The following is a 71,447-nucleotide window of genomic DNA, read 5'->3' as shown; positions in this document are numbered from 1 at the left end:
ATTCAAGAGTTAGCAGAAATATCTGTCTATTTATTTGCTGGGTCTTGTGGTTTACCTCTTTTTGTGCTGTTATTACAGAACTAGGATTTTAATGTGTTTTATTACATATGCTGCTCAGAGAACTTTGGTTACTAGGTGACTAAAAAATCAGCTAACTAAAGAAGGGTACAGCCCTATCACACACAGGGAACCCTTGATGCACAAAACTCCTGAACTCAGAGGCTTACGAGCCTCCAATGGTCAGACCAAGGGGCGGCAGCCGTGAGCTCCACCTTCATGGCACCTTGCCATGTGCATTTGCATAAGAAAGTTGGTTTGGCCATCCAGGTAAATGGCCAGGGAGGGACAGAGATGCCCATAGGTATGTGATGCCCATAGATATTGTCATAGGTAGACTGCTACAAACTCCTCCTTTCCCCACTCTCAGAATGACCCCGCTCCTCTTCTTTGAGGAACATCTCTACACTTAAAGGGGCCACCAGTGTGGTTCTTTTCATACCTATTTATTGGAATCAGTATAACTTCAGAACCCCAACTTCCTCTACTCCCCATTCCCCTGACCCTTGGTGGGGAGGCAGTGGGCATGGTCTTTTCCACACCAGCTGCAAGGGGGTTGGGTAGGAGTTCAGCCTTTGGAGTCCTGACTCCAAGATTTTAGGATCTCAAAGCTGGTACTCTGAAATATCTTATCATCCTCCCAGATGATATGGGGAAGCTGTAGGGTTGCACCCCAAATAATGTATAGAATCTTATGGTAGAACAGTAGAATTAGAAGGGACCAGAGGGCCCAGTGAAAAACTCCCAGTTAGACCATCCCTCTCAGATGACTGTCCAGTTTTATCCTGAATGCCTCTAGTGTGGGAGAGCCAAGTAAATGCTTTCAGCTTGGGTATTGCTAAACCAAAGTCATAACTATTATAAATGAATTGTCCTGATAAAGAAAACTCCACTAGTCTCTTTAAGCGGTTTCTTCCAGTTCAGACATTTCATACCACCTGAGGAAAAGGAGGAAAAAATTTCCATGACATCTAAAGAAGTGATGAAACTTTTAAGGCCTACAACAATATTGCATTGTGCAAATGGAAAACCACAATTCATATTTTATTATCACTTAAACCAAGGATGTGAGGAGGTATAAGAAATGTGATGTTCTTTGTTTGTCTTGCATGATATTTAGGAAATTCAAACTTCTCAGAGAAACCATTTTCCAGAGGGTAAGACTGAGAAAACTACAGACTAAAGAGATACAAATGATTTTTTTCCCTCTTTGACCTAAGAATTTTTTTCTGGATAATGTTGTTGAGTTTTCATAATACTCACTTGTTGGCAAAAGCTCTGTATGTCCTGGAAGACAAGGAACAGTGCCCAGAACAGCAAAGCAGAAAAATATCTGGAAACCGAAAAGCAAAACCAGTGCCAGTGTTTGATATAACCTGGACAGATTCTAATTAGTCTGTATAAAGTGCACCTTTTCCTTGAACGAAGAGACCCATTCACAAATGGGTGGGCAACACAGGGTGAGCTCCTGCCATATGGAAGAAATCAGAGGTGGCAAAAAATGATTTATTTTTTACCAAAAGGGGTCACTTTTACACAAGGGAGTGCTAAAAGGGTCAAATTATGCTACTCCTGAAATTAAAGCTGAGGCTTTTACAAGCTAAATTCAGTGCTACAGTGTGCTTTGCCACCGCATTTCAATGGCAAACTGTCACGTTCTCCAATTTTTGAAGGATGTCTTGCCAACTAAAGCGCAGTGGGGTCCATGGGATAAAAATGACCCCCAGACCTCCTGCAAATGGCCATCCTGCCACAGGGGAATCTGAAGGGTAAAAATGGTTTGGTGTAAGGTGAATGCGACAACCATGCGCATACTCAATACAGTACGATGCCTTCCTCTTTTGTCCTCTTTTATGGAGGAGAGTCCTCCATTCGAAGGCATCCTCTTTCTGATGGGATGCCTTGCCAATTCCAATTTAAGAATAAAGAATCATAAGGACCGTTGTGCCCCGACAGCATCTGGAGGGCAGACTGAGCGAGCCGCACACCCTTCCCTTCTTCTGCACAATGGTGAGAGGCACTGCATTTCTTTTAAAATGAAGAACAGCCTTTCTAAATTTGCATTGATACATGGGTGATTCATTTCTCCTTTATGGAGATTTGAAGGTGTCCACATTTCTATGTGACTTTCTTCAACCTGGGGCCCTCCAGATGTGCTGATTAGAACTTCCAGCATCCACAGCCAGAATGGCCATGATGGGGTTATAGCTGATCACATCCAGAAGGCAGAGGTCTAGCTTACAGGAAGACCGACGCATTCATACAGTATGCACGATCCATTTGCACAGTTCAGGGTTTGGGTTTCCCATTGGTGCTGGCAGCTTAAAAACTACGTCTGGTGAGGGGCAAGTGACTGGAGGCACCATGCTCCTTATGCCATCTGTGCTTCCATCTGTAAGACCTGCCAGCTTAACCCCTTAAGGCTCAGTCCTGCATTTCCTGAATCCTAAGTCTGTGGATTCTACAGCAGACAAGCTTTTTCTGAGATGTACTGACAGATTTGTTTGCTTCCCATAACTGGCCACAAATTTAGACAGACAATGTAGAAAGAATGCAGCAACATATACAAAACATGTGCATTTTACCCGATAGGCTGAAGCATGTAAACACAGTTTTTAGAGGGAGTTGCAATTTCTGGGGGAGATTTGTGCAAATGCACCTTTCCAGAGTTGTGCACAACTGCACACTTTGCAGTGGGATGGCAGGATGGAAAATACAACTGATTCTGTCAATGAGCCGGTGATGGGATGGAAGACACGTGGCAATCCAAGAAACAAGAATAGAACTGATGAAATAAAATCCATCCATTCCTACTATGCCAAATACTGACCCAAATGGAAAGGATCAACTTGTGGAAGGCTGTGTTAAAAATAAAGAGCATTGCCAGGGGAAGAAAAATCCCAGCAGTGTCCAGAGGTGCTCATTAAATGGTTGAACTCTCCCTCCATCTTTCATAGCACTCTTTTCCCCCATGTGTCTGAGCCCATAAGGAGAGAGGTCATTGTTTACAGCATGCGACACTCTCCGAACAGCTGCAGAGATGAAAACTCCTCCTTCAAGAAAGACACATAAAGCTGCTGAATGTGGCTGTAGATCATCCGTAAAGTGCTCTTCCCAGAAAAGCTATAAAACCACACAGGGAAATCAGTTGTGAAAGCAAAGGAAAGGATGCCCCTGATAGAGGGGCTGCAAGAAACATCATCAAGGATGGCAATACTTAAAGCTGAACCGCATGAAGTCTCCAAACTCTTTTTGTCCTTTGTTTATAATGAAAAGCAGACTCAGAAGGGTACAATTCTGAGTGGAGGAATCTCGCAGGAGAGATACTCTTGACCCTCACCCAGGTGGCTTTGTGTCCACATTAGTCTCTTCCCCCTTCAATGCTCTTCCCCTTACAATCCAGGTGCATGCTTATGTATGTAAACACACATCTGGAGCCCTATAGAGGCAGGGTTTGGGGTGGGTGAAGTGGGGAAATAACCGAAAAGAGCCAGCTCTTCCCCTGCCTCCGGGCACCCCTTCATTCAAAATTCCAGCTTCCTGGGGCAGCTTTTCATTTTTAGAAAAAGACATGACTTAATGACATGTATAGCATGTGATGTGTCGGGTGCTACTTTGGGCTGTTTCTCTAGTTCAAAGGTTTCTGAGAGTTATTTCTTGTCTCAGTGCATGAGATGCAGCAAGTAAGGCTTTTCCTGGCCCCAAGAGTAAAGCGAACTTCTGACTAGCTCCTGTGAATAATAATGTAGAGGCACAAGAGGAAGAATTGGTTTTTAAAAGAAAGAATATGAAGTAGCACATTGAAAGCTGCCTTAGGGCTTTTCTAACTGAAGCACTTATTGTGTGCTCATCATTCCCTACACATGGTTTTTCACATGTTCTTTTGCGGCTGTTGTGACCCTCCAGTTTTTTTCTGTGTCTAACAAGCAAGTCTTTTTCAGGACAAGGAAAAGGCAACATTTAATTGTGCAAGGGAAAGAGAGTAATTTCCTCCTGTGTATTTGCACTGTTCTGCTATTCCCTAGTGCCACCTAGAGGTTATGTAGTAGAAAAGCAGGAAAGAAACACAGCTTGGTCATGCAATGCTTTCATGAAACTGGAATTAGATTCAATGGTTAACAGCAGATTAAAAACAGATTAAAAGCCACATGTAGAAAACCAGGAAGTATTGCTCCATCTGGATTAGTATTATCTATGATGGTGGCTGAACCTGAACCTGTACTGGGCATGCAAAACACGCATGTGCATTACCACTGACCTATGTCCAGCACACAGTACCCTACCAGCAGGGAAAACATAACTTAATGTTTTATTATCTGGCTGCTTCTGTATCCTTACTCGAGGGAACAAGGAGGACTTACAGCATGATGCTGCAGCCTGGAATGTTCATGTTAAGGGCACAAGCCATATAGCCGTGGCTTTCCATAATCTGTTCCATGGGTAAGGGTCTTATGCCCTTGTGACGTTTTGGTTTGCCAGTGTCGTGGGGTCATAGAAGCATCCGGAGGACCGTAAGCGGCCCACACTTGCTCCTTTCTACTGGCCCATTGTCTGTTCAGGGTGCCAGCCAGCTGCCATCCTGAACAGAATGCTGGCTGTGCCCTTTTCCAACCTACACCTTCTCACTCTCTGGTTTTCTGTGCAGGGTGCCAGTCAGCCGTGTCCTCTTGTAAGCTATTCCATTCCATTCTGACTATTCCAATGTCCCAAATCCCCCTTCCAACATTCATACAGCATTCTGTAGCCTCTGAGTAGGTTCAGTCCAAATTGGACTAGCTTTGGGAGTGAGAGATCCTTATTTTCCCCCTTAAAGCTTCTTTTCATGCATGTCCAAACTCTGAGTTCTTCCAAGCTTGCTTATACCTCCCTCTGTGTAGTAATGGAACTGCTTTTACTTTGAAAGGATCCACACTGGGAGACATACTTTGTGATTGGGATAAAGAGTAGCAGCAAGTTTGACTTTTTACCCGGGGGGGGGGGGGGGGTTACAAAAAAAAAAAAAAAAAATCTCCTAGAGAAGCCCTCTCTTCCTTATTGAGGAAAAATGTGAGTTTTGCCCAGTGCTTCCTCTTCAATCCACTTTGCAAATAATCAGATGGGTGGAAGGCATCCCGAGTCTAGAGTGAGAATTAGGTTGTGATGACTTTGGCATGGTCAAAATGGAGACTTTGTTCCTCTTTACTACCAAGCCAGGGAAATCCTACAGCAGCAAAGTTGCCTGCGGAGAAAAGGGACTCCAGTTGTGTCTGCTAATTAAGTCTCCAAAGAAAATCTTTGCTTTGGCAAGTTTCCTGTTTTAAATTCACACTCTAGAGCTGACATCCTTGCAATGGCACTTCCAACTCCCCAAATACCTTCTCCTCTTTTCCGCTTCCTTGCCCTTTTCTCCCTCTCTCCTTCTGCTTGTTGCTAGAGTGCTGAACAAACATTGCCAGGTGTTAATGCAATGTGATCTAAGTGGAGCAACCCCCTTTTTTGCATAGGGAATTAGCAGGTCTGATAGGAGACATTAAAGTGCTGCTCATCATACCCTTTCAAAGCGTGCTAGTCTGTGTTAGAAGGGAAGCAGCACATTCTCAGCTGAAACAAGCTCTGTAAGTGAGCTGGAGCCCCTGGTGACGCCTCATGTTGTCTGGGGAGGATGGGAGTTGTAACACACCTGTCCAGATGTGCTAGGTGGGGAAGGCAGCCCCAAGTTCCCAAGCCATTTGTTTATACTTGCTTGTTATTTTGAATTGCTTGCTCATTTCCTCCAAAAAGATCCTGCTCATGGGCCTTTTCCTTTCAATCATTTTATTCTCACAACCACCCTGTGAGGTGGGTTGGGCTGTGAGTCAGTGGCTGGCCCAAAGGCAGCCAGTGAGCTTCACGGCTGAGTGGGAGCTTGAACCTGGGTCTCCCTAATCCTTTTCCAGTGCTCTAACTACTAGACAGCAATGGCCGTCATGTACTGTGAATTTGTAACCTTCCAGGTGGCTGTAAAACCTTTAAATCTTCCAAAGTAGAAGGCCACAGAGCAGCAAGATTTTCTCCAATCTATTATTTCGCTGTCATTCACACCCCTCTCCTGGCGGCTGGTGGGGCAGGGTTGCAATGCAATCCATGCCAAACTGTAGACGGAACCATTAAGGAGCTGTCCATGGTGCTGAACTTGGGGTGGGCACACAGTTCAGCACCAAGGTCAGCTCCTTTAAAGTCTGACTCGCAATGGCTGATCCTCCCCATTGACATTGGAGCCATCAGTGTCCACTGACCTGAGCAATTACAACAAATTCACTATGAATGGATAACAAAGCCAGGGATGAGGCAGGCGGGAAATGCATTAATGCAGCCTGGTCACTGTAGATGACCAGGATTTCTATGCAAACAAGTGAATAGGCTTGTTGGGGAGGGACAGATTGCTCCATACCTCCTCTCTGCCCACTTGCTGGAGGTTCCAGGCTGGTTCTTTCCTCCAGAAGCAGTACGCAAATACAGCAGGTAGCGGAGACTACTTGGTACACGTTAACTCTTATTTATTAGCTCCTAGCAGGATAGGGTACAAGCCACCAGCTCCCTGGCAAGCTCAGGTTTATCTTTTTGTTTGCAGGCTCATAACTTTGGAAGGCTTCTTTATAAGATTGAAGTATAGGTACATGAACTTCCTCAAGCTCTGAATCGCGCAAACATTCTTCACAGTATTCTCTAGCAAGTATTGGCTTTGCAGACTAGGATGACTCTCCGTATAGACAGTTTGCCCTCTCCTCAGATAGTGGTAAGCACCAAGAACCTGTAGCAATCCCTGGTTTTCCATTCTTTCTTTTTCGAACAAGAATGCAACACACTGAGACTTCCCTGGACTTTGCTGCCTATTACTTCTGTAAACCCCAGGATTCCCTCCCACCCCCAAACCCCCCACCCTGCCAACATGCTGATATCTTCCTCTTGTTCTTGTGCTTTGGCTCCAGTTCTTCTGGCACTCACCACCTGAGTTTGCTATTACAGGGAGGAATAATAGCATGACTTCAAGCACAAGTGGGTGCCTGATTATGACAAAAACCCTATTGTTTGCCAGAAGATATCAGCATTCAAAAAGCATTGGTCTGTTCCCTTCTTGCAATGGGCGAAGCTTGCTCAGTAACAATGGCAACAGCAACAAAGGAGGCTTGTTTCCCTCAGTGCAGATGGAGAAATTTCACCTGCAATTTCTGCCTTGCATGCCGAAGATATTGAAATAGGGCCTCTGCCCCTAAAAAGCGGCAAAGTGAGTTATTTTCTATCAAATGAGATCCTTGATCTGATGGACATAGGATCCTGGGCTTAAGCGTCAGGTTGCAGTCATATACCTGGAATATTAATAGCATTTGACTTACTTGCATTAATAGCATTCGACTTATTAATAGCTCCAATCCTTTGTCCTCTTATGGGAGAGAAAGTCCCAGGTAAGTCACTGGGGACTTGCTTCTGAGTCTTGACAGCTACAGTGGAGGAAGCTGCCCCAGCTGGTCTAGGGGCTATACAAGCAAGCAAACTCCCAGACAGTGAGCCAAGAGGGAAAACTAACAGGTGTTTGGCACTGGAGTTCCGCAGAGGAGTTCAAGTGGGAAGTCCCAAACCAACATTGTTTCTTGTGGAACACACTTGGCAACAATTTGTCTCTGTTGTTAACCTTTCAGGAAGACAGGGAAAAAGCATGAGCCATTCCAATGCCATCTGAGAGAATCCAAAACGGTGCGGAGAGACTGTCCAAAATGGCGAATTGCAAGGTCTTGCCTGAGATCAACATGGCCTCCTCATGCAACAAGGGCGACCTGGTTGCCCTGTCGGAAGAAAAGGTGAGAGTGGGATCTTTTGCTGGCGTTTAATGCACACAGCCAGAGAGAACAAGCCCTGGTTTTGCATTCACACAAGCATACATAGCACTGAAAAAGGAAAAGGGTGGTTTATCCATCAGAAAAAAATAAAGTGCATGCACAAGGTTTAACTCATGTGGTTCAGACAGCAAATATTCCCATTACATCCCAAACTTACTCTATATTTCTAAAGAGAAAGAGCTTCCGACCTAGCACAGAGAGACTAACAGAAAGGGGAGGGGGGCTCAGTTCATTACTCATCCTGCAATAGAGCTTTTGTGTCCAGAACTCTTGAAGGGGGGAGAGAGAATCCTTCCTAACACCCTGGTATGTATACCGTTTTTCTCCGAACATGTGGCCCATGGGAAAGAAGAGATTCCCAAGCTTATGCTAATTGTTGGAATGGGGCTTGATGGCCTCTGGATGGCCTTAACAATTGTTTTTCTGAGCAAGAGGGGAGTTTTGCCTGCTGCTAAAGCTATAAATGAGGTAATTTCCAGGTGTCTCTGGAAAATGGGTCATCCTCCTTGCAGTGGGGTTTGCCTGATCTCCTTAAGGGGGAAATGCCTGACCCCTTGTCTGCAAGAATTCCAGCATTCATTCTTCTCCCACACAGGCTAGCCCAGGATACTAGATCCTTCTTCCTGAATTCAGCTCTCACCAGCTTGGCCCATGAACTAAAAGCCTGGCCTGGGTGTTTACAGTTCATAGCCTTTAACACTGGCTCTTGGCCTATTAATCTCCCCAGGTATGGCAATTAATCTTCAAAGGTATGGCAAAAAGCAAAATAACTGCAAGACGAACACCCCTAGAATCCCTTTATTAGGCATGCAGGTCAGGTTTCAATGTCTAGGCTGGACACTGTGTTACTGATGGGATGGAAAGAAGGACATCCATGCTCTAGATCAGCCTTCCCCAACCTGGTGGCCTTCAGGGGCATTTGGACTGCAACTCCCAGAAGTCCCATCTTTCAGGGCCATTGTCTGGGAATTCTGGATGTTGCAGACCAAACATGCCTGGCAGGCACAAGGCTGGGGAAGGCTCCTCTAGATGTACAGAGAGGAGCTATCGTTTATTTCTGGAGGATTAAGGCAGGAAAGGGGGTGCTTGCCTCTTTTGGGGTCCACGTTCATCCAGGGGTAACTGAAGGATCTGCCTGGCAGTGGGGATCATGCCAGCGGGAGAAGAGAGAACCCAGAGTGGGTGACCTTTGCAAAATGGGCTTAAAACTGCAGGGAGCCTGTGCTAAACGGGTCCTGGGTGCTTCTGCATTCATGGTTCTTGCAAAAGTACCCTCCATAGCAAGGTAACACTGAACCAGAATTCGGAGTAGTGAAGGAGCCAGCAGTTTGCAGGAATGTGCCAATCTGCTCCCTAAGGTGTATCTAATTCTTTGCATGCAAGAAGAAGTTTCAATCTGTATTCCAAAACAATCCATTCAGATGAGCTCTTTCAAAAAGTTGATTAAAATGCAATGCCCCCATTGAACACAGTGGCTGTATAGTGAAAGAATATATCACCAATTTTTGCTGTCCTGCAGAGAACAGGATGACTGGAATACTCAACAGAGGAAAGGGGCTACGCCAAAGATAAAAGAACAGGAAAAAAAGGAAAACACACACTTGCTTGAATGAAACATGTTCCAGGCTAGGTTTAAAATTCAAGGTTGCTTTGATCACTGAAAGCCAAAGTATGTGTTACATGGAAGATCCATAATTGGATCCCCTAGTTCATTCATTTGTTCGTTCTTTTTTTCAAATGCAATTCATTTAGAGAAGGGATGTGGGAGAAATATGCCATGGATTCTAATCAATCTGACTTCTTGAGTCATACAGTTTCCATAGACTTGTGGACTTGTATTTAAAACCATTTTTTGGTGCAGGGGATGGGGGCATTTCGACAATTTCACACTTGTTCAAATTCACAGTCGTGTTAATGCACATTTGCGTGAATTTGAACTTCTGCAAGTAGAATGAAATACCTGCCCATCTATTTAAAAAATCAGATTCTGTCCATTAGCAGACAATGGGATGAAGGACAACTGATGATGTGCAAAGAACTGATGGCATGGATTTCAGAAAATCTGTGCATCCTCTGCTTGGCAAGAGGCAGCCTTGTTCATTTAGGGGCATGTTTGACTCTTGCCATTTTGCCAGGGTTAAGCCTAAGGAGAGATGACACTAGCACCGTCCCTCTTTTTTATTTTTAAATTTTAAAAAAGACTGGGACTGGACAGCCCTTCAAATTCAAGATGCCTTCAGCTGGAGGACTCTCCTCTGTAACAGAGGACACATGACCACCAGACTCCAAATCAAAGCCCTATCTTCCTCCTGCCCCTGCCCCCATCCAGTGCTTCCTTTGACTTGAGGACTGCAGGACGGTGAGTGGCTTCAGATACAAGATGCCTTCAGGTGGTGGCTGTGCCTCTTTCAACTGTTTAAATAGAGAACTCCCTCCACTTTCAGAGGACACATGGACACCATAATCCTGTAGGATGGCTCTGTGCCATGGCTATTTTTAGACAATTCCACATCCAAGATACAGCTCAGGAAGGCTCCATCACTGATATTCTGAGCTGGAAGCAAACTCCTAGAATCTGGCTGTGGTGTTTCTAAGAGTTTTCAAGGAAAGTTTGCAATTATCAAATTAATTCAGAAGTGTTCATGCGTGTGTGTGTGTGCATGCACATGGATGCTACTGCTTAAATATTGGTGAACAGGAAGAGATCATGGAAACACCATAATGCTTAAGAAGCACTCCACTGCTCTGAGAAGGATTTACTTCCAAGCACATATGCCTAGAATTGGGTTCTACATCTCCAGCACCTTTTATCCTACAAATAATAATGACATTATAAAGATACTGTAGAACCGGATGGGGAAATATGGTGTAGAAAACCCCATTCTCCAACCAGTTCATCTTTGGGAATTTGACTGGACTATTTTTCATCAGCAGTTCAGCATCATTGCTAGACATAAAGGAGAAGGGAATCTAAAAAATGAAAATGCAGGAGGAGATTAAAAAAGGATTCATAATTACACAGCACATTACCCCATCTCATAATGAATACCCCTTTTCATTGCATGCTACCAAAAAAGGATGAGCCAGAATGTGTTCCACAAATGATTCAACACTGGCATCCATGCAGCTGTCTGTGCCATCTCCATCTGGTTTTTCCAGCAGCCCAATTATCACAGTTTTTGTGAAAAATAATATTTTTATTTGTCTGTTAATGTAGCTCAGCAGCAAAGAGCCCCAACAGAAGCCCACTTGTATTCTGGCATTGGTGGGTAGACTCATGCCCAGGCCACACTTGGCTTTTGTATGATGGTCCCACTGCAGCTTGGCATCATATGTAGGCAAGGTTGGGTTCCCACCAAGGCAGGGACCAGCTGACTCTCCCTTGGAGTGGCTTCTCTTCCCCATTGCAACCTGCTTGTTCACCTGCTTCTTGCTCTGGCCCAGGTCATGCTGGTGGTGGAAAGAGAAGACAGCTCTGCCTCGCTGCACACTGGCTTTCTGCTGTCGGGCAACTGAGTGGTGCTAATGCTGAGAAAGAAGACCAGGGACAAGACCAACTTGTGGCAAAGATGGGGTGAAGAGGGTCTTGCTGAGGGAGGGAAGCTTTGGGGGTTTCTTGCCAAGGAGCCCTCCAAGGCCCAAAGCTGGCACTGCCAACACATTCCCATTAAATGATGTGAGCATGATTCAAGTAGGACCTGCAACAGAATTAGGAAGGGTATATCCAGCGTGCATTGGCCAGGGACAGTGTTTGTGTGTAAGTGAAGGAGTGGTGGAGTTCCCCTGTTGCTCTTCTTCCCCATCCCACCCAAGGCAGCATCCTGAGAAGTGAACTTTTCAGTCTTTGGATAAAGCAACCATAAGAACTTGTCTTTGGCCCCTACCATTTACAGGCAAGATAGGCAAGGACTACCTAACTTTGCCCAATTTGTGGTTGAATGCATACAAGCCTTAGAAAATGAAGTCTGATAAATGAAAAGCCAAATCCCCCATGAGAAACCAAACCAGGTGGAAATCTTATGAAAACATATTGGGATGGGAGGGTGCATGGAAGTTAGATGGCTGACATAGTCAGCTGCTCTGCTGGGGGCCCCTGACCCCTTCATCAAGCAGTTTCCCTCAGCCTCCCCCCACTCCAGCATTCCTTCTCCTGTTCCCACAGTTCTTCCAGGGTGAGATTAGCCTAACTGATCATCCACAGCTCCCATAGCAGCTGTGACCCTTGCCAGCCTCCTTCGGTGGTGTGCTTTTCTGCGTAGTTAGAAGAGGGGCCTTGAACTCCAGGGCCGAGGCCAATGTTGGACCACTAGAATCCCAGCATGGCCTTCCAGGGTTCACCAGAGAGCCACGAATCCTCCCCTCCACCCCAACCACTGGGTGGTTCCCTGGCTCTCCTGCATGTCCCCCACTGATCTGCCCCTTCCAAGGCTTAGTGATGGGCAGTTTATACTGAAGCGCAATGGGCTTTTTGGTACTGTTGCCCCACCACCTTTGCCCACATCCCTTTTTGCCCTCAGAGCCACGCACCATGAAAATCCAGCCCTTCCCCAAACCTGCATTTGGCCCTCAGGCAAAAAGAGGTCCGGCACTCACGAATTCAACTGTTTGAAGTCATTAGATGATATTCTGGGATTTAAAACACACACACCTCACCATAAAAGAATTGCTCATTGTAAGTTTATGCATGAAGTTGCACGACTCAAATTGTGGATTGAAATTGCAAGTTAAATCATCTGCGTGTACTTCCATGTCATGTAACAGCCTTCCTGAATTCCATGCTCTTCATTTGGCAGAGCTCTGCCTGGTGCCATCTAAACCAAAAGACACACCAGCAAAATACTCGAACTCACCCGAACATCAGACTTGCTCTGCTTATACATCGTCAAGGTTTCAGTTAATTTGTTTTAACAGACTATTAAAAAGGCCAATCCCAAATATATTTGGTCAGAAGATAAAGGATTCACAGGCTACCCAATATCTCTCTTGCTGGTTTCTTTGCCATTCAGGAAGAAATTAATATGGACCCATCTGCCTCCAGTGTTGGGTTCTTCTTTGCTTCTCCTGCCATCTTGCCCAATATGGATCAGCCCACCGACACTGATGTAATCTTCCCTAGCCAGAGTGAAAGTATTTGGAAAGCAGGGAATCCATATGCCACTGTTCTCAAAGTGTCCTTAGGGTTTCCCTTGCTTACAAGGGAAGAGCTGTACAGCAATGGCAGAACTGTGCCCTTCAGTTCCTGGGATCTCCTGTAGGGCTGCAAAAGAATCTGGCCTGCATCCAAGAGGCCCACTGCCTATCTGGGTAAAGGTGAACCAAGCTTGGATGGACCAAGCATCTCATCTTGATGCTCCTTGGAGTGGAGCTGGACAGGCAAATGGAAATGTGGCTGCATGGGGTTTCAGATGTATGTGATAGAGCAGCCTTCCAAAAGCCAGCATCCTCTAGATGTGTTGGACAGCAGTTCCAATCATCCTCATCCAGAGTGGTAGCTGATTGCATGGGGCAATGGGAATTGTAGTCCAAGGCACTGGGGTGTGGGGAACTGCTACAGAGCATGAATGCTTATATAATAAATCAAGGTGAGTCCCCTGATGTACCATCTCCATTATCCATGAAATATTTGAGAATATCAAAGCCAGCAGAGTGCTGATGTTCATGCCCCATGATTTCATTTTATTTTAAAAGATTTTAATCATGATTCCAAACTAGTTTCTGTACATCTGTAATCATTCTTTGCCTTGGAGTTCTTTTCACACCCTTTTGATTTACTTTTGGTATTTTGCATTTCCTTCCTCCGTCTGCAGAAACATAAAAGGGAAAAGAAAGTATTGAATGTCCATGCGTGCCTGGCATGCATAATTGGAAAGATTTATTTGGGATGACAGAAAGATGAGATATTCACAGTGCTTTATTTATTTGTTTGTTTGTTTTGTGGGCTGACACTTTAAAAAAGGTTGACCTCTCTTCCACCTTAAAAAAATATGCATGGGAAGATGCAGGTTTGCCACATCTCACTGGAAATCAATCTTTTAGGTGAGCTAGAGCAGTAGGGAGGTAGGAAATTATACGAATATAATTATTCATCTGTACTTATGATGCTTTTGTCTATACAGAAGGCTTGAGTAAATGATCAGGTTTGGACTTTATTAACTTCCTGGAAACAAATGTTTCAGAGTTGGGAACAGTGCGGAAACCAAGAACGGCTCTTTCTTGTTCACATTTGCCAAAGGTGGACAACTTGGGCAGTCTAGGGGCCAATTCCTCACAAATTCCCCCTCCATGGGCTGCACCCCCCGCCCCACGGCTGGTGAAATTTTATCTATTTTCCAGATGGCAGTTCTAACCACTATGGAACTTCCCGAGGACAATTTTAACTCCTTTTCCAGCTTCTTTTTTATTTCACAACCTCCATTACAGCTATAAAGAATTACTGAGGACAAATGAAGCTTGAATGTACTTTTAAATGTGTCCTCGGAAATCCAGCTTAGTGGCTTGCTGGTAATTTTATAATTTAACTTTTGGGTGGTGAAGGGAGCCAGCCAGAGCTGAACTGGGGGCGTACGGCAGAGGCTGAATTCTTCCCAGAAGCTGTATGTTTTTCACCCTGGACATATGCTGGTAAGATTCATGTTGCAGCTACAATTTGGAAATAGAAAATTCAAAGTGCAAGCTTTCCTACTTTGTAGTTTATAGGTTAACTGTGAGTCAAACACAACTTCTCTGAAGTTTGGGCTCAGCTCATAAATATTTTTTGCAATGTAATTATGAGCCAAATCCAAACCTTTCTGAAGTCCGGGCTTGGCTTAGACTTAGTTGTCCAAACATCACCCATCCCATAGCTGTAGAATCCTCTTCCCTTTTGAAACTTATTAGGCAATGAAGAAAGGTAATGGGGTTGAGGAAAGGGGTGCACCAGTGCATTTCTGATCCCTCCTGAAAAATGTGGGGCCCTCAAAATTTGGGGCCCTTTGATCAAATCCCCACAAGAGGCACCGAAGTTCAATGGGGAGCTAAAATAAGCCTGAGTTTGCTTATCCTGTCCTCATCTTCTATAGATGAGATACCGCATTTCTATGCTTTCTGCATGCAATTCTGCAGAGGAGCAGAGGAATTCAGTAGGCTGACAGAGGACGCTCTCATTTCTCACAGGATGGCCTAGGGAGACATTGAACTAGGGATGTAGCAAAACAGGGAAGTCTGTCTCCGTTGAGCTTGACAGATTTCCTGCCCTCTCTCCATCTCATGATTGAAAGCAGGCTGAGTTGCCGCAGGGGGACAAGACAGCAGTTTGTTTAAACTGTTTGTGCGATTCCTGTGGATAAGCACCTCAGAACCATGTGGCTGTCGATCTGTGCAAATGTGATTTGTGCAAATTGCACTAGAGCCATGTGGGGCCGGCTTGCAGGCATTTTGTTAGCAGTGTGAAAAAAATGCTCACGAGTTGAGGTCCATCTTAGAGATGGAGGCCTACCAGCTGGCTTGACTTGCAGCACAGCGAGTCATTTCCAGCACAGGACTAACAAACCGGAATCTGGAGTGGGGAGGGGGGGTAATTTTCACATTCTTCACACACCCTTATAATATAAGCTGGCCGCAGTGGAGAGAAAGCCTCTTCCTTGTCAGGCAGTACATCCGTGGGGCGTGTTGGACAACGAAAAGTAGGGCAATCTGCACATGCAAACAGCTCCATCACCAGGGGTCTTCCCGGGAAGCCCCTGAAATGAGGTGGCTTTTCAAGAGTGACCAGAGAAGATGTGGCTACAGGGGCCTTGGAAGGTGTAGAAGTTTTCAGCCACAAACACTAGGAAAATAAACATGACAGAGAAGAAACAACAACATGGCCGTCAGGCCGGCCTCTCTGGGGTGGGAATTGCACAACTGAGGCACCACCACGGACAAGGCCCTTCTTTTAATAGTCATCTCCATCATCCTATTTGGTGGAGCATCTGGAGAAGTGTTCCTGAGGATGATCTTCCGATCTGAGCAAAGATATATTAGGATGGGGGAAACAATCCTTCATGTTAGGTAACCTGACCTGAGACACACACACACACAGAGAGAGAAAGAGAGAGAGAGGATACATTTCACCCTAGAAGAGCAAATGACATTTCACAAAGTGTGAAAATCCCTTTGCAATCTGTGGGCACTGATTGATAGCATCTTTCCAAGCAGGAATCACGGCTGGTGTGTCATTTTACATTATCATCTTGGCATGTGCGTCTCCATGCATGCATCGTGCACTGTGCTTTGCTGAAGGTGCTTGGAAATGTCTTGTACGTTGGTGACAGAGAGCGAGAGAGCAAGATATTTTAAATTACATGTAACACTGTCTTTGGAACCTTGGGAATAGTAAAGAAGAAGTGTCTGAGGACAGCGTTCCACTCTATCAGTTTTAAATAGTGTTATACTTGAGGGACCTGCAACCAAATGTCGCAGAGTGGAGACTTCCTGCTCAGCAACATATGGGTGTCCTTTCTCCAATATCATGTTTTATTTCTCTTTCTCTTCTATTTTCTATCTCTTTCTGCCCCCTCCCCCCCACACACACCCTGCTACAAGGTGTATATGCCTCAGTAAAAGTCTTGTTTACCATAGTGCATGCCTTTTTAATATGCTTTAAAAGTTCGTATAGTAAAGCCATACTTCAATGTCAGACGTCCTTTGCAAAACATGTAGCTTTGAGAGTTTCCTAGTGTGGCACTAAAACCTGTGCACCACTTTCCCCCGTGTTTACTTGCTCTGTGAAAGAGGCTTCTGTTTTTCTGCCTCATTCTCAGGAAGTCATGGACTCTCTTTTGATGGTCCTGAGCTCACTTAATTCTTGCATGGCTGCCAAGGGTGCTGCCTGAGCTCCCTGATCTGAGGAGGGTAGTGTACCTGGGCAGTATACCTGCATAAAGTCTTCCCTTAGGCTCAAAGTGTGGGAAGCCTGGTGGCTGCAGATTGCCATCAAAACTATTGTGGCCATCTTATTACTAAGCCTATCAGAGATGCCCCCTGAGATCGGCAGGAGAGGCCCTTCTCCGGGAACCCTCCGTGAAAGAAATTAGGAGGGTGGGTACTCGGAGGAGGGCTTTCTCTGCGGTGGCGCCTAAGTTATGGAACACGCTCCCCAGAGAGGTCCGCCTGGCGCTGTCGTTATTTGTTTTTCAGCGCCAGGCAAAGACCTTTTTATTTAAGCAGCATTTTAAATGTTAATATTATTGAATTTTATCTGGCCAGGGCGGCTTATTTTATATTGTATGTATTTTATTTTAATGTTTATATTTTTAATTATAATTATTTAACTAATTGTTGTAAGCCGCCCCGAGGCTTCGGTGAATGGGGCGGCATAAAAATGTTTTAATAAATAAATAAATAAATAAATAAATCAGAGAAGGCCACACCCATCCACAAGACTTACCCAGATTTTCTTCTTCTTCGGGAAAAGAAAATCAAACATGATTTCTTTTCTGCTAATTGGAACAAGAATGGTTGGGAGAAATGCTGGGTTTTTTTCATTCTGCACATGCACTGCAATTCTGTGGCTGCTAGCCAGGGTCTAGCCAGGGTTCAGATTCCAAGTCACAAGGTCTGAAAAGTGGTTTGACCTTGTACCTGGAAGTGACCAGGTGGAGTGCCCTTGCCCAGCACCACTAGTGTAGAAAGAACCAAGCTGACTCCCCTGGGATTGCTCTTATGACCCTACAAAAGGTCTGTTGTGGGATATTCCAGGGGGCAGGGTGGGGAGGAGGTTGGTGTCTCCAAGAAGTGGTGCATCCTGGTCACATCTTGGCCTCATTCCCTCCTGCTCTGAAGCCACACCTGGATGACTGCAGTTGCCTGTCTAGGTGATTTTTGGAGGTAACCTTGGCTTCTCCCTTGTGTTCTTCCCTTGTTGTTTAGGATGCCCATAACCCTCTGAGTTTGGAGGAGTATGGATATCACCATTGTACCCTAAATTGCACTAATCGTATCCACATGCAGTCTCCCTGCTCATTTGTCTGCAGATATTTTGCCTGAAGAAAGACTTCCAAATTCATCTCGAATTTTACTTTCCATAAACTTGTGGTGGGACATCCATGCACATGCACGCACCTGCTCCACTCCCATGTCTCTTGCAAATGACTGTGAATATGATTTCATTTGTTACAAGCAGATTGATCCAGTCTTAGAGGAGTCAGAATACTCCCAGCACAGTGAAGCTGCCCAATGAAGCTACTCAGCTGTCAAAGCTGAACGCATGGTGCCCGTCCCATTTGACTGAACCCTAGGCCATTGGCAGCCGTAGGCACAGCTTCAACCATTGTGTAACCCATTGTGAATCCCACTCCATGGATGGCTGCCCCAGACAAGAGAGAGAGTTCAGCCATATCAATCTGTCCATCAGCTTCTCCCAATTTGTGCACTGGAAAACAATGGCATGATAAGGGACATCTGCCACCTAGTGACTGAAATTGGTACTGCAGTATTCAAACATAGACACATCTGAATTACTTGAAATCAATTAATGTATTTAAAAATAAAATGTCCCTCGGGTGTGCACCTGTAGGCTCCTCTTAGTGTCCATACCAAGTTTCCGGTGACCGGGCTTTGTGGTCCTGGAGCTATGGTACAGATTGACTTACTCCTTTATCATTCCAGATTAACTTACTTCCTCGTAGGCATTTGCCTATTGCTTTTTGGCACTCAGCCTCGAAACTGGCTAACAGTTCCCTGGGTAACAGTTCAGCTGAAAAGTTTCCAATTTTTGTGTGCTTCTTTATTTTTAAACTGGTTCTTGACCAGACCACCTTTCAAAGAACAGACCGTCCTGGTGGCCTTCTTCAAATGGTCCAGTATTGCCTTTTCTAACTCTTTGCTCCTAGGCACATTTCTTTTTAAGTAACATGATGAGGAGGCCTCACAAAGCCAACGGCCTATTAATAAGTACAGCCATTCTGAGAACAGGCCATGAATCGGACTGAACAGAAACTGAAAGGAAAAGCTGACTCAGGCCATTCCTGGTATGGCAATCCAGCAGGGTCAAAATACTAAACGAAAACAAGAAAGCCCAAGTGGGAACATGTAAATGAATAAACATACGTGTGGCACTTAAGTAACGAAGTGAGGCAGCTCAACTGAAGCACACCTGTGCTCACCTGTCTTCCCTTCCTTGCTGTCACTCACATCCATTCACTTACTCATTTTCTTTCTTTGAGCAAAGCCACACAATTGCCCAGAAGGTGGGGACCAGATACCTGGAGGCGTCTGCCACCCCAACACCTTGCTTTCATCACAGTTCCTGTGCTTTGAATGACCAGACGGTGAAAGCAAAGAGCAAGAGGTCGAGAGAGCCTCATGGGGTGGTACAGAATCCCCAGCTAATGTATAGTGAGGCCTATCCTCGACTCCAGTCATGTTTGATGAGGTTCATCCCTAACCATGCAAGTTCCAGACAGTTCTGGAACCTGGACTGTCCCCAACTCCTCATTCCTCAATGCAGGGTTTTGAAATTCACCCTAAGCCACTCGCAGGAGTGACGTTTTGGGGGTGGCTGTGGCTGTAACAAAGGGGGCAGAGACAAAGGCCCAATGGGTGGGGCCAAAATAGCAGAAATACAGCTCAATTATTTGATCCTGGTAGCTAAGCCATGTTTCAGCCTTTGGGGATCTTTGTAGGGCAGGAGGGCTGTGACAAAGGCTAGAAACCACCAAAGAATTGGCATCAGAGGAGAAAAGGCATAGCTGTATGGGAAGCCCTGTGACCCCAGGTCATTCAGGTTTGGCCCATGAACGTAGAATAGAATCGCAGAATGGTAGAATAGTAGAGCTGGAAGGGGCCATGAGGGCCAGCAGGTCCAACCCCTGCTGTTGCAGGACACCACGTTACACCATTCCGTAAGTGCATATTACAGAAAGCAGCATATATCCTTCTGGGTAGCAGAAAACCTCCTATTTGTTCCCTCTGCCTGTTATTCCACTGAGCCGAATTTTATTATTATTATTATTATTGTATTATAATTATATCCTGACTTTTTCTTCATGTGGGAAACCCAGGACAGCATATATAGTGCCATTTCCCCCCTCTCCATTTTATCCTCACAGAAACCCTATAAAGTAGGTTAGGCTGAGCTGCTAACCTGCCTGAAATCATCCAAAAAGGTTCATGGTCATGGAAAGACTAGAACCCACTAGAAACTTTTGGGTCCCCATCTAACCCTTGGATCATTACGCCACAATGGCTTAACACCACACTATAAGCTCTCCAGGGCAGGAATCTGTGTCATTCCTATTCTATAAAATGCGACACACATGCAAAGTGTCATAATGATAATAAATCAACCAAAGCATGAGGGGAAAATCACAGCGACCTCTGCCCCTCTCTTCCCCCTTCGTTCTCCATGTACTTGAGAACTAGCAAATACACACCGCCTGTTCCACATGTCAGCAGCACTCCAAGTCGTGCTCCCCTCTGCAGCCCCGATGCCCCACAGCCCTCGCCCTGCCCCATGTTCAGATGCCAAGTACAGACCTTTCACTGTGAGAGGTCAAACTCTGCAAACAGTGGACTTGCCCAAAGGTAAATAGACCCAAGATTGCACTGTGGAATCTATTGCTTTCCTGGCAAACAACTATTTCTTGAAAACATGGCTGAACATTTTTTCCTCTTTTAATACTAGAGCATGGGTCATGCCCGAACCCTTCTTTAAATGTAGACCTTTTTTTTTTTTAAACATTGTTTTTTTAGCAGGGTCTGCCATCCAAATCACTAGGTTTCTCTTAAAGTATTATTTCTTATGGCTTTGGGGCTTACTCGCATATATTTGACAGTAATCCCTCTTGCCTTGTCATCTCCCTGACACTTTGCCATACCCTAAGAAACATTCGTGTTAAATGTTGCATATCGCTGCTGGATTTAATAAACTTGGCTTCCAGAAAAGAGCAGAGATAACATAACAGATGACCCTGCCAGGGGCAATGGTCGAGCTAATGAGATTGTTCTGTGTTTCACCTCACACAATGACCTTTGGAAAGAATGGAAGAATTTATGGAACCATCCAATGGGTTGCACCCTCAATACTCATGAGCCTTGGAACTCATAGGCTTGCCAGCACCCTATACTGAGGGAAAATAACAGCAGGGACCATTTTTTTCCTTCCCCTTCCTCCTGCCCTGTGAGTCAACTGATTGCCTGATTTCAGCAATCTACAATTTCAGCCCTACTTTCCCCACTCCCGTTCATGTTCTCCTGTAGGGAAGAGGTCAACCCTATAGGAAGGGTTTCTGAGGCCCACTTGTATGGTCTGGTTAAAGAGTCAAGGGAGAAACAAATTTTCTGCCTTTGAGTAGCAAGGGGGCAGTGTTCAGCAGAAGGAATCCCTTGATTGCATCAGGGAAGGACTTCTGGAGGTAGCCAAGGAATCAGTTGGAATTCAATCTCTCTCTTAGGCAGCCAACAGTTAATAACTGCAGCCAAATTCCTTAGCTTAGCAAGGGACGTGTCCTGTTATTTTTCTTTCCTTACATTATAAGTAGCATTAAAGGCATTGCAACTTTTGGGTCTATTCTATGAAGAAATGCATGTTACACTTGTTCACCTTTAAAAAAAGCATCTACTTAGAAAGGAGCACTGAGCGCTGAAAGGCTGCTGCTGCTGCTGTGTTCTGCTACCATCTCCAAGGTCAGCTTTCCAACCCTGGAGGAGCAGCCAGTGCAGTTCTTTCCAAAACTGCAAACAGTTCCCTGCAGTTCCTGACATACTCTAAGCTGGTGCTGGGTAGACTTCAGGCTTGGGAGCTCCATTTGAAGTTTTACTAGGAACCCAAGTTCCACCAAAGCCTGCTGCCAAAGACGTACTCTTAGAATTAATGCATTCTGATCCCAGGGTTACTGTCTATTGATTTTGTTATGAATACTAGAACTGAATGGAGTTCACAGTCCTTTTGCACAGGAACCCACCCTTGGTTACAGCCCACACACACGAGCCTTATTCATTTCAGCACTCTAATTTCCTGCTTAATTATTCTATTGCAAGCATCGTTTGTTTCTGCTGCGATTAAATGATGGGGAATCAGAAATCCCTGTCCTTCTGCAACACATCACCAGAGATTAACCAATGGATACCTTCAGCTCACCCCTGCTTTAAGCTTCCCTGCATGCCTTCATGGGTGATGTCATGGGATACAGGTTTTAAAAAAATAAGCACATCCTTTGAATTAGCCCCGCTGTAAAAAGCAACATACTTGGCTTGTCCTTTGTTGTAAACCACCCAGAGAGCTTTGTCTATGGGTGGCATAGAAATTAAACAAACAACAGCAACAACCAAGTATCATGTAGCACCTTAAACATGAATGCATTTATTCTGGCATAAGCTTCAGTGAACTATAATCCACTGCATCAGATACATGGGCTGTTAAGCAGAGATGCTGGTGCCTTTATCCTCAGAAAGCTGGATCCAGCACTGCGGAGGCAGTCTGAAACAGCATTTAGTCAGTAGAGTGAGACTCGTCCACGCCACACGAAGAACGATCACCCTTCTTGTTTTGCTTATCATCTAGATTAATTCCTATATCCTTCATACTTTGGATGCCTTCCACCACTTTCTCTGGTTCTAACAAAACCCTATCAGCATTTTCAGCGATTATGTTTGAAAGCCATATGATGAGTGATGGCAGATGAATTCCCAGCACCAGCTGTTCTTTCCAACTGCTGTGGATAAATGAAGACCATCTACAAATGCTGTCACTGGGTAATCATCCTGCACCGGCCACATCTGGTCTATCAGCGATGCCCCAGGTTGCCCTAATGGTCTCATATTCAACGTCAACATGTGGCCTTGTGCAAATAGTATAATGGATGCTACTGTCAGGAAACCATTTGATGGAGGGGGAGGAAGGGAGTCGATTCAAGAAAACGTGCACACATGCACGCAAGGAAGGACAGGGCAGAAACAGACTGATGCTGAAAGACTTGAGTATAAAGAACAGGTATGCAATGGTTATCGACCTTTTTCACTGTAAGGTGCAAACAGATTTTACAGACGAAGCTTAATGGGAATGAATGCATCAGGATAGGCCTTGAACCAGCTGCCCCAACCCCCAATATTTTCCTGCCCCTTTTGATGGGATCTTCAGACTGAACCAAGAGGGAATCTGGCCCACCAAGTTCTTCAACATGCCACACTGCTCTCCCCAGAGACCAGAGAATATCAGTAATCAGCTGCTGATTGGTTATACAAATAACATATCGTTTCCCACTGAAAGGCACTTATGTCTCATTATTGATAGGAGATAAAAGAATTTGCATGTTCCTCCCACAACACACACTGTGCAAAGCAGGTTTTAAAAACCTCCACTGGGGCCAACAGAGGCTTGTGAGAACCTACCCACTTACCTGGGAGCAAGCCCCATTGAATTCATCTGGGTTCATCATTCAGCAGATAGGTTGCAACGATAAGGCTAACATTGCAATCTTATTCATGCCTGCTCTGATATAAGTCCCTTTAAGTTCACTGGGTCTTAGTCCCAGGTAACTGATATAGAGCTACAGCCTAAATGGTTATACTCATAGGCTTTTATCAGCTAGGCTGACAAAAGCCCTTTTTTTAGGTTTTCGGTAACAAATGTGTGATTTGAGTTCTGGGAAGATACCCACTACTCCCTTTCTGTACACTCTGACATAGAAATGAGTCAAAGGGCAACTTCCAATCAGGCTGTGCTTGTTTATTTATTATATTTATATCCTGCTGTTTTTTTCTTTTCAAGGAACCACACTAGAGACATTCAAAAAGAAACTGGACAGCCATCTGAGTGGGATGGTGTAACTTGGTGTCCTGCAGCAGCACGAGTTGGACTCGATGGCCTTCATGGCCCCTTCCAACTCGACTATTCTGTGATTCTATGACCTTGAGGTGGCCTATGTGGGGACTAGAACCCAGATCCCTTGACTCTTAACCACTACGCACCCTGGTTCTAGTCTATGGACAAGGAAGGCTGGGGACTGCTGTGCCTGACCATCATAGGAGCTGTCCATTGTGCTGAACCTTCCAGCCCAAAAGTAGTTCGCTGCCCTGGAGCACCGAGGATGGCATCTATAAAGCTCAGGGAAACTGCTGCAATAGACAAGGAGCTCCAGTGATGTAGCGTTGGGACCATGCAAGCTTCATGGTGGCAAACTATTCCACTGTCAAGAGTAGCATATCCCCAGCTGTAACTGTTGGGTCACAGGCACACAATTTAACTTAAAATCAAGAGGCGGCAAACTAAGCATGCATTCTGCTTACTACTGTGCAATATGTATATTTTAAAATGCTCACCAGTGAAGCTGCATTTCATTTTCTCTTTTTCCTTTCCCCCTTTTTCCCCGTTTTTTTGGAGGAGGTGAATATACTGTTGTCATTTTTAAGAATTAGAATTGCCTTGTAAAAAATGAGCACATGTGGATGTTCTTCAATTAACCTTGCTTTAAAAAGACACGGATCCTTTTGGAGACACAATCAGTTTCTCCCCATCCTCATTTTCCTCTTCAGTTTGATTTGGCTCATTAATCACAGCCTCTTGTTGTACAAATCATCCCATCTGAATAGTTGTATTAGGTAACGGATGCCAAGTGGGGAATATTTTGCACAGTAACATTGTAGGAGTGTTAACCTGGGTTGGGTTTGAAGATGTGTTGATCTGAAATAACTCTTAGAAGATTTATTGGCACCAGTTGCATTCTATATCTCTACTGATTTAAATTGGACCATGCCCAATGCAGAAGGATCGCAGGTTGCTTTCATAGTACGCCATCCCAGAATGTGATTCAAGCTGGAGAAGACCTCCTCCCTGCAGTTCCTGCCTACTAGCTTCTCTCTGAAGAATCTAAGACAGAAACCATAGAGTACTGCAGGGTAGAGCAGCCCTTCTTCTCAAGAGGAAAGACTTCCCTACCAAGGGAGAGAAGCAAAAAAATGGTGACATGGTCGAATGGGGGAGAAGGAATTGGAGGAGGCATGATGGCACTTGTGGGTCACAGGAGTGACCCAGGAGGCCCACATATGGCTTATGGGTTCGTCACACAAAGACTAATGGCTTGTTTAAAAGCCAACCGTTCTGAGTAGGAAAATAGGTGGGAATCTGAGTAGGTTGTGGCTGATCAATAAACATACGCAAGCGTGCTGTGCAAGCGAATGAGAGTATTATTACAGAGAAAGGAAATGGTGCAGTGAGCAGGAGAGAATGTTTTTGTCAGTGCAATAAATCTCTAGCAGATGCTTGGCATTTAATTTTTACTACATGGTGAACCAGGTAGTTGAGAAAAGACTATAAATATCTGCTCTTTGATTATGTCTCTCAAAAGGCAAGAAAGGAAGACAATCCTTCCAAGGGAAGATGAGCTAGTGGGGCATTGTTAGATGGATGGCCACCAACTTCTGTGGTGTAAACTCAGAATTTACAAGCTGCAACCCCAGGCCAAACTGAAAGGAAACGAGAGTAAATTTAGCCTTCTAAATGGTAAATGTTATTTTGTTGCTCAGTTGGTGGTTACTCCATAGCTTCAAGCTGACTTCTTTTCAATCCGGTATGGTTCTATGTACTCCTTTATACTGTAAAATAATGGAAATGTCAGCAAAGTTGGTACTTGTGCAGGATATCACATACCACAGACCAAAGCATGTATGCATGTGTGTATGCGCACACGTGTTTTGCAAGGTTCCATATGGCTGTGAAGATGGACCTTAAAGAGCAGATTCATACCTATACATTTATCACCTGCTCTCTGTAACACCAAACAAGGACTTCCATGTGTGAATGGTCTACTAAATATGGAACTCCACAAGCAGAACATTGCTTGGTCTATTGGCCAGAAATACAATAGTTTCCAAAGGAGCAGCTTCCATCTCCACTTCTAACCCCAACAAATGCATAGTGAACATGTGCTGATGGGAAGTGTCTCCAATGTATGAGTTATTATGGACAAATTCTTCTTGTACCAAACCGGATTTTTGAGTACTTGGAAAGACTTGCCAAAATCATTCTTATTTTTATGCCATCGTATGCTATTCTGACATAGTCACCCCTTCTCCACAGTTAGATTTTTTCTTCTTGCTGGCTATGTAATCCCTCCAGAACCCAAAGTGATAATGTCATGGTGCCATGAAACCAATCAATGGTGACATCACGAAGCTAAATCAGAGTCAGGGCAATTATTCTTACTGTCACTTTGAAAAGACCATTTTACAGGTTCCCAGAATTAATTCATCACCAAGTGTAGAGTATTTTTATGTCCCCCTGGGAACCCACTCGATTTCCCAACAAATGCTAAGGAACCTATCTGCATCCCATTGTTTCTCCAAGGTTGGAATCAGTGCAGCAAAGGGCCACAAGGATGGTGGCTGATTTGCAGGGTAAGCCATAGGAGGAGAGACTGAGGGAGCTGGGTCTTTTTCAACCTGGAGAGGAGGAGAGTCAGAGGGGACCTGTTAGCAACATTCAGGTACGTGAGGGGGTGCCACGCAGAGGTGGGTCATGACCATTTTTTCCCCTGCAGTGGAGGCCAGGATGCGTTCCAATGGAGCAAAGCTCAGGGAACCAAGGTTCAATTTGTATGCCAGAAGTACTTCCTGACCGTTAGGATTCCCAGGGTATGGAATGGGCTTCCATTGGAGGTGGTTGAAGCCCCATCAGTGAGGGTGTTTAAAGATAGGTGGGACATGCACATGGTAGGCATGTCATGAATGGAGCCAGCTGGAACTGGGGGTCAGACTAGATGGCCCAGGAGGTCCCTTCTGACTCACTCCATTTCTTTGTTTTCAAGGAACACAAAGTTCCATACCATACACAAACACACACACATTTTTTAATCCTCCCAACACTCCATGTAAGAGACAGTGCCTAGCCCAAGTTGCTATGAACTTCATGGCAATTTGTGCTCTGGGTTCCCCTATTCAAGCTACTCTAGTCCAGTATTACCCTGCTTTCTACTAAAGATATTAAGCACAGTAAGAACTTGAATTTCTGCTGTTCTTATGGTATATGCTTCTGGTATATGTTTCAGGGGGCTTCTGTGCCAGGTAGCAGAGGAGATACAATCTGTATTGTTAGAACTGCAAGTGGCCCAGCTCTTCTTGAAGTCATTCCATGTCAGAATGCAGGTTCAGGGTGGTCTGAGTAAGTGCTTGCTTGAGAAACAACAGCGAGAAGGGTATCCTTGCAAAGATGATAAAAATCAAAGAAGAGGGTGAAATTCCCTCTCTTTTCTAGGTTCATGCCATGAACACCTTTGCTTACACTGCCAAAATAGGTACCTGAGTGGTGTAGTGGTGAGTTCAGGGTTGGACTGAGCTTGGGGGATGTGGGTTCGAGTCCCCGCTCAGCCATGGAACCAACTGAGTGAGTTTGGGCCAGTCACAGGCTCTCAGCTCAACCCACCTCACAGGGTTGTTGTGAGGATAACACAGAGCTCTGCAAGCCACCATGGGTTCCTCACAAGGGGCGAAAAGTTGGGATTTCATGCGGTGTAATCATAATCATGCTCGTAATGGCATCATCAACTCACAAAATGGAAGACTTAACCTGCTCAGGGGTATCCCAAATTTTGTAGAATATAGAACAAAAAGGAAGTGGGTTTATTCACTGGCTGCAGAATGCTCACCGACTCCTGGAAAAGGGAACCAAAACCAGGGGTAGGGAGAGAGGGGGCTATGTAATCCTAAACTGCAGCATTCTGCATTGCATTCCAACTTGTAGAATGCAAGAGACTGCACACAAGATTTCTGTGGTTCTTCTCTGTATGCTTTTGAAAGATTTTCTTCACTTAGTTAATCATAATGACTTAGGCATGGTCGTCAATTGATTAACAGCAGCAAAACGCATTATTTCTCAATATTAGAAACGGTCTGGGTTTACATGATCATCAGCAAAGGAAGCCCCAGTGGCTTCTTTTCCCTGCCCTGGAAAACTGCTCCACTTTCTTAATTATCCTTGCAACACGAGGCTGGCTGTGTTGTCTGAATCCAGCATGGTGGGGTTGGCTTTGAACCCACCTCTGAAGCCTATAGCAAACCACATGCTCCCCTTCTGAACATCCTGATGATATGGCAAGCCATGTGTCATTTCAGTAATTAGGGGAATCAGGAAGAGAGCAAGCCCACACCAAGACCAAATGAGCAAAGCTCTGCCATGACATCGTTGCTAAAAGCCAGACCTGTAAGAACAGCTTTAGACTTAAGATGGGATTCCAGATGTGATCAGGAATCCATGCTGCAAGTCTGGCTCCTCACATATGCCTTAGAAATGTTCATGGGCCCATCCTGAAAGGCCTTCCTTTGGGGGCCCACCTTAGAAATGTCAATGGTTTGCCTGTCCTGATGGTTCTTCTTTTTGTGTTGAGTGTCTTAATCACATTCACCCCTACTGCTTTGCTCTTACATGCCTCTAACGAACTCCCGCCCCCGTCCCCCAACGGTGTATGTAACTGATAGCTTATAAAAGCTTCTTGTCAATTGTTGGCAGCCTCCCTCCAGGGACTTCCAACATGCTGCATGTATTTCCCGTATGTCCAAATAAACAGCTAATGATCTTTTGAATGTACACCGCAGCGTACCTGCTCGCTCTGTGGTCATGCAACGTATGCAGGCCAAAATGTCTCCGTGGATTTTCATAGTCCAGTGATCATGCAAGCCTGGCCTGTGCCTTTCCTTGATGTGAATGTTTGGCAGGACCTGGAATTCAGGTGACTGTTCCTAGGTATGAATTTAGGAGAGATGACCCACATTTACAATGCTTTGAATGGGTTCAAGGGTGTGGCAATAGGCCCTGGGCCTCATTTGCGGTGGTCTTGTGCAGATGACTTAGAATGAGCTTCCTCTCCTCTCCTCTCCTCTCCTCTCCTCTCCTCTCCTCTCCTCTCCTCCCATTCCCATTCCCATTCCCATTCCCATTGCTAACATATTGTAGGACAACCTTTTGGTTGAGCATCTTCTGGGAAGGACTGTCATCCCACAGTCCTCAAACCTTGGGTTCATCTCATGAAACCGATCGGTGGGAGATTCTGGAGAGTTAAAAGGAACCACCTCTTCACTCAGCACATCCTTAGACGATGGAATTCACTTCCACAGGCTATAGTGATGGCCACCAATTTGGATGGATTTGAAAGGGGATTGGAGAAATTCATGGAGGAGAAAGCTATCAAGGGCTCTTAGTCCGTATGGCTATGTCCTACCACCAGTATCAGAGGAAGGACGTATAGGCATGCCAGGTCTGGGAGACATGGCCGGGAGAACGGTGCTGCTTTCACGCTCTTGTGGTATAGGTTGGACATGCACATGGTGGGCATGTCATGAGCGGAGCTGGCTGGAGCCGGGGGTCAGACTAGATGGCCCAGGAGGCCCCTTCTGACTCACTCTGTTTCTATGTATCCTGAGGGTAGCTGGTGGAGCCCTGTATGAACAGAAAGCTGGACTAGATGAATCATTGAGCCCAATCTAGCAGGGTTCTTCGTATGTTCTTAACAGGCATCCTTAACCCGGCACACGTCACGGCTAACCACACTATAAGGGGATGATGGGAGTTGTAGTCCAGCACATCTGAAGGGGCTAATTGTGGGAAGACTATTGTAGGACCATGACTCCTTTCTAGCAGATCTTTAAACAGAGAACCAATAACTCTGTTGGCTTTTAATATCAATGGAAGGCCATTGCTGGACCAAGCCTGAACTAAGCCAGGTCTAAATCTCTGTGCAGCCACAAAGCTGTACCTCTCTCTTTCGCAATCTCACTCTGTGTCTGACTCAGTCTAACCTACCGAACAAGGTCATTCCAAGGATGAAATGGGTGGGTGGAGGGAAGACCCATCTGTGCCACCTTGAGCTCTTTGGGGGAACGTCTTAATGAAAATGTAATGGTAAATAAATGAATCAATAAAACTAAACCATATGCAACCAACTGCTGAAAAGACTTTCAAGAATGAGTAAACATCTTCAGGTTGGGGCTGTCAAGGTATGAGAAGTATGTTATAACACATCCCTTGGTTCCATCTCTGAACAAAAATCTCACCTGCATTCGGAAGTGCTCCAGGCCTGGAGTCCAGCACCGTGTTTTTCCCTTGATATGCACAACCAAGAGCACCTTACAGGCCGATTCATGCCCAGCTGGTGAATGTGCAACCTTGCATGAAAGCCATCCCTGCCAGCTTGGAGGTCATGGAAGCCGAACATAGCAACACGTCTGCTGCCCTTCCCTAGCATCCTAAAGATGGAGAATCCCTGGCTGTGGGATCTTCCAGCCCAGTCCCCTGCTCAGTGCAGTGCTGGATGCCTCTGACAAGGCTAACCCATCATCCTTCTGAAGATGGGGCAACTTCTCCAGTCCTTTTCCTCCCTGACGTGGATTCTGAGGAGGAGCAGGGTGCATACCGGAGGTGGCATGGATGCCAATGGAGCCAATCTACCTAAATAGTAATGCCAGTGGGAAGGGCGTTAGCACCTCCATTCCAGCTCTGCCTATGTATTATATATATCTATCTGCCATTCGTTTCCCTCCCACGTCCCTGCTGCCTGCCCTTTCTCTCTTGCTCCTTGAAAGCAGGTAAGAGATGAAAATGCAGATTCTGCCATCTCTCAGGACCTGTGCCAGGCTGAAAAGCTCAGGGCAGGTAAGCAGGTCCCGATCCAAATGCAAAGTAGGTCTGCGTGGGATCTCTGAGGATCTTCTCAGACCAGAGTGGGCTGAGAGCTGACCGGGCTGCTTGATGTTCTGAAAGTCTCTCCATGATTGATGTGTGGGTTTCATCATTGGATACAACACTCCCCAGCAAAAAAAGTGAAAGCAGTGGATGCGAAGGCAACGTCAAGCATAAAACACCCCATAAAAAAGTCACCGATCAGCAATCCAAACACTAGACTAAAAAGCCATTTCAAACTACCCCGCCATTTTATAGCATCCTTATTTGCACATATTTTAAACCCTTTTGACGATTACTCGCACTTTCCACTGCTAGCTGAATGTGTGTGTGTTTATTTTTTTTTGTTTTTGCAGGGGGTGGTCTTTTTATTGTCATGGACAATAAATTATTGCCTTGCTGTTGAACTTGCTGTTATAGGTCACCAAGGCATCTCGACTTTGGGCAGTCCTATTAATGAAAGCCTTCCAAGAGGCCCTGTCCTTGGTGGTCTGCTCAGACTCAGGACTGTGGCTGCTTCGATGGCATTGGTCCATCTCATATTTGGGTTTATTCCTGGCTTTCCCTAGCAATGCTCCAGGGAATCTGGCCTCCCTGTGAGGTGCCTGAAGTATGACAGCCTCAGTTTCATCTTTTTTGCTTTCAGGGCAAGCTCTGGCTTGATTGATCTACAGCACATTTTTTTGCCTTTCTGTTGGTCCAGGGTATTCCCAAAGCTCTCTTCCAGTTGCAAACACATCAGTTTTCTTCCTGTCAGCTTCCTTCACTGTCCTCTTTTCATACCCTATGATAAAACAATTCACAAACAATTCACTATTTATTATTTATTTAAAATATTTCTCTCCCGTCCTGTATGAAAATCATCCCAGGACGGCTTACTACTGGGAGAATGTGTGGTGTAGCAGGCAAGAGCACAGGTCTGGGACTCAGGCAATCTGGGTTCTAGTCCCCACACAGCCAGGGAGCCAACTGGGTGTTTTTGGGCCAGTCACAGACTCTCAGCCCAAACTACCCCACAGGGTTTAGTTGTGAGGATAAGATTGAGAGCAGTCGGGGGAGAATGATGTAAGCTGGTTTAAGTTCTTTAACCGGAAAAGGCAGGATTTGAAAATGCACAAAACCATTTGTACTTTAGGTGCACAAATATGCATAGCAAAATGTATAGTTTTTGAGAATGTGCACAAAATGTATAGTTTTTGAGAATGTGCACATTTGACAAAAAAGATGCCCAAAGTGTACATGGATCCTTGAGCAAAAAGAGAAGAAAAACAAAGCACTCAAACTGATTCGGGCTCAGAATTTTCAGATGGAATTGGGTTAACTTTGGCAAACTCAAGTTTTCCTGATTCACACATGCATCCTCTGTACTGGGGTGCCCTAAAGCATTCCCAGTCAAATGCAAGACTTTCAAGGACAAGTTTATTCTCTCTCATGACACAGGTACCCACATGCACATGGGTGCATGTACACAGGCCTACACACCTTTGGGTTGTATATGAACCATGGTTCCATATCTGCATCCCAAATTCTAGAGTCATGAGCAGGTGAGCAAAGACAGAAAGCTGAAAAGTAGCAGCCCTGATCGCCTTCTTTGTGGTCTACTTCTGCCATCTAGTGGCAATTAGAGGAAACTCGTAATGGCTCTGCAGCATTTTCCAAAAACAAACATCAGAGAAAGTTCTGCTTGCAAGTATTAGACTTTTGATGGTTTTGACTGTTTGGTTCCTGGATTAAACTTGGTACACACTTTGCTCAAAAAGAAACATAACTGTTGGGCACGTTCACACAACACAGGAGACAATGTTGGGTTTTGGTTTTTGCTCTTGCCATTGTTGGTCTTTCTCGGTGTCTGAACGCTATCATGGTATTCCAGTGCGGTAGGTTAGAAACCACAGACAGCACCAATGATCTGTTCTATGGCTTCTCCATACCACAATGCCCCACTGTGCCATCCGGACCGAAAAAACAAAACTCGCCGTGGTAGAGGGCCAGCACCAGGGAACCATTGGCAAGCGTTCCCCACCCTAAAGAACACCATGCAGCTGATTCCCCTCCACTCTTCCTGCTCATGTGCCTCAGAGGGAAGCTGGAAGGCTGAGCATCAGCTGGGCAGTGGTGCCAGGTGTGGGCTGCCCCACTCCTCCTCCCACACACCCCAGTCTCACTCCCACTTGCCAGAGGGGTTGCTCGAGAGAAGGAAGGGCAATTGCCCCCTTGTTCCTTGCTGCCGCCACTTGCCAGAGGCTTTTGGGTGGCCATTGGGTTGGGGACACCTCTGTGGCAGGGGGCCAGCTGTGAAATCCCCTGACCTGGGCAGCCCTCAGCTGGGCGGTGCCCCCAAATGCCATCCCACCCCTCATGCTTGTGTGTGAGAGGAGGGAGGGTTCCTTTCCATGGCCTGCCCAGCTGATTCCCCCTTTTTAACCTGAGCATGGATCCCCACCCCCATTCGGCTCTCGTGTTCTCCCCTGGAGCAGGAGATGGGGGTGCCTTATCAGCTCCCTTGCCATGAGCCCTGTTTGAGCACCAGTTGAACTCGCCTTGTGATTGCACTCAGAGAGAGGAGCCTCGTTCCTCCCTTCAGTGCCTCCTGGGATAGCACATGGAGGACTGAGAGAGGGGCAGATGGTGGGAGGGAGCTCTGTTATCATCATGACCATGATCGAGGTAGAAAAAGCTGATGTGTGGAAGCCATGTGGGGTTGCTTGTTGTGACATGATCCCAGCCATTGCCTCAGACAAAGCAAATGGCGTCCCCTTCAAAAGGAAAGGATAATTCAGTTAATGGGAAACCCAATATGGATATCAGGATGCAGCCCATAATACTCCCTTCAAAAGAGAAAAGCGGGGAGGAGTTTTAAAAGATGCTCTTTAACATTTATCAGCATCTCCCTCTATATATATATATATATATATAGTTCAGCAAACACTCATTAGCCAAATTCGTTTGGACCTTGGGGTTGTGTCCTACTCATCTTCCTCCCTTTCACATCACCCCAGATTGGTACTTTCAGACCTCAGCCTTATGCAAGGAACCTGCCTGGGAGTGGGAGCCTGTCAGATTCCCTGGGCTCAGCTCCCGCTGGTCTGCTTTGCAGTGGCCTGGAGTCCAAGCTCCTGGCAAGCATCCCCGTCTTTTCTGGGCACCCACCAGGAATCGAGTGCAGTGGCATTGCTCCTGGCAGCAGTAGGCAGGGAAGAAGTTGGCTGCTGCAAAGGGCACCTGGCGCACACCAGCCCTGCTGCTGCACCACTGCCAGTAACAGGAGGTGAAGAGGTCGTCCCCACAAATGGCACCTGGCATGTGTGCACACAGTGGCCTTCTTTTCTGCTTGCTGCATAGCAGTAGCAAGCAGGGAAGAATGCCGGTTGCACGGCTGAGGGTCCACCAGCATTTGTAGACTTTGTCTCAGTTTGGATCTCCTTGCAGGACTAGGCTAAGCATGAGAAGAAGTCCATGGATCCTGGAGAGGTGGATTTTGAAAGGTCCATCCCAACCCTAGTGCACAGCAGGAAAGGTGTGACAGGTGAGTCCCCATAAACCCCTTACCGCAGCCACTTTGGTTGGTCCAGGTGAGCTTCGATATGGCCTGGCTCACATGGGTAAGGGTCTGTCCACAGACCTGGACCAGGGTTCCTCAGGTTGGTTTCTTGCAGCATTCAGGGCATGTAAGCATAGCTCATCAGCAATGCCAGTGTAATTATGATGCCCCCTCATGTATGGACATCAGTGCAGCAGGTGGCATAATTAACAGGGTGGCCCTAGCAAGCTAAAGCACTGAGGCCAGGAGCTCTGCTAAGCACTACTGCACAGTTGCCCCCCAGTTTGGAGGAGTTCCTGGCTTACAACTTCCTTGACTGCTACATTCAAGGGCTGCATCAAAGGTAGGCTTGGCTGGGCACCTGCCAAGGGCCCACATCCAGCAGGGGCCCAATGAAAGAGCCCCCTGTTCTTGCTCCTTGTCAGAGGAACCACCCACTGAAAGCATTTCAGCCTGGTCTGGACTGAGCCTCAGCTTGTTAGCCCTCATCCAGTCCACAGTGGCAACCATGAACTGGTTTAGCACACCTTTTGTCACACTTGTTGAAGATGGAAAGGAGAAATGGAGCTTCACACCGCATCAGCATCCCAACAGCAGTGAGCTCCAAAACTCTGGATGAGCCCACTCAGTGGTTTCATGAAGATGTTAAATAGAATTGGGAACAAGACAGAAGCTTGAGGAACCCCACACTGGAGCGTTCAAGGGGCCAAGCAATATCCCGCAAGCACTGCCTTCTGGAGCTGGCCATCCAAGTAGGAGAGGAACCACTGCAACGTGGTTCCCCCCACCCACAACTCAGTCAGCTGTCCCAGAAGGATACCATTCCCAGTGGTATTCAAAACCACCAAGAAACCCAGGAGTACCAATAGGGTCACACTCTCACTGTCTCCTCCCAACAGAGCTCATCCTACAGGGCAACCAAAGCTGTTTCCATGCCAAAATCCAGCTTGATCCCGAGATGAAATGGGTCCAGACAGTCTCATGCAAGAACACAACTCACTCAAGGACCATGCCTGTGAAGGGAACCTTTGCCACCAGGCTCAAAGTCCTGCAATCTTCTGGGTCCAGGGAGGCCTCCCCACTGCCTCTTCCAGGTGGCTTAGGTCCATTCCACCTTTAAAGCTTTTGTGGTCCCAGAATTTTTCATCAGGCAAGATGTTCAATGAAACAGGGAAGACAGAAATAAAAAGTGCTTGATGTTCAAGCCATGGGGCCCGCATCCGATTACTGTTTGTAGCTGGAAGCCACAGATATTCCACTTAGGATCGTAACATACTAGCCTTTCCAGCCTTTTGTCATTCTGGGCTGCCGTGGCATCACAGAGCAAAGCCCTCTAGAAAGTGGCCAAGGAGGCAGTTGAAGCATCAGCCATTGAAGAAAAGTGCACCTGACTTCTTCCCAGGAAGAGCTTCATGGGAAACGGGGGCCCAATGCATCAGTCCGAGATCTGTGCGTGTTTTTCCCTTTTTCTTCTTTTAGACTGTCAGTCTGATGCAGGGACTATCTCAATAGTCATCTTCCTCAGGTACTTTAGGGAACGGTGGGGTAAAATGTTGTCACCAAATAAAGCGATGAACAAAGCCTCCAAGGAGGCAGGGGTGGCATCAGCCGGCAAGGCAGGCTCGTGTCTGCCAGCTCCTCCAAACAAAGGGAGGCAGTGCCAGGCCGTGAGCCTTGGCAGAAGGACAGGACTTGGAGCCAGGCCTGCAAGAGATCATTCTGCGCTCCCTGCCTTCCCTCTCCGCACAGCCAGCAGGAGGAGTCGAGCGCCAGAGCGCGACTCCGGGAGGAAGGACTTCGCCCCGGGCGCAGAATGCGTGCGCGGGGCTGCGCCTGGAGAGGAGCGGGCTGAACCCAGAAGTCGGGGAAGCTGGCGGACCGCAGAGGGATGTGGACCGTCCTGCGAGCTGCCCCGGAGCCCACCTTCTCGAGCCGCGGCAGCCGGATCCGCCGCTGGGTGCTGAGGGTGGGGGCAGCCCTTGGCATCTTCCTTCTGGGCTTCCTCATCGGTACAGTCCAGGCTGAGCGAGCTTCTTGTCTCTGCAAGAAAGTGCTGGTAGAAAACGAGTGATGTGGCGTGTGGCATGTGGCGCGTGAAGAGGGCATGGCATGCCCCGTCTAGGGAGAAAGTTCTTCCCCGGAAGCCTGCGGGAGGGGCGGGACAGGATTCCGGCGGTGCGGGCTCAGGCCTGGAGAAAGTGAAAGTTCCTTCTGTTTTGGAGTGAGATAAGACAGACCTTTTCTTCGCGTTTGGGGCAGGGGACGGTGCTGGTTTTGAGCTCTGGCAGCAGTGAGCTGCGCAAAATGTTGCTGGATCGACAGAAGTATTGGTGGAAGAGACTAAGATCAGGAGGCGTGGACAGCATTTCTCAAAGAAGGCGGGAAGATTCATGGAGGAGATGTCCATGAACAGCCCTGTCGAAACGGAACCTCCATGTATAGAAGCAGTCAGATTCTGAGCAAAAACAGTTGCTTCTTTGCACGGCTTGGGGGCTTCCCACAGGAAACATCTGGCCAGCTGCTGCTGGGAAAAGAGCATTGGGTGAAAGCTGCAATTTGTCTTCCCCCCCACCCCCCCACCCCCGCTAGTAAGCCCCATAGAATTCAGTGGCTGTTCTATCTCACAATGGGACTTTCCTCCATGTAGGCATGCATAGGATTCCTGAAGGCAGATCCTGGGTTTGATTCCGCAGAGCAATGCTTGTGTTAGGCTGAATGTCTGTCTCTATGTGTTAAAAGCATCTAAGTTCTGTTAAATGAAAGGGCAGCCGGGAGGCAGCAAATAAAACTTCCCTGCTTCTTCAAATCAAAAGAACTGTTCTTGCTTCTTCTGGTTTCTTCTTTGTCCTCTTCTTCCATCCCCTGCTGCCTCCAGTTCTGCCATCCAGAGCTCTGGACTGCCTGGGCTGGACCCTGGGGTCAAATTCCGGGATTCCACAGTCCCAGAGGGTGTGTGCATGTGTGTATCCACACGCATGTGTGCACGCATGTGTGACTAAGGACCCCCTAGAGGGATGCAGATGAGGGAGGCAGTGTTGGAACACAGCTAATCACAGCATCCCTTTTCATTCTTATTGTTCAAAGCATTTGAAACTCTGAGTGGCCAGATAGGTGTGTATATGGTTACAGTGTTCATTTTATTATCTGACTGATAGATGGATTCTTTTCTACAGGATAATGTTGCTTATTCCCAAGTAAACATCTTTAGCATCTGGACAGCAGAAGCAAGCACAATTGAATCCTTTAGTCGCAACCAGGCCATGATTTAAGGGAGACTAAACTGTGAACCTGCATCTGAGCAGAATATTTCCTTCTCTGTTATTTTAAAAACCAGGATCAGCAAACTGCATTTTCCTTCTTTTCTGTGTCAACACCAGGATTACAGAAGCAGTTGCCAAGTACGGAACAGTGGCAGGAAGGGGGAGAAAGTAACAACAGGTGTGCTTCACACCCAGAGTCATTGCCCACAAGTCACCTAACAGGGGTGTGTGTGATAAGCCCATTAAGTCCAGGTCTGAAATGGAAATGATGCCACTGCAGGATTGAGTACTGTGGTTTGAGTAAGCAGTGGTGGCTAGTGGTGAGAGCATGGTGTGGGGATGGGGCTTCTGGTCCACACTCAGCCACGAAGCACACTGAGTGACTTCAGGCCAGTCACTGCCTCACACCTACCTAGCAGGGTTGTTGTGAGTCTCAAATAGAGAAGGATTATAAAAGCTGTCTGGGATTTCCTGCCAAAAGGAGAACCAGAAGGCAGGGTATAAACATACCATGAGAGCAGGGCTGAGCTGTCATGGATAGGACATGTCGGAGGGATTCCATTCATAGGGTCACCATTAAGACAGAGATGACTTGATGGCATATAACAACACAACTGTGTGTGTGATTAGAGAGCCCTTCTGCATGCAAAAGAGGGCGTTTTGCAAACTCAGAATAATGCCGATGTTTAACATTCTTTATGGGAAAAAAGTGTTTTTCCTAAGGGGCAGCCCCCCCCCCCCCATGTGCACAAAACATCTTTGAGTACAGCAAGGGTCAAATGCAGCCACGGAGTGGCTGTGTTGGGCTGGAAAGGAGAAAGCATGGGCCACCTGGGACCCATGGCTGGGATTGTTGGCAGGGGGGACCTCGCACTGCAGCTCTCAGTTGCAAAGCCAGCTTCTCGTTGTTATTTTCATTGGGCCCTTTGCATAGAGTGTGCTAGGCAAATGCGCCAAGAAGTGCGGTTTGTCACACCGAGGAGCTTTGGATGCATGCCGGGAGCACAACAGAAAGGGCAGGAGAGAGAGGCAAGGCCCCATGCTTCTCCCCACATCCCTCCTAATGCCTCAAACCATGGGGAAGAGTTGAGACGGAACCGGCATCTAATACTTGTGGGAGGGGAAATAGTTAAGGCCATGTGAAACTGTGAGGATCAAAGGTGAGGGAGCGCACTCTCCATCCTGCAGCAAATTGGCACATGACTTACCCTTAAGCCACCTATATTTTGAGCTTGCATTCTCAGTTTTATCAGTGATTTATCCCTTCTGCCCCCATGGGTGAGGAGGCAAGGCCAAGAGGGCAAATCACACACAGACAACATGGGCAGCCTTCACTTCCACAAAAGACAGGGTTCCCTTTCAGAGTTGGAAAACCTATGCCAACCCAAAGGCTGGAGTCTGTTCAGGAGATGCCTGTGTTGATGGGGGCTTCATCCAGGGAGGGCAAAGGTATAGGCTTGAAAACCTAACGTATTCCCACCCCACCATTGTAGTTTCAAGCCAGTCACTAAGCCTTGGAAGAGGTCTTCGGAGTTGGAGGGGACCACACAAGGCAAGAAACCTCCAAGGGATCAGAGGTCTGGAGGAGGGAAGTTGGGCAGAGAAAGGGGTGTGGCCATCCGGGAAGCCCCAGAGGGCTGGATTGGGGCCCAAGCAGGCCAGGTGGGAGCCTGAGGCATCGGTGCCCCACCTCCACTGAGAGCAGTGTCCTGTCCAGTGATGGTATAAAGCTCAAAGGGCGCTAGATCACCAGTTGCCTCTTGAGCGTCTCCTGGTGTTCCTGACCACAGCCCTTCCTTGCGACTGCCAGGCATTGGACGGTTTCCCACATCTTGAAGGAAGAGTAGCCAGGTGGCCTATTTTTTTTTTTACAGAGGACAGTCCTCTGCTTAAAAGGCTGTCCAATTCCAGTTGAAAGAGCTCTATGCCCAGTTGCCCATCAAGAGTTAGTCCCTAGGTAGCTGGCTGAGCAGGTGGGCATGCAGGTTCACCTGCTCAGTCTTTCACCTTGTATCAATATAATGCTGTATTTCTACATGCACTGTAATACTTCTTTCTAAATATGCATCTATATGTGTAAATCAGCCTATACAAATTTTAAGCAAACTGCTGTCCTCTTTTTTCAACTTCTTGCTTTTTGATTTGTGAATAACTACACTAATAGATTCAGTCTTTTTGTTGATTTCTTGCAGCATATTAGTAGCCTGTGAAATTCTGGGATTAGCCTGTGTGTTTGTGTGCATGTGTGTGGGAAGAAGAGGAGGAGATGGCTTTGTAGCAAATTCCTGGTGTTGGTGTATGAACTCTTCGCGTGGTGCATTCAGTATTTCTTATGGTATACTGCGTAATTGTTCATGTAGAATTAATTCGCTTGGTCTACCTTGCAGGATGGGTGAGCAATAAACCTGCAGAGCACTTGCCAATGGCAGGCGTTCACGAGAAGATGAGGAAGGCCTTTATGACGGAAATGAAAGCCGAGAACATCAAACGATTTTTACAGTAAGCAAAGCACACCTCTTTGAAAGGGGTTTTGGTTTGATTGTTTAAGGGTGCAGGCCAGTGGGGATGCCTGTATGTAACCCATTGAACTCAGAGGATTGCAGGCATCCTGTAGGAAGAGGGAGGGAAGCTGAAGGACTGCCAGGACACCGTGCCCCTCAGGGGGCTGATCCCCTCCCTTTCCACCACCGGGAATGCCCCTAAACCAAGCTTCCACCCTGCTTCTTTCTGCATGGGCTGTGAGCAGTGGTGGAGAGGCTTCTCCAGGGACAGTGCCCCACCTATGACATTGGAGCAGTTTTCTGGCATCGGAGCTAGGCCTGCAAAAATCCTATGTCTCTCTATGTTCCTACATCCTTCTAGATGCTGTTGAGGGGCTACAGAATTATGTTGCAAGAGATTTAGTTATTTATTCATTCATTCAGGTGTTTTGGGGGTATCAGGGCAGCATCTGCCAGGTGTATGAGATAGCAAAATAAAACACAACGAAGCCATAGACAAATATCAGCATTAACAATAACTCCAAAGCACAAGAAGCAGCATAAGGAACTAAGCCAACCAAAGATAGCACTGTTGATACCGTCAATGGGCAGTGGCTACATTTGCCCATGTCTTGCTCCCAGGAACCCTTCAGGGTAGTTGCCACCACAGAGAAGGCCCTGTGCCAATTTCCCACACACAGTGACCTTCCCCTGGTAAGGGGATGTGACAAAGAGCGTTCTCTGAAGATCTTAAGAGAGAAGAAGATGTTTTCTCTCCTCTGAGAATCTGAGAAATATTTTGCTGCCTAGTGATGAGAAGAGCATAAGCACCAGCGTATGTTCTTAAACATGGGTTAAGCACGGAGTGTAATGATGGTGTAGCATTCACACTGCAATCCTTGACCCATAAAGGGGCCTACAACTTTCCTCATGTCCCAGTCAGCCATGCCTAGCCAGCTATACTAGATGGGGGTATAATCCAATAGGCTGGAAGTCCCATTAAACCCAGTGGGAACTACTTCTGAATAGACATGCATTTCTATTAGGCAAGCCACCATCTCTCATCTTTAACCCCATCCCTTCTTCAGTATGGAAGTTAATAATACTGGCCTATCCCACAGGGTTGTTACAAGAAATACAATGAAATAAGGGTGTGAAGAAGCTTGACAATTTAAAAAAACCTATGCGAAGTGGGCTATCCTTAAAGGATGAATTGTATTGCAAAATTCCTGGGCTGGAGCTTCAGGAATTGTTCATTCTATATCTGTGTTTATTGTCCCTTAAACAATAATTAACCTGGAAGAATTGCAGGGATTCGCTCCTTTAAGAACTGAAAAAAGAACATTATCTAAAGCTGTCTCTCTTCAGTGAATGTATAAACTCTCCCCCCTCCTCTGCAAACTGGAGATAGAAATAGCTTTTTTTGAGAGAGAGGGAGAGAGGGAGAGAGAGAGCTGAAAATTGTAAGATAGAGGCTGTATTGTCCATGGTATGCACACTGATTTCTTTTGTCTGGTCAAACCCTAAAAAAAGTTGTGATGGGCATGCAGTCCTGAACTTAGAAACACAGAAAAAGAGTGAGTCAGAAGGGGTCTTCTGGGCCATCTAGTCCGACCCCCGGCTCCAGCCAGCTCCACTCATGACATGCATGCTTGTGGAACTTGTGGAACTGCATGTGACTGACTGGACCATTTCACAGCCATTCTATCCTAGCATCTCCCAAATGCAAGGCCCTTGGTTCACTGTCTGCCATTTTGGGACAATTGCCTTTAATATGATGCTTCAGGTGCATTGTGACTTATGTCAGGAGTGAGCAAGCAAGCAAGCAAGCTTCCTCAGCCTAATTTCATAATCCCTCCGCAAGGGATTACCTGAAATGTCTGATAAGAGTTATCTGTCTTCTGGCAGCCTGCTCGATGGGGAGGAAGAACGAGAGAGAGAGATGGGAAGCGAGAGAGAGAAAACGGGCTAGCGGAAAATGAGAGCTACAGGAAAAGGAGTGGCAGATGGAGAGAGAGGAACGGGGGTGACCCTGCCCACTTTTGCATCCAGCTCCTCCCTCCTCTTGCAAGCTCCACCCTCATGCTCACTGTATTTGCATAAATTTTATGCAACTTTAATTGTGGAAAAATATGACCAAACAAGTGTTTCCCTTTTAGAGATCTGCATATTAGAGGGGTAGGCATTTGTGCATTTTGGGGAGTGTGAATGCTTGTAACTGTGGATTTGTACAGAAGTATATAAGCACATTTGTGCAATATCTGATTCTGTCAAAAGCAGACAATAGAAGGAAAGGTGCTTGAAAATCTGTGAAACATGGGCAGGCCTGAACACACATGTCTACACCTCCGTACCCGCTTAGAGTAACTTTGCGTTGTCTGGACTGTGCTTCAGTTGATTGCCTGTGATCTAGTGTATTGCCAAGCACTCTGCCCCCTCACCTGTGCTAGACAAAAAGGAAATGTAGACTTAAGGACCATTCCTATGGCCACTCATCCTCCACACCATCTTAGAAACCACTGGATGCTCTTAAGCAGATATCATCTCTGACCGCTGCTGCAAGCCACAAAGACCCCGAGGGGTATGTTCCTTCTCATTGCAGGAGGTCGATTGCACTGGAATAATGGCAGAGCCAGGTCCAGAAATAGAATTTATGGGGTAACTTATCCTGAGTCAGGCAAGAGGAAAGGCTAGAGCCATGTTTCCCATGCAGAAGGTGCCAGGATCAGTCTGAGCATCTTCAGGTGAGGCTGAGAAAGGCACATGGTCAATACAGAGACACTTTGACTTGGCAAAGGCAGGTACCATTGTAACCTGAGAGACAAGTGAAAGGAGATGGGTTCCAGTTTAGTAGAAGTATGTGAGAATTTATCCTGACATTTTGCCCTAGTACTTAGAGATTTAAAAAAATCAATTTTCTTTCAGGCTCCAGAGATGGAGATGGAGAAGACTCTAAAGAGACTTTCATGAGTACTAACTTCTCTCTCTCTCTCTCCCGCTCATTCTCCTCCTTCCATCAGATCAAAGGATGGCGATTCCAACTCATGGGAGCCACCTTAGCTCAGGGTGTCACCCAGCTGTGGGTTGTAAGACGGGAAGTGCAGATGTTGTTAAATCCATTCCATCTATGCTTTGCAGATCATCTGCACTTTGGTCATATTTTTCATTGACAGAATCATTTTTCTCAATACCCAAATTTGCATGCACTTTGGAAAGTGCGCACCTGCACAAATGTGTATTTCCAAAGCTGTGCATTGGCATGAATGCACAAACCCCCTCCCACATCTATATTTTCTTCCTGTGGCCTTTGGGGGTATAAACACATTTTGGGTCAGTTGGTTTCTTCCTGTATTTTTCATATTGGAGTACAATTCGAAAAAGTAAACAATGGGTCTTCAAGACCATATGACTCAGAAAAAGTTGCTTCGTTGCAGAGTGCATGGGTTGGATTCACCAAAGTATGAACTCGTTAAAATCTGTAGAGGAACTCTCCAGTGTCCCTGGTCATGCCCATCGTTGTGAAGCCCTCTTCTGTTTCTCATCCCGACTTTCGACATATCAGTAAAATAGCAAATACGTTTCCTTTCGCACACAGATAATTCCCCACTCCATTTTTCTTCCTAGCAATTTCACTCGGGAGCCTCATTTGGCAGGCACGCAGGCGAACTTGCACCTCGCTGAACAAATACAAGCCCAGTGGGAGGAATTTGGCTTGGATTCAGTTCAGTTGGCTCCCTACGACGTTCTGCTGTCCTACCCAAATGAAACAAATCCCAACTACATCTCAATTGTTGATGAAAATGGGCAAGAGGTAAACCTTTCCTTTCTCTTCTGGAGCATTCAACAGAGAAATGACGCTACATTGGGGAAAATTAAAATGGCCGTTTGTAGACCAAGCTTGCAACAACAGGAAGCAATTTCTTTAAAGTACAGAAGGACAATTAGTGCTTTTAAATAATGAAGGAATAACAGCTAAAATAAATGGCCTGAGACTAGAAGATAAGAAAGTCCACTTTCTCCTGCACAAACTTGGCTGTAAATTGTGAACATCGAGTATGGTAGGAGGAGGCAACTTCAGGGGCTACAAGGGCCAAAAAGGGACATTATACTGTTGGGAAAAGTGCAGAAAAGGGTGACCACAATGATTGATGAAGTGGAGCAGCTTCCCAAATAGGAAAGGTTGCAACACCTGAGGTAGTTTAGCTTCAAGGGAGAGGAGCCCTGATGGAATGCACAAAGTGTACATGGTATGAACGGAGTGAATATGGAGATACTTTTCTTCCATAATGCCAGAATTCCAAGGGGCCATCCCATGAAGCTTGCTAGAAGGAAATTCAGGACGCGCTAAAGGAAGGACTTCTTCAAGCAGTGCTTAGTTGAACGATGGACTTCATGTCTACAAGCTGTCATGGTGGCCACCCACTTGGAGAGCTACAAAAGGGGGTTAGGTGGTTTCATAGAAGAGAAGGCTATTCATAGCTACTCGACCTGCTGGCCATATGTCCCCTCCAGTATCAGAGACAGTATGCCTATGGACACCAATTGCTGAGGAACATGGGTGGGAAGGTGCTGTTTCATTCCTGTCCTGCATGTGGAATCCTGTAGGCAGCTGATGGGCCACTGTGTGCAGCAGCTGGATGGACTTCCATCTGACCCAGCAGGACTCTTCTTAGGTTCCTGGGATCCTCCACCTGGGTCTACTCCTGAATGTCACGTCTGACAGCAGCAAACCAATCGGGGTACATTGTGCTCTAAAGCTATGCTGGCTTTTTACTCCACCTTGTGGCCAATTATTTTGCTTAATTTTCACTTAAGGCCAAGTTGTGGCTTGTGACTCACACTCATTCCAGCTTGCTCCCATCTTCAGGTATGAGGAGCACCTGGGAAAAGATCTCTACCACAGAATCATGAAAGTGGAACTTCCTCCCTAGACACTTTTGCCCAGTGCCTACTTTATCAATTTTCTGGTGCCTGTTAAAAAAAATAAGTTCAGAAAGTTAAGAACTGAAAACAAACTGTGGTTGACCAGACCAAAGACCTCTCTAGCCCAGCATGCTGCTCTTGGTTCCTTGGCTGAAGCTCAGCTAATTCTCAGGCGTGGTCTGCAACCCAGACTCTAACCAATGCAATGCAGGGATGCAGCCCAGATGGCCAGGGCATGCTGAGAGTTGTAGAACCTTTCCCTGTCTACTCAGATATAGGATTGTGTCTTCAATTGGATTGCATTCTTAATGCATTGCCTCCTCTTGTGCCTGTTCTTCACTGCTTAGGTCTTCAACACCTCATTGTCCGAGCCTCCTGCTCCAGGGTATGAAGATGTCGGAAATGTTGTACCACCCTACAGTGCTTTTTCAGCCCAGGGCACACCAGAGGTAGGTGGTGATGGGAGAATCAGATTGGTGTCCAACATACTGTTCCATATACAACCCTTTATTGACAATGCAAGCATACCCTTTGGTTCCAGGTATGAGTTGGACGGACTCCATAAAGGAAGCCGCAGCCTTGAGTTTGTATGAACTGTTGTTGTTAGTCGCGAAGTCATGTCCAACCCATCGCGACCCCCTTCCTCCAGGCCTTCCTGTCCTCCACCATCCCCCGGAGTCCATCTAAGCTCATGCTGACTGCTTCAGTGACTCCATCCAGCCACCTCATCCTCTGTCGTCCCGTTCTTCTTTTGCCATCAATTGTTCCCAGCATTAGGTTCTCCAGGGAGTCCTTCCTTCTCATGAGGTGGCCAAAGTATTTGAGTTTCATCTTCAGTATCTGGCCCTTCTAAAGAGCAGTCAGGGTTGATCTCCTCTAGGACTGACCGGTTTGATCGCCTGGTGGTCCAAGGGACTCGCAGGAGTCTCCTCCAGCACCACAATTCAAAGGCCTCAATTCTTCAGCACTCAGCCTTCCTTATGGTCCATCTTTCACAGCCATACACTGCAACTGGGAAAACCATAGCCTTGACTCAGTATGAACTGAGATGGGTGTAAAGGGCAGAACATCTTGAAGGGCTTTCTTTCCTAGGGTCACCTTAAGTTGGAGATGACTTGATGGCACATAACAAGAATGAACCTTCTCTTAAGCATTGACATAGCCTGGGGTGACAGTGGGGTTGTGACCTTTAACAGCACCTTCAGTGACATCTTCAAGGTACTGGGTTTGTGTCACACCCCTTCTGCTTAGCTAGGAGATAAAAGAAAATAGGGTTTTTTTTAAGGTTTTGGAATGTGGCCAGAAAAGCGGCCTGGCCCAAGACATGTGTCTGCTTGAAGCAAAGTAGCAAGTGAGGCCTTTTTTCCAGCTGAGATTCATGTTTCCCAGGATCAGTTAAGCTATTCTGGCACCTGAAGCAGAACATACCAGACGTGTCTCTCTCTGTTCGTGGCAGTAAAACTGCAGTGATAATAAATGAAGCAACTAAAAACTTGCAGCCCTTTTATGAAATCCGAAATGAGCTGCCTGCAGCAGCTGCTTAACTCCAGCAAGCGGCTGGGCCAGCCTTGTCAGAGAGAGATGAAATGCCTGAAGGGAGGGGTGGGAGCCGGCTGGCCAGAAGGTATGCAAAGATATGCAGTGCTGTTTTTGCAGGGAGGGGGTGAATGGTGTTAATGGAAAGGCTTGCCACCCCTGTTGATAGGCTCAGTTGCCGGTTGGGTTGCAGACAAAAAGAAAAACCAAACATAACCCGAATCCAGTTCAGAGATCTCCACACCGGCTTTGTGTTCATGTGCCTAGCTGGATGAGGAAATGCTGGATGAGGAAATATACCGGCAATGCGTGTGAGGTTGTCTTCTTTGATTTAACAGCTTAAGCTTTAATTCATGCTATGCTCTGTATTAAGTATTTTGCACCTGAGGCCTGCATTTTCAGAGCAATGTGGCTATTGATTTGTAGCCCTTTCTGGCTACTAAGTTGTACTGATCTGTAGCCCTTTCCAATGCCCAAGCCCATGCCACACAGCTGATGGATCCCTGCCCCTTCAGCTTATCACCTTTCCTATATTTTCATGGCAGTTCAGTTTCCCACTTCCCTAAAAGCTGGGTCCTCTAAGCTCTAATGAAGAAGTGGTGGGAATATAAGGTCCAAGAGTTGGGCATCAGCTGGAAAGGAGGGACCTCACAGGGCCACACAGTCTTCAAGGAGACTTTAGCCAGGAAGGAAGCACTGTAGAAAGACCCAGCTTGGTGGAGGGACTCGGTACCTCGCTCAGCTTGGGAAAGGTGACCTGTGGCAGAGGCTGCCAGTGCAGTGACATTGCTCTCTCAGGTGCTCTAACCCAGGGAACGAACTGAAGCTTATGAGGTTCAGCGTTATGCAGAGCCTGCCTGGAACTTTTGCTTCTTGCGTGTAAGAGGGCACATCCTGTATCCTGAGGCAATGCTTCTTGCTTGTTGTTCGCATAATAAAGATAAATGACTAGAAACAGGACTTGATGGCTTGACTACAAAGAGAGACAGAGGCTGGGGCTAGATGGACTCAGCAGGCACAGAATGGTGGACAACTGCTGAAAGAGTTACTGAAGATTCCTGAAAAAGATGTAAGTGGGGGTAGAATAGGGCAGTGAGGAAAGGATGGGAAAGAGTCGCAGTGATGGGCAGCCGGGGTATTGAACTGCCCAAAGGTTGAGTTCCATAGACATGGTGGGCATGTCAGGAGCGGAGCCTGCTGGAGTTGGGGGTCAGACTAGATGGCCAGGGAGACCCCTTCTGACTCACTCTGTTTCTATGTTTTCATTTCATTGAAGCTTGGTCTTGAAGCTATTGCCTTTGGCATGTTTTCCCAACTTGCTCGTGTGTTAAACTACTTAAGCTGGTTGGAATGGGAGAGCAGAGATCTTGAATTAAAGAAATGCATTTTATTTGATTTCTTCTTTTGGATTTTTGTCTTGCCTTTTGTGAGGAAAAAAGAGGGATGAAAGAAAAAGACATTGGAATGGAAAGCGCCTTGCCTTTTCTCTCCTTCTTCCTCTCAGCTGCGATTCTTCTGCAGCCTCTGCTTGGGGAGGTGTTTGCTTCCCCCACAGTCCTATGATGGCCCCATCCTGAAGCCAAGGACCTTCTGCATTTCCCTCCTCCCCACTCAGCTTCTTCCACATATAAACCTGTGTCATTTATCCTCCAGGGAGAGCTGGTGTATGTGAACTATGGCAGCATCCAAGACTTCCACAGATTAGAGCGTGAGATGGGAATCAATTGCTCAGGGAAAATTGTCATTGCCAGATATGGGAAAATCTTCCGAGGAAATAAGGTAATTAAAATAGTGTGTCCCCGGGGGTCTGACCTATATCCTTCAGACACACAGATAAAATGTGTAGAAATGTGAGCTCTGCTCTGATACTTTTGAGTTAAGACAATTGCGATGAAGGGGCAGCTCTAGAGGGAAATCTGAACTGCATAAGTAGAATTCTGCTTGCATGCCAGGACTTTCTCCTCCTGTCCCTGCTGCAGGTCCCCAACCCGCTCCTTCCTGTCTGGGCTAGGTAGCCCCTGCCAAGCCTCTGAAGCAAGTTCTGGGGCTACACTAGGGAGGAGGGAGAATTTTCCCCCTCCCCATTCTGCTGATCAAAGCCATTCCATCACCAGGAAGACTAATTGGCTCCCACCCACAGCTTACAATGGCCAGGGCTGCTGCCCGTTCTCACACCCTCCGCAGAACTCGTGTGTCCTTTGCCAGCTTGGAGAAAGGGAGCTGGACAGGAATGACGCCAGCCGAGTCCCCGAGCTCACGTGCCGTTTGTCATACCAATGGCCTCCCTCACCCCACTCTTTTCTCCAGTGGGAGACTGGATGGACAGGTGAATCTCCGTTGTTCTCTCCAAACTTGGATTCCTCTAGTGGGGATTTCTCAAGCCCAGGGGAAAAGGGTTGGAAGTGAAATCTTACCTTCCAAAGGCACTCAAAGATGCTCCACAGACCAAACTGGGGAACTCAGCAGGCTGGAACAGCTGGGCAAGCTGTTCTGTACCTCTGTAATAGAACACACAGAGATCATGGACTTAAAGGGTATAATCGCATGTGTGTTTAAACAGAAAAAGTCCTAAAACTCCCACATGGAACTTGTAGGACTCCCCGCCCAACTTTAAAATTTGCATAAGATTTCCTTAAATACATTAGCTTGCACATGACCATCAGGATCTGTTTACATCTAGCTGCCATGGATCCCTTCCTGTGCAGTCTTTCTGGAACTATAAAACCTTTGGAACAAGGTGTTAGGGTGACTGCAACAAAAATTCATGGGTCAAAACCATTGAAGCTGAGCTGTAGATGAAAATGCAGCTGGGTTCCAACATCTGAACACGCTTCCCCATCATTGTCCTTGCCCCACAGGTGAAGAATGCGGAGCGGGCCGGAGCCAAGGGTGTTATTTTATACTCTGACCCTGCTGACTCCTGCGCCCCAGGGGTAGAACCTTACCCGGCTGGCTGGAATCTCCCTGAAGGAGGAGCCCAGCGTGGAAACGTACTAATCCTGGATGGTGCTGGGGATCCTCTGACCCCTGGGTATCCAGCTAAAGGTGAGCGGTACTGAAAAAGAGCATCGGACAGCTTTTATTCCTCCCTCTGCAAAAATAAAATAAAATAAAATCATCCCATGGGTACCATCTGAAACAACCTTTCCCAACCTGGTGCCCTCTGCATGTTTCGGACTTCAGCTTTGGGAGATCTGGGTTCTAGTCCCCACTCAGCCATGGAGCCAACTGGGTGACTTTGGGCCAGTTGCTCACCCTCAGCCTGACCTCCCTCACAGGGTTGTTGTTGTGAGGATAAATGGAGAGAAACTGTAGAACCCTTTAAGCCACCTTGGGTTCCTTACCAGAACAAGATATTAATTTAATGCAACAACAACAACAACAATAATTTTGATTATTCAATTATTTATTGTTTTAATATTTCTATCTTGTATTTTGCATTTGAATTGTTAAGGGATTTTACTATACTAAACAGTATAAAGTATCACAAACAAGCAGTCTTTTCTTTTTTACTTTCAATCATGAGCCAGCAAAGTTTGTCACCTTTGACTTCCCTTCTCTTGAGCTTGTTAATACCTCAACAAATAGGAACTATTAGGGCGATTGCTGGAAATAATGGTTGTGTTTTTCTTGCTCCAGAGTACACCTACCGCTATGATGAAGCACAGACTACAGCCCGCTTAAGCATTCCTGTCCACCCCATTGGTTACCACGATGCTGAGAAACTGTTGAGGTCAGTTCAAGTGAAGGGGGAACAGCTTTCCCAAATGCTGCATCCATGCCGTAAGGCAAACCTGTTTGTCGTGATGGAGACTGGCTGGATTGACCCAGAGCAGTTAGCCATGGGTTGCGGCAGGCAATGAAAGTGCTTGCCTCAAGCAGGACAGGGCCTTCCTGCCCATGTTCCCCAGCCACTGGTGCACGTAGGCATATTGCCTTGGACACTGGGAATGGCATGTAGCCATCAGGACTAGTAGCCACGGAAAGCCCTTTCCTCCATGAATGTGCCCAATCCTTTTTTTTTAAAGCTGCCCAGATTGCTGGCCATCACATCTGTTCCACTATGTCAAAGACTCTGCATGTCCTCTGATGCTTTTTGAGAACTGCATCATATCATGGATTTCCAATTTTTATTGGGCACTGGAGGGACCATGTGGTCCTTTTCTAGGAGAAGCCTATAAAAATGTTGCATTACTCAGCCTTCCCTAACTTCATGTCTTCCAAGTGTTTTGGACTGCAATTCCCATTAGCCTGAGTCAGCTTGGCCGAGGATCGAGAATGATGGAGTTAGAGTTCAAAACACATGGGGTTCAGCAGACTGGGGAAAGCTGCATTAAACTGTAGCAAGATGTACAGGAATATGCATTGCTTGTGACTGATGCATGCAAAGGTTTACAAGGAAGCTGTCTCTACGTACTTGAAGCACTCTTTTCTTAGAACAACCACTTTTAAGAGTGACCACGGCAGAAAACAAAGATTAAGAGAACATCCTGTGCTTCAGCATGTTCTTTAGTCTTTTCCCCTTTGTTTTCTCTCCCTAATGCCTTGCAAAAACCTTTCATTTGAGCCAGAAGAGGGTAAGGGACTGGGTGTCAGCCCTCTATGTTAAGAACAAAGACGTCAAAGATCATATTCTGAAATATATTTTCAAGGATTTTTCTCTCCTTTCGGCTGGATCATCAGTTTTATGATCAGTGTGACATATTCTGCAAGCATGTGGGATATGACTTAATTTCTTTCCCCTCCCTGGTTTTTGGGGATCCAATACACAGACATGTTTTTTATAGTGTGCAGTTCTAAACACACCTATGGGTTATTTTGCGTTCTGTTATAGCAACATATTATACTGTATTTTAGCCTACCCTGTAAAGGAAGCTCTCTGGGCATATGACATGATTCTTAAAAAGAAAACAAACAAAGTACACAGCAAGTATATTTGGCAAAGGAAATAAAAATGCAATATCATATATAGATTTCTAACATCTAAAATGCAGGAAAAGGGAAGCATGCTTACCTGGCATTGAAAAAGCAATGGACAGAAGGTGGCCCTTTTCAGGAGGGCCTTACATAAGCAGGATGCCACCACATTAAAAACAGAGTCCTCTTGCTAGTAGTCACCAGCCTAAGCTAATTTAGTGTGTGATCCGTTGCATGGTTAGAATGAGAAAAGTTTACAATTTCCAGCATGCCTCAGCTTCAGGAATGCTGGAAGGGCTAGGACTTTTTTTTCCGGTTTGAACACACATAGGATTATTCCTTTAGGCTATCTTCAGAGGATGGGGTGGCTAGAGGAGGTCACTGAAGCAGTTGGCGTGAGCTTAGGTGGACTCTGGGGATGGTGGAGGACAGGAGGGCCTGGAGGAAGGTTGTCCATGGGGGCGCGATGGGTCAGACAAAGACTTCTCTAAACAACAACAGAGGCCCTTCTGTAGGAACACCGAGAAGAAGGCCCTTGAAGATGACCTAAAGGTTCAGGTATCTCCATATGGGAGGAACATTCCTTTAGATTAGAACTGGATTTAGGCAAAGAAGGAAGGAAGGAAGGAAGGAAGGAAGGAGGGAGGGAGGGAGGGAGGGAGGGGAATAAAGTTCTTTCCTTATGATTGCAGACAAGTTGTGTCTGCATGTGTTTAAAATAAAAATAATCCTTGAATTAAGAATGCAACACTTTCATTTTTCAACAGGGACATGGGAGGGCGTCCCCCACCAGATGGCAGCTGGAAGGGAAATCTCTCTGTGGATTACAACATTGGGCCAGGCTTTAGAGGAGATTCTTCCAAAAGGTGTGGTGTGTGAAGGGGGATGCGATCTAGATTTTAAAGCAGAGGTGGGCAGAAGGTCGATTAAGATCTTAGTAGCTCTCCAGGTGGGTTGCAAGAGTTTCTGACTTCCAACTGCCCAACAATAGCAGCCACGAAGGACCTTTTGCTCTGCTAAATTAGATTGTTTAGACAGAATGGTAGTGATGGCCAACCGAGAGTGGATTTTAGTGTGAAAGAATCTGAGATCTTGGGTCTGATGCCACAAATCCCTGAGCTGAGCATATGCTCAGAGGAGCCCTTTTTTCAGTCCTCTGTATATGTCTGTCCAACCCATTCTTTTGCACCTGCATCTGGTAGGCTCAAATTTCTAGTAAAAGCCAAAGTAGCTCCCTTTGGCCACCTCCACCACCTAACATGGCCCCAAGAGTACTCAGAAACCAAATCTGATCCACAGACTGAAAGGAGTTTGACAGGATTTATTTGACTACAGCTCCCATTATCCCCAGCCAGCATGTTGGAGTCCTGGTTCTGAAAAGGATGAAGAAGGTGACTTCATTAAGCTGTTTCATCATTTACATAAGAATAAACACAGAATTTTCCCACCTTGAGCAGTTTTTTAAGGAGTGAAAACTTGATTTCTTAAGCCAGTGTTGCTTACTAACTGAATCTGCTTCTATCATTGCATTAGAAAAGTCAAAATGCACATCCACAGCCTGAAGAAAGTGACAAGAATTTACAATGTGATTGGCACGATCCGAGGCGCAACCGAGCCAGGTAAAGCTGTTCTGCTGCTTAGTTTCTCCCTGAGATCAAGCCAGCAGTGGGACACATGGTTGCAGGTGCAGAAGGTCCTCGGTGTACTCCAGCATCTTTTGCTAAGGCTCCCACCTGAAAACTGGGAGAGCCACAGCTGTAATCCCCCCAAACTAGATGGTCTGACATGGTACACAGCAGATTCTTTTCTTGCTTCCTTGGTGGAAGCTTGATCTGCAACCATTTCGCTTCCTTTGCTGCCCTGGGTGCTTCGGACACCGTCCAGTTCTTATTCTCTTTCCCTGAGCCCAAAGCATCCTTGGATGAGCTTTAGCCATCCATTCTCATGCATTGCACACCTGTGTAAAATAAATTCCCAACTCTGTTGCCCCAGACAGGTACGTCATCCTAGGTGGCCATCGTGATTCTTGGGTCTTTGGTGGGATTGATCCCAAGAGTGGAGCCGCTGTCGTTCATGAGATTGTCAGGAACTTTGGAAAGCTGAAAAAACAAGGTGAGCCTGCAGAAAGCATGATCTGAAGACCTGTTTTGTTTGTGTGATTGTCAGGATCTGCATCCTCTCATCCTTTTAATTTTTCATGGTAGCTGACATTAAAATTAAGCAATAAGATAATGCAATAATTAAAAAAGGCAGATAAGAAGAAGAAGCAGTTTTGATCCAGCAACGAATGAAAGCAATAAACTGATTAAAAGGCTAGATTAGATGTCCTAAAATCCAAGCAAATGTCATAAAAAGCTGAAAAGGTGCAAGGTTTCCATGGAATACAGCACTGACCTTTGGCCATGCTGGTTGAAGTTTATGGCAGTTGTAACACCTAAGCATCTGGAGGCCATCAAGTGGCATACCCTGGGCACAGGAGGATTATGCATGGATGTGGCTACAGGTAACTCATTTGTACATAGCACTAAAGCACAGTACTGCATCCAATGACCCATGTGCTCTCCCTCCCTCTCCCTCTCTGCAGTTTGCACAGCGTGAGATCTGACACTTTTCAACTAACTGCAGTGGGAATTATGTCCAAATCAGGAACTGTGGTTACTTTTGATCATGTTTTGTTTTTTTTGTTTTTTGTTTTTTCAAAAAGCCAACTTTAAACCATGATTGATCCTGGCTAGTCCAGAAAAAAAAAATTAAAACCATGCACAGTTGCTCTTTTCGACATGGGATCAAACCATGTTTACTTGAAAATGGAAGCAAATGCTTCCAAATGCTTGGCTTTGGGTATGTCAAATGAAATGTTGGGAGAGTGTGTGAGGACCTGTGATTGACTTTTAAGTCTAAATGAGCCCATGGACAAGCCTATAACTACATCAGCAGCTCTTGCTTGTACATAATCCTAAAAAATATAAAAATTCTGCACCAATGAAATCACCATTCTGCTACCTACATAAAACAGGTCAACCGAGGTGGCAATCCTGTTTGTGTTTACATAGGAGTAAGTCCCATGGAACTCAATAGGACTTATTTTCTGAGTAGATATTCATAGGACTGCACTAAATTTTTCATGATTTATTTCTCATGATGTTTTCTATATTAGTATTACTGTCAACTTCATATTATCACCTACTGTTTAGGAATATGTAATTCTGAGTGCAATCATGTGCGGAATGTGATATTCTGTACATCTTTTGTAATTTATGGTGGCTGTGAATTGTCAGGCTAACTTTTTAATATACATTGAAACAAATTAATTCTGTAACTGTTGCAAAATCCAAATAATTAAATAAATAAGGCAAAGCCTTCAGTGGTGAGGGTTCCAAATATCCCAACTGGCTGCAACCCTGTCCTTACTGGGTTAGCTCACTTCCTCTTCAAATTCAGATTTAAGCAGACCAGGTACAGGGTATCAGCAAAAGTCATTGGGGCTAAAAAGGGCGAGGGTGAGAGGGGAAGGGAAAGGCATACATCTGATTTTGAATTGTTTGTTGAGAAGAATGTTTAAGGATACAGCCCTATAAATCTTGCCCTCAGTGTTCGTAAGCTCCAGAGAATTATGAGCAGAGACTGAGGGAGCTGGGTCTTTTCAGCCTTGAGAGGCAGAGACTCAGAGGGTACCTGTTAGCGACATACAGGTACGTGAGGGGGTGCCACGCAGAGGTGGGTCGTGACCTTTTTACCCCTGCAGTGGAGGGTAGGGCGCATTTCAATGGAGCAAAGCTCAGGGAACCAAGATTTAGGGTGGATGCCAGGAAGTACTTCCCTAGGGTATGGAATGGGCTTCCACGAGAGGTGATTGAAGCCCCAACAATGAGGGTGTTCAAGGAAAGGCTGGACATGCACATGGTAGGCATGTCATGAGTGGAGCTGGCTGGAGCCGGGGGTCAGACTAGATGGCCCAGAAGACCCCTTCTGACTCACTCTGTTTCTCTGTTTCTATGTTTATGAGTGTCCAGTACAGAGTGAAGGAGAGATAGAAGCACTCTCCACCTCCCTGCACCTCCTGCTCCTGTCTAGCAGGAGCTTTGGGATGGGGACTGAAGCCTCCTCAAGATACTTTCTATCCTACCCCTGATCTTCATACCTTCTTGCCCCCTCCCCCCCATGCTGTTCCCCCATTATCTCACCTCCAAGGTAGTTTTCCAACCCTGGAGAAGCAGCCAGCATAGTGTTGAGGATGTTTCTGTCCTTTTCCATTTTAACAGCATAAAGTTTAAAAAGAAGGGCAGGGGAAGAAAAAAGAATACAAGTAAAACTACAAAGAAACAACAATGATTCTTAAATAAATGTTTCCTAGGATGTTGAGTAGTTAAAAAATCACTGTAAATCAACAATTACTATCCTTTCTACACAATCACTTTTTTGCACTTGATTAAAATTCATTGCAGATTCTTCTAATCTAAGTGTGGAGGATGATCCAAGCACAGATCCTCAACTTAGAGGCTGGATCTCTGTTTCCAAGCTCGGCTTTGGGAATCTGAATTAACATATGCCTCCTGCACCCCAGATAATGATTGGCTCTCTCTCCCTAAGTCTTGTTAGACGGCCAAAGGAGAGCAAAGGGTGGCATCGCTATGGACTGAATCCATCTGGTGTGAAGGGTGTTCTTGCAGGAGAAAAAGCAGCATCCTTAGCGCTGCCAATTACAAAAGGCACGGAAATCCCATTGCAAGCAAATCCATCCCTCAAATAGTAAACTCAGGGCCCTGTGAGCCCAGGCAGGATTGCAACTAATGAAGGACCAGCAAAAGTTGAAATACAACTGCAAGTCACTTTTAGTGGGGGGACCCTAAAGGGGAACCCCCCTCCCATCGAATCCCAGCATGTCTAGAATGTGGACTGTACACCAACGCATTTTGTTACAGGATCCATTTATTAAATCCTAATCTTATTCACACTCGGAAGGCCAGGTGCTATTTTCCTTGCTAGCTCCATTACTTTTCTGGGTTGTAATGCAATAACAACAAGGCTCCAAATCTTGCCCTTGTAGGATGGCGACCAAGAAGAACAGTCATATTTGCCAGCTGGGATGCTGAAGAGTTTGGCTTAATAGGCTCTACAGAATGGGCTGAGGTAAATCCATAGTAAGTTATGCTTGGCATCTATGTACCAGTTCTTGAGGGTTCCAAGCATCCAGGTGCAGCATCTAGTAAGTTGTAAGCCTAACAAGGTAAGTGAATATAATTATCCCCATCCTACCGGTGGGGCAAGCCAGAATTCTGAGGCAGAGTTTTGCCCAAGGCTGCCTAGTGAACTTGAGGCTGTTGAGAGAGCCAAACTAGACACATCTTCCTTTTTCCTATCTCTGCTCTGGTGTAGACATTCCAGACTAGCACTTCTCAAGTAAGATGCATAGTGCGCTTCTGTGCAGAGATGCAATACAATGTTGGAAGCTAAGCCGGTCAGGCCTGGTTAACATTTGGATGGGAGACTTGAGTACTCTGTTGAGCAGAGGGTTGGACCTGGTGGCCTTCTAGGCCCCTTCCAACTCTATGATTCTATGATCAGTGATAAAAAGAGGGTTTGCAGCATCTTCACAATGCAAAAGACATATTTTTTTTCTCATTTGTTAATATACAGCTGTAGCAGCCTAGTGAACCTAACACCAGTATACGCTCATTCTTCACTGGCTGGCTACCCTTCGCTCCCAAGGTGAAACTTCCAGGAGAGGACAATCATGCTAGGGAAAGTTGAAGGCAGAAGAAGAGGAAGGCCAAATATGAGGTGGATGGATTCCATAAAGGAAGCCACAGCCTTGAATTTACAAGAGAGGAGCAGGGCTGTCGTTCTGGAGGGCTTAGAGTCACCATACGTCAGAGACAACTTGATGGCACATTACAACAACATCTTCCCTTCTTGCTGATATGGAATGAAGTGCCCTGCAGTGGCTTACCAGACTGCAAAACACTTACCATGCTGTCAAATTATGGAATCTGCTACCACGAAAAATAGTGATGGCCACCAATCTGGATGGCTTTAAAAGGGCACTGGGCAGATTCATGGAGGAGGAAGCTCTCCGTGGTTACTAGCCTTGCTGGCTATGTGCTCCTGTCTTTACCAGAAGGGGAACGCTTGCATACACCCCTTGCTGAGGAGCTTGGGTGGGCAGAGGTCTTGCACCCATCCTGTTTGAGGGGGGATCCTGTGGGCAGCTGGTTTGTACAGGGCGCTGGATTGGATGCACCTTTGGTCTGATCCAGCAAGGCTTTTCTTATGCTCTTATGAACACAAGAGGAAGGTGCCTTGCTTAAGTACAAAGGCAGAGTGTCCTGCTGGAGCACACCAGCAACGCCAGAGCACCCTCCCCCTTGCCAGGCCCAGCATGAAGTGTAGGCAAGATTAGGCCCTCCTGAGGGCCCAGGTCCCAGCATGCTCCCTGGCAAGAGGCCCCTGCACCTGTTCCCCTCTTCACCATAGCAACTGGCTGGCTCACCTGCCTGTTGCTTTGCCTTGGTGGTGGAATGGGACGCAGCTGTACATGCCACCGTCTACTGGCTTGCTGACTTTCTCCCTGCTGAGAAAAGGATGAGGAGCAAACGCAGCTGCCAACAGTGGTGGGGACAAGGTGGACCCACTGAGGGAGGGGGCCATGGAGGGGTCTTTCCCAAGGACTCTCAGAATCCTGGAGCCACCAGTGCTGCTTGCATTCCCCAGTGATGGCCATTCTGAGGCATATGGACATCTGTGGGCAGGGACAGGCAATCGGTCTGTCTCTCAGATTCTTATTCCCTCAGTCTTAAATTCAGTTCGTCTGAGATGCTGACAATTGGTTCCAACCTCACAGCATGTTTTCAAAAGATTTTAGGGCGATTCATGGGCATTTTCCCATGCATTTTGGCCTCATATATACACTTTTGCAATCGTTTTTCCATCATATGATGCATTTTAATGCTATTTTTCATAATAAATGGATTTGCAGTATATACACTGTGCCCCCACCCCCACCCTGTCCCCCCATTATGAGCTCAGGGAGGGCAGCCTTGAGCAGCACCAAAAGAGTCTTTCCTCCTAAAGCTAAAGCAGCACTGAGGAAAAGCTGTTTTGCCCCCATTGCAATTGCAGCGTGCAACTCTCCGCTACGCTCTTGATTAGGGCGATCCGAGCATTTCATTTTTGCTTGCAAAACACGCGAGCATGCCCTGTTTGAAGCCCTGAATGCGATTGCTGAAAATGATTGCAAATTGATGGACATGTGCAGCTTTCCAAGTCTGATTTTCTGCATATTCCCTAATTTGCAAATTTCCCTGTAGACTGCATCAGCCCAACTTTAGTTTATGGAAATTAAAACATTTATGCAAATTTGATACGGCTTGATTTGTGAGGTTTCTTCATTTGCACAGAGTGAGCAGTGATCGCAGTCATGAGGAAGAATCCAGCATGAGATGAATGGCAAGATGATGTTTAGAGAGTCCCAGTGATCCTGAATATCATTCCTGAATCTCTCATTCGCCCCACCTCTGCATTAGCCTTTCCCATCTGTGAAGCATGCATTTTCCATCCTGTTCAGTTGAGCCATGAATCTGGATAATTTGCGTTCACATTATCGGGGTTGGACCCTCTGCCACACCCCAGGAAGGAATAGGGAAGGAGAAGGGGAAGTGTCAGTGGGGTGGCAGCAGGAGAGAGAATGGCAGAGACACAAGTCAAGGCACCCCACCGTCACTGGGAGGACAGCCAGACTGAACCCCCAGAACCGGGGGACAGCCTGCTGGTCCCTCTGAATGTAGGCTCCAAATGAATAGCAGGAGGGCCGGAACATGAGATCCAAGAGTTAAGCTAGCAGGGCCATGCAGTACTCAGAGAGACCTGCAGCTCCAGAGGTGAAAACATGGAAGGAGGGCCCTGGGAGCCCACTCAGTTTGCGAAGGATGATCCACAGTAGCTACTGTCAGTCTGTTGGCCTCTCTCCCTCATGCTGCCATGGCCCAAGAAATGAACTGACGCTTATGAGGTCCTGTGTTGTGCCAGCCCTACTGAGATCTTTGGTTTCTTTGCTCTGCAAGAGGATCCTGTAAGTTGCCTGAGATAAAGCTTGCTTGCTTGTAGTTTGCCTAAGAAAGGTAATTAACCAGAAAAAGAATTTGACAGCAGGACTACAAAGCAAGTCAGGGGCTGGGCATATGACAATCAGGGAAGTACTCTGCTGAGAAAATTAATGAATTCTTTTCTATCGGATTTGCATTTGTCATCCATGCGTATGCCTCTCTGGCTTCGACCGGCTGATGCATCTGCATTACTTGAGCTCTCATCATGTTTTACAGCATAATCTTGACGAGTCTCAGACAGATTCTCTATGAATTGCCTTTTGTGTGTTGCGTTTCAAAAGCCGAGAAAAGAATGGAAATTTTAATGTGCAGAACGATTGGTGGAGAAAGGCTCGTTCTGTGTGTGAGCTGAAGCCGGATGATATGAAGGTTTCATCTGTGAGGCTGCACTCTGCAATTTTCCAAGCTCATGCACGAGCTTGTCCAGAAAGAAATTCTTTGAGCGTGCACATGAACAAAGGTGCTGGTCTTAACCTATACAGCCCTGCACAACTCGGGACTGCAATACCTGTCAGACCATCTTTCCCAGCTCCAATCTACCTGGACACTATGTTCAACTCCTGGAGCCTTCCTCTGAATGCCAACCCCTCAAGAGGCTTGGAGGGTGGCAACTGGGGGAGGGCCTTTTCTGTGGTGGTCCCCATCTTTTCTGCTCTGGCCCACCTGGTGCCAAATTTGCCATTTTTTCAGCACTAGCTCAAGACTGGCCTCTATGCAGAGGCCCTTAAAGGTCTCCTTGATTCTCCAGGGGCCTGAGGAGATACCTTGGCGATTCTTCTCCTTACTGGCTCTTTTATCGCATTTTTACTATATTTAAGCTATTTTAAATTAAATCAAACTCTTTTAACATTGCTGTGTTATATTATTCACATTGCATTTTATTGTTCTGTTTTACACCTTGTTGCGAACCACCCAGATAGCTCCAGGGCAGTATATAAATGAAATTAGGAGGAGGAGGAGGAGGAGGAGGAGGAAGGTGATTGTGAAGAATCCATTTTTCCCTCCCTTCTTTTGTAGGAAAATGTCAAAATACTACAGGAGCGTGGGGTTGCCTATATCAACGCTGATTCCTCTGTAGAAGGTAAAAAAAAGTACATAAGATTTGATTGAGAAAGAAAAAGTGAAGTAGACGAATTGCCATCATGACAGTCTATTTGGTAAACAAGCACACTAAGCTCTTAAGGGCAGAACCGGAGGGGTTGTGCTCTCAGTGACTGCAGGCTTCCAGAAACTTATGAGCATCCCATATCTGCCCACCTTTACTGGAGTGTTTCATTGAGACAGGGAAGCAGTTTGGAGAGGCTTCAGGATATCTTGCAACCTGGCCTCCCCATCCATCCGGATGCTCCTCCAAGGTTGCATTCCTGACTTCAGGAAAGCAGCCAGGCAGGTTTTCATGCTGGCTGTGTGTGTGGTGGGGAGAAGATAATGGATTCCACCCTCGGGGGTCACACATCTGTCTCTATTTTATTTATTGATTTATTTATTTCCATTTCTATGCTGCCCCATAACTCATCAAGGTTCTCTGGACAGCTTACAATACTAGAACATAAAAATATACATCAATACAATAAAACAATGATTGATCATATAAAAGTTAAAACCATAAAATAAAGTACCTCAAATAAAATATACTCACACATACCAGTAAATACAACCAATGAATTAATGAACCCAAATTAAATTAAGATAAAAATCCATAATAAAATATAAAAGTATTAAATAAAATTAAATCAACCAAAACCTTGCTTAAATAAAAAAGTTTAGTCCATTTTTGTAAGTCTTTTTGAATCTTCATCCAATTTATTTGATAATTGTATTGCATCATTATGTACTGTGATGGTTATTCCTAAATATTTAACTGGGTTTGAAGTTATTTCACATCCTGAGATGCTTTTTATATTCTCCTCTTCCTGCTTTGTTAGAAATTTTTAATAAATTTTGTTTTTATTATGCTAGTCTTGGAGCTGTGAATCCCAAAGGTTATTTAGCTCTTCAGATGCTGACTGGAGCCATAGAATTACTCCCAAAATCCCCTGAATGCGTAATACTATTTGCTTCCTTTAATTACAAACAACAGAGTTGGGATCTCCCCAAGAGATCATCTAGCTTGGCCCCCAGTTCTACAACAGTATAGTTTAGCTAATGTAAAATACAGAAAATAACTGATAAGGAATGCAGAAATAGAAGGAATACAGAAAAGAGCAGGATGTCCTATTCAGTGTTCTCTGAAAAAATGATCATCGGAACCCTATTCATAATTTCAACTTCCATCTAAAAGACATCACTTTTTTCCCACACTGGAAGCATTCCAGATGCAGCTGGACTGTTAGAGCTGGACTGTTAGAGATACTTTGATTTAGAGTCCGACACTGAGCAGAGCATTGGACCCAGAGGCCTCATTGCCCCATTACTATTCTGTGATTCTGATTCTTTTTCAGGCAACTATACACTTCGAGTGGACTGCACTCCATTGATGTTCAGCTTGGTATACAATCTGACTAAAGAGGTAAAAGGAGAGAGTGAGAGAGAAGAGAGAGCATCCTATGGAAAAATAGATATGGATGTATTCATCTGTTAGGCTACTGTCCCCCTTGCTTTTCCAGGGAACTTCAGCAGGGCAACTCACAGGGGCGTCTCATCCAAGCACTGATCAAGATGTCACTGGCTTATCTTGAACTTCCACACCAGGTTATAGTGAAGGAGGGGATCTTGTGGGTCTTCAGTTCTGTCTGGATTCCAGCCCCCATCAGTGCTGGCCAAGATGACCACTGATGGGGGAGTATAAGAGCTGTAGTCCAGCAACATCTGCAAGGCCTCGGTGTCCACCCCTGGCTTTTAGTGTCATGCCCTGAGGTGTCTTCTGGCCCTCAGAGGGCCAAGGAGCATTCCAACAATGCTCTGCATCCTTCCCTAAAGGAAAATGTGTTTTATTTCCTTTAGGAGCCGCTATCTGGGTTGTTAAATTTCTCACCCACCACAATAGGCAATGGGTGGTTATCTCACCAGTCATGAGACCGGTCATGTATCCATCCATGTTGGTATTGAACAGAGGAAGCAGGTGGCCTGGTCAGGGGGACTGCATTCTTTCAGCAAGCTTGCGCTTGGCTTCCCTTCACAGAATCTGCTGTTTCCTTCTAAACAGCACTATGGCATGGTATTGGATGCAGCACTACCACTGGTGGGCATTGTTAGCCCTGGGTCCATGGGAAATGATCCCTGATTATATTTCCTAGGACCCCCAGATCTATACAACAGAGCTTAAGTGCCCATTAATGCCAATGGAAAGGGTATTCCCCACAGCTCACTATCCACTTTCTGTATTCCATGCATAATTTTGTAGAGCTTTAATGAGTCTTTCCTTATTTCTCTGTCTCCCTGTCTCTATCTCTCTTACTGCATTAAATGATGCCAGACATTGTAACCCTTTTTTGTACTGAATTACTCCAGTTCCTTGGTCAATTTGGTTGTCCTTTTCTGTGGCTCCAAAGGTAGTGAACTCTCCTTCACTGGAGGTATTTAAGCAGATGCTGGTTAGTTGTTTGCGGGGATGCTCTACCAATGTTCTGCAAAGGGGTCAGACTAGATGGCCTCTACGAATCCTAACAGGCCCCAAACTCTGTGATTGTATGATTGCAAGGCATGTGCTCTGCAACCAAACAAAAGGCACTCTGTTTTTGCTAAGATGATTTATACAAAGAGAGGGAAAATTAATGAGCAGGGGCTCACATGGCTGAACCAAAAGCTGACTGGGCATTTTACTCTGTCCAAATTTCATCTGAGAAATAACCTTCTGGAGAACAGTAATTAAAGCCAAGCACCTCCCTTGTAGATGCACAAATAACATAGTACCTTAAACCACATGGGTAATATGACTTGATTAATGACAGTGTGCTGTGACTGAATCACCCAGCTCAGTCAGCCAATCTAATTTGGCATTGCATTGCATTCTAGTTACACTTCTAAATTACGTGCTTCCCTGTTCCAGCAATAAACTGGAACTTTACAAATGAAGGGCACACAAAGTGGTCCATGTGTTCCCTTTTTGTGTCCCAGTTTTGCTCCCACAATTCAGCCTTCTGTCAGAGCATTACTAGAGAAAACATCGGCAGAAGGACTGTCGGTTTTGCTTGCTTCTGTACAAGTGAAGACCAGCCAGCACAACTACTATTGCAGAGGGAGAAAAAGACAGTGTCGGCTCTCCCCTTGCTCCATTTTCACAACAACAACCCTGTGAGGCAGGTCAGGTTGAGATCTCTGTCTTCCTTCATTTCCCTGAATGCAAAATGCCTTATGTTTTAACAGATACCAAGCCCTGATGAAGGGTTTGAAGGCAAATCTCTTTATGACAGCTGGTTTGCAAAAAACCCCTCCACAGACCATAAAGGCGTCCCCTGGTAAGTCCCTTGTGGGAAAGGATTGGGGGAAATCGACAAGGGCGTTTCCTCCCACAGCTTGGGGGGTGCAACACTCAGGCTCGGATGCCAGCCTACCTTGGGCTCCTATCCAGCCCTTCAAGGCTCCCAGGATGGCCCTTCTACTTTCTCTCCCCTGTACTTTTCCAGGTTCTACTTTACCTGCCCCAACCAGGTAAAAATGAGAGACAGGATGAGGAACCTTAAGCTTAAGGTCAAACCTTAGTGACGAAACCCAACCATTGTGGGGTCTCCACCCAGCCTTCCAAAGTTCCGTAGGGGGCACACCCCCTTGCCTTGGCCCCACCGTCTCCCCACACCTGCCAATTGTTTGCTTGCTTGGCTTTTGTAAGTCCCCACCCCCTTCTAAAAGGTCGACAGGAAATCCCACAGCCCCATTGCTTAGGTCCTGCCATTAAATGCGCTAAGCTAAAATACACTGGGAAATTTGGGCCCTTCCCCTTTGGAGGTTGGCCCCACTGGAGCGGGGCCCCCGGGGAGCGTATTTGCAATTGGGGTGGCCCTCAGGTGCAGAAAGTGTTTCAGCACCTTTGCAGTAGCTGTCACAGCACCTGGACACTAGGCTGAAGGGACAGCAGAATGGCCGGCGCTGCTCAGCTCCGCAGGGCCTCCTGATGTGCGAGTCCATTGCGTTGGCAGGGCTGCCGGCAGTTGCCCCCACCTTTGTTGCAGCTCGTGCATGGCCGTGTGTCAGGAGCCCTTGGACGCTGGACCACTCGATGGGTTGACAAGACGAGGGCCAGACCTGCCCCATGTCCTGTCTTAGGTTTCCCCAGCCGAAGCAGCCCTGTTGCATGCTTGTGAACTGTGTGGTGGCTGCACATTTGAGTGGGTGGGGATGATGGGGGAAGGACTTTTTAACTCTGGGCCCTGAGTCTGACCCAGTGCAGCTGTTCCTATGTTCCTGTGTTCATTGTTTGGAAACGATATTTGTATGGTAATTGTCAGACCACTCGATCTCTGCTCTCTTTTCATTCATTCATTCATTCATTCATTCATTCATTCTGTCTCTTTTCAAAAGGATCAGCAAGCTGGGTTCCGGCAATGACTTCGAAGTCTTTTTCCAGAGGTTGGGCATCGCTTCAGGCAGAGCCCGTTACACAAAAAATTGGGTGAGGCTGTGATCATTATTGTGATCCCTTAAGACACGCTGTCTGGGGACTGCCCTCTCTTTGCTCAGCACTTACTTCCACATGCCAAGAAGGCTGAAACAGAAAGGAGCCTCCTTCTGCGGTTCAGGGCCATCAGGGCTGCACCCAGACAGGCCTGGCCCAAGCTGTTTTGCTGCTGGAGGCAAAGCGCAAGATGGTTTCTCTCTCTCGTTCACTGGAGCGCTGAATCCTAAGCAATGGCAATGCAGCCGCAGCCTCCCAATGGGCTTGGGTGCTGGCTTAGGGGGTGCTGGCTGGCCATGTGCTTTTCTGTCTGTCTATCTATCTCAGTTTGGGTTCTTTTCTCCCCTCTTACATGGAATTAAAGGCAGCTTTATGCTCCTCCTCCTTCCATTTTTCCACCCTGCAGAAAAGACCTGTGAAGTAGGTTAGACTGAGAATCAGGGACTGGCCCAAATTCTCTCCATGAGAGCTTCATGGCTGAGTAGGCCCTAGCACCCAGGTCTCTGGAGTCCAACTCTGTAACCACTACACCACGCAGTTCCCTACTCTAGCACCTTGCTGTGGCCTCCCAGAATTTGCTGTCTGAGGCAAACACTTCCCTTTGGCTGAAAGCAGGGCCAGCCCTGCACCGCAGAGGACCTTTTCCGGTGGACCTTGCTGGAATTGTGAGTGTGCGTGTTCGTGTGTGCATGTGCCTTGCAGCTAGACCAGCAAACCTGGCTGACTGGGGACTAAGATCCCTGACAGTGGATCACTGTTGAACTGTGAGTTGTTGAAAGAGGCACTTCCGTGTTGTCTGAACTAGGGGACATGGAAGGCTCTGAGCGGGGGCTGCAAATCCAGCAGGTTCCCTGGGATCAGCTCCCTGGGCCCTGGTCTGCTTTGCCACAGCCCTGAGCCTGAGCCCGGCATTCACAAGGCACTCTCCAGGAATCGTGCTTCATGCTCCGTGCAAGCAGCATCCCTCCTCTGCACCGCATGCAGCAGCCTTTCGGTGCCGAGCCTGACGCAGAGGAGGGGCACTGCTTCGGGGGTGGGGAGAGAGTGTCCTGGAGACCTGCCTGGCACCTGCGCAAGCGCATCCCCCTCCCGCACCACCTGCAGCAGCCTTGCTGCCGTTGCGCCTGACATGGTAGAAGGTTGCCGGCTGGCTAAGCACCATTCTCCAGATGCTCACTGCCTTCCTCCCAGCTCGGCCTGCTCTGCGATCCTGGGCTGAGCAAGAGAAGAGGTCCATGAGTGCCAGAGCGAGGGCTTCCCAGGAGCTGCCTCCCAGCCCGAGTCTGACCCAGCTGCACTAACAAGTCATTCACGCATGCGTGCGTGCATTTATAATTTCATTTTCATACCGCCCAAAAGTCGAGGCTGGCTCGTTGTTGACTGTGCACATTAGCTTGTTCACTATGATTTGTCATCTTGGCTGTGTTCAGACAACATGCCAACCCATGTTTCAGCAACAACAACCCACGCTCAAGAGTTGTGTGAGTTAACTGCACCCTGTCATCATCGTGGTCTTCTAATTGGAAAAACAGCTGAGTTACAACAATCCTTCCTTCCTTCCTTCCTTCCTTCCTTCCTTCCTTCCTTCCTTCCTTCCTAGAGAGTTGACAAATACAGCAGCTACCCTGTTTATCACAGTGCCTATGATACCTATGAGATTGTGGAGCGGTTCTACGACCCCACATTTAAGAACCACCTCGCTGTGGCCCGAGTGCGGGGAGGGCTGGTGTTTGAACTGGCCGACTCGACCATCCTTCCATTTGACTGCCGGGATTACGCAAAGGCGCTGAACCTGTACGCTCAAGTCATTTACAACATGACCCTGAAACACCAGGCAGCCCTGATCGCATACAGCGTATCACTTGGTATGTACCACCAGTCAAGGGGCAGGTCTCAAAGTGCAAGGTGGGAGTCCTAAAGACAGAGGGGACGCTGACTTTTTCAACCACGCTGTTACACATATCCTGATTGGGCCAAATTATGTGGATCTAGGGGGAGGGACTGCAAAGCAGAGATCCAAGCAGTCAATCCCAAAGGAAACCTGACTGCTCTTTAGAAGGTCAGGTACTAAAGTTGAAGCTCAAATACTTTGGCCAACTAACGAGAAGGAAGGACTCCCTGGAGAAGAGCCTGATGCTGGGAATGATTGAAGGCAAAGGGAGAAGGAGATGACAGAGACTGAGGTGGCTGGATGGGGCCACTGGGGCGGTGGGTGTGGGCCTGGGTGGACTCCAGCGGATGGTGGAGGATAGGAGAACCTGGAGGAGTGTTGGACACAACTTTGCGACTGAACAAGAAGTGGGAGAGAGAATGTGTGGTTCCTGATGGTTTGGCCTACAGGTTCCATCATGTCTTACCACTGATGATGCTAAGAGCCACTCAGAGTTGTGGGCCAAAACATCTGGAGGGCCACAGATCCCCTGATCTAGGAACTCTGCTTCCTGTTCCTTCTGATTTTTATTGAATTTTTTATTTACTGGGGAGCTGCTGTGCTGCCCTCCAGTCTCATCTGGGTTTTTGGGGTTCAAGAGCCACCAATTGTTGATTCTTTCCTTCCTTTTTTTCCATGGGATTCTTTCATATTGAAACTTCACCAGGAGAATGAAATGCACATCACAATCACAGGGAGTATTGACACTATCCTTGTGAATTCACGAAACATTTATGGCAGATTTCACAGAATTTCCCCTTCTTCCTTGTTCTAGATCCCCTTCTTGATGCAGTGAAGAATTTTTCGGAAGCTGCCAATGACTTTCACAAGAGACTGCAACAGCTGGACACCAATAAGTAAGTCTTCTGGGTCTTCGACATTCCAGACACTGCAGCCCAGGGATGACGCCCTTCCTCATTTTATTGATTGATTGATTTATATCCTGCCTTTTTCCTATAAAGGGCTCAAGGCAGCTTACATCTCCTCCTCCGTCTTATCCCCGCAACAACAACCCTGTGAAGTTGGGCTGAGAGTCTGTGACTGGCCCAAAGTCACCCAGTTGGCTCCATGGCCGAGCGGGGACTAGAACCCAGATCGTCTGAGTCCCAGTCCCATGCTCTTAACCACTACACCACACCGGCTCTCATGCTGAGGTCCAACAATAAAGGCATTCTAAGGAGCATGATACCATTAAGGGCCTGAGGGAGCCTAACAAAGACAGCCCTTCCTTCATCTTCTCAGGGGTTGCTGAAGAACCTGAGTTTCTGAGGGTGGCTTCCTCCTGGTGTTTGCCAGAAGGTAATACATGACAAAGGGATGGCCTTTTAATGTTTTTGTCCCCATGGTCTTCTTTCCAGCCCAATTGAAGTGAGATCCTGGAATGATCAGCTGATGTTTTTGGAAAGGGCATTCATTGATCCTCTTGGATTACCTGGCCGGTCCTTCTATAGGTAATGGAGAAATCTCTCTATAGTTTCTTTCCATCCCTTGATATTCCTTGATTAGCTGTGGTCAATCAGTTTAGAAATAAGCCAAACATTTTGCCTGCAAAGTTAGGAAATGACTTGGCTTACTCTCAAGCCAGGCCACATTCAACCTCATCTTCATTTGTCTAAATACTTCTCTCTTTAAGACTAGAGATGGGGAAATCTAGCAATTTTGCTTTCTCCTCATTCGAGTCATTTCCATCTCAAGTTATTTCTCTTGCAAATATGAAGAAGTTTTCAACTTTTGGTTGATTGTTATTGAAAATGAAATTCTCACCCATCTGGAAAAACCTTATTTAATAGGACCAGGTATTCCTTAGCTGCAAAGTCTTCTCCATAAGTATTATTACTCTGACGGTGCTGCTGCTGTCTTTCCCAGGCACATCATCTTTGCACCAAACAACCACAACAAATATGCCGGAGTGTCCTTTCCTGGGATCTACGATGCTTTGTTTGACATTGCCAGTGCAGTAGACCAACACAAGGCCTGGGAGGAAGTCAAGAGACAGATCTCCATTGCAACCTTCACAGTGGCAGCTGCAGCTGGGACTTTGAAACCAACAGCATGACTCCAAGATATTGGCTGGGCTTGGTGAAGCCCTACTTAGTCTGCCTCTTCATGCCCCTAAAATGGCCATAAATTAAGTTCCTTCCTGGAAATTCAATACTTCAGTTAAGCTCCTTTGTCTGAAGACAACACACCTCTGACAGGAGAAAGCTGAACAGTGCAAAAGGGAAAAAGAGAAAGTTGATGGTCACTTTCTCCCCAAATTCCTCAGGCTCCTCAAACATGACAGTAATAATAACATTGGGAATCTCTGGACCAGCACTAATTTTCCCCCTGTAAGCTCAGGCATCCTGCTGACCTGTATTATTCTTCCTGGCAGATGTTTACACCGTGAATGTTAAAAGTTAAACCAACCTCTTACTGATTGAGAAAAGGACTACACAGATTTATTAACTAATGACTGGCCATGCTTAATATTAAAAGTCTGGCTTTAACAGTTGAAAAGGAACAAAACCTCATCTTCCCACCCATCCCTACCTGACTAAACAAACAAATAAATAACCCACTGGGGTCATTAGGAATGGAAGCAAATTTAGTTCACATCTCAGCCACGTCTCCAAGTGCATCCTTTTAGTGGCCTCCCCTGCAGGGCAAAATGCACCTCACACCTTACTGACAGTTTCTTCTGGCTTCTGTAGATGGAGGTGTGCAGTGTATTTCTGTTGTACGTAGAACATGCAGCCCCTGTTGTTGCATGGGCCTTCCCTCTGGGCACAGCCTACCTGCCACACTGAGGAACAATTCACTCCTGCAAGGAAGGTGAATGCAACCCCTCCCAAGACAAGCTGATCACCCTACCCAGGCCAGATGGTCCAGCCACCAACAAGTGTGCCCAGCATTTGTGGGTCCCTCATCGGGAATCGAGCCCCATGGGCTGAGTAAGTGGCACCCCTCATACTTTTGTCCCATAGTTCTGCCTTGCTTGGATTAAGTTGTCTCGTCCCATTCAGTCCATCAGAATTAACAAACCAGTTCAAGAGTTCCACCACTTCCCTTTGACTGGATGAAAATGAGAGACAGGTGCATGATGTATCTACTTGTTTCTCAGGGATGCAGAACCTTAGGCTGGGGGATCAAATCCAGCCTTCCTGGGATCTCAACCCAGCTTTCCAAAGCTCTTCAGATATCCACATCCTGTCCCCTTGGCCCAATGCCTTGGGGGTCTCCTTCCTTTTGTGCAGTTTTTCCCCATTGTAAAAAGTTGAAAAGCCTCGCCTAAGACATAGTTACCAGCAGTGAGGGCCTTAGGTGAAAAGATGCTGTGATGTTTGGCAGTTTGGTTCTCCTTTTTGCCTTCAGCCCCAGAGGGACAGAGCATCAAAGTCCCAGCTTTGCCCTTTCACTGGGACAGACACGTGGAGTCTTTGCAACTGAAGTTACCACATCACTGAACTTCTCTTCTGTGTTACGAGCACCACGTCAGCCATCCAAACCATCCACAAAGAGTGACAGCATTGGAAGCTCCCTGGCAGTACAAAAATAACTCATTAACTCTCTCTGCTTCAGTTTGCCCTTCTCCTTCCTGGCTATGGACCTCCTGCTGATTTTGAAGATGTGACAAGAATTGGAGCAACCTTGGAGAATTGGTCCTACCAGCCATGTTTTATCATGGAGGCTGCTTGAAAATCAGCTTTTTCTTTTTAAATCAACAGTGCCTAACTATCTAAAAGAGAGCTTTATGAGGGCTGGAGTCAGCTACCTGAACACTTACATCACATTTATATTCTTATTAAAATGGGTTACTTTCAGCTCATGTTGGCAGAATTCCATCTTGGTCAATGCCTTGGGTGAGATTTGCTGAAGCTGGTTTGGATGGAAGTTTCAGGAACATTTCAGGTGTCACTTCTCAGCCACAACAACACCTAATAACAAACAGATTATAACAGCTAATCTTTGATGAGGCATTAAGAGATCAGGAGGGTGTTTGAAATAATGGATGCTGCTTAGACATTTTAATCCAAGTCTGAGCTGGGCTGAAATCACTGTCTCCTGGAATGAGGAGAAGAACAGGAAGAAGAGAATGGGTGAAGAATCGACCTTCTCTGAGCAAGGAGCAGATCCAGAGGCAGCAATACAGTGGGGTTTCATTTCCTTTGGATGAAAAAGCACGTGGATCCTGCCTTAAAAAAAACATACTCAAAATAAAAACTCAAAAAAGGTGATCGGTTCTCTTTGTTGACATTTGAATTGATTCTTTTTCAATGATGAGGCAACAAAGTGGATTTTCAAACCATTTGGACTAATTGCATTGACTCTGTTTATATTGTAATGTTGTATTTTAGATTATTTTTCTCTAATTTTTATTTGTATTCCACTTTTATTCATGCATGAAATAGCATCAATGTTATGGATTTATCTAGAATTATTTCAAGGATGCTTTGATGGGTGGAATTTTCTTTACAGCAGGGATGGTGTAAATTGATGTCCTGCAACAGCAGGGGGTTTGTCCCAATAGCCTTCTTGGCCCCTTCCAGCTCTACTATTCTGTGATTCTATATAGAATTTCCAGCTGGCAGGCTGGATGCAGCCCTAGGCTTCTCCTTTCCCTAAGCTTCTTTTGCTGTTTTCTCCAGTGTTCAGAATTATGTGGTTAAAGACACCTAACCTTAATATATTCT

The 71,447-nt window shown here is 46.3% G+C and overlaps 1 protein-coding gene across 3 annotated transcripts; it reads left to right on the top strand.

Annotated features, from left to right (window-relative positions):
* The first annotated feature begins 35,884 nt into the window (after positions 1 to 35,884).
* Positions 35,885 to 71,191, top strand: LOC123029330 (putative N-acetylated-alpha-linked acidic dipeptidase). 3 transcript variants are annotated; one of them, XM_044442200.1, is made up of 19 exons: positions 35,885 to 36,084; positions 39,723 to 39,834; positions 43,440 to 43,626; positions 45,086 to 45,187; positions 47,928 to 48,053; positions 49,133 to 49,319; positions 49,914 to 50,007; positions 51,959 to 52,057; positions 52,725 to 52,810; positions 53,184 to 53,303; positions 56,239 to 56,321; positions 60,311 to 60,374; positions 61,735 to 61,802; positions 63,599 to 63,690; positions 64,751 to 64,841; positions 66,445 to 66,709; positions 67,550 to 67,631; positions 68,133 to 68,225; positions 68,641 to 71,191. In XM_044442200.1, the coding sequence occupies exons 1-19, from the start codon at positions 35,964 to 35,966 to the stop codon at positions 68,828 to 68,830; spliced, it is 2,262 nt and encodes a 753-aa protein (XP_044298135.1). In that variant the 5' UTR covers positions 35,885 to 35,963; the 3' UTR covers positions 68,831 to 71,191. The 3 variants fall into 3 exon arrangements, with proteins under 3 accessions (XP_044298135.1, XP_044298136.1, XP_044298137.1); XM_044442201.1 differs by having other exon boundaries at positions 36,008 to 36,617; XM_044442202.1 differs by lacking the exons at positions 35,885 to 36,084; positions 39,723 to 39,834; positions 43,440 to 43,626; positions 45,086 to 45,187 and adding an exon at positions 46,495 to 46,585.
* The last annotated feature ends 256 nt before the right edge of the window (positions 71,192 to 71,447 follow it).

The sequence above is a fragment of the Varanus komodoensis genome, unplaced genomic scaffold (genome assembly GCF_004798865.1).
Source record: "Varanus komodoensis strain SLA01 unplaced genomic scaffold, ASM479886v1 scaffold4, whole genome shotgun sequence".
Classification (NCBI taxonomy): Eukaryota; Metazoa; Chordata; class Lepidosauria; order Squamata; family Varanidae; genus Varanus; species Varanus komodoensis.
This window is presented reverse-complemented; position numbering and strand designations above follow the sequence as displayed.

What these genes read in the sequence shown, in the direction of transcription:
- LOC123029330 (XM_044442200.1), top strand. Translation starts at nt 35,964, where the DNA reads ATGTGGACCGTCCTGCGAGCTGCCCCGGAGCCCACCTTCTCGAGCCGC. An exon ending in GATGCTGAGAAACTGTTGAG is followed by an intron (nt 50,008 to 51,958) that starts GTCAGTTCAAGT and finishes ATTTTTCAACAG; the next exon opens with GGACATGGGAGGGCGTCCCC. An exon ending in CAACAGCTGGACACCAATAA is followed by an intron (nt 67,632 to 68,132) that starts GTAAGTCTTCTG and finishes TCTTCTTTCCAG; the next exon opens with CCCAATTGAAGTGAGATCCT.